Raw genomic sequence first — 72,089 nt, 5'->3', positions numbered from 1 at the left:
TAACAAAAACGATAACAGTTATTACATTGCTACTAGTTTTAACACCTGACCTCTGACCTTAAGGCTGCATAGATCAAGGGTTAATGTAAGACTAAGACTGGCGCCAGAAAAAGCAGTTAACCCTGAGGGAGTCTGGGAATGTGATAAAATGAGCTATTTTGATGGGTTGCACCAATCAAGAAGTATTAATAAAAACAAAAGCAAAGGATATCAAACCTTTACTTAATGAATATAGAACAATGCAAGTACGTTTTTCATTAGGTTATGTGTACTAATGAGAACTTCCTGTACCATTAAAACTCTGTCTAGACAAAACTGTGTCAGTCTTCCTTACTAGGCATGAGTAAACCTTAAGGAAGAGAACTTTGCTTATGAATTTAAAGCTTTCACATTTATCTTGAGCAGTATTTAAAGTTTTTTTTTCTCTGTGACCCCTTTCCAATATTGATATAGTCCCACAAATACCTAATCCTAATTTTTTTTAATGAAAATGCAATTTTCATTCTACTGATAAAATTTCTATTTCTATTGTTGTTTATCTACAAGCATATTGAATAAAACTACAGCACCTGTTTAAATCATTAATTAATATTTAGAAAATCAATATGTCAACTTTTTGTTTCTGTAACCCTATACAAATTCTACAAGGGTGAAAAATGTTGAGGTGGAGTCTGCAGAAAGCAAATGATGAAGGATGTTTCTGAAGGAATTTTCACTTTGCTGCTATTCAGGTCAGTACATCGCCAGAGCTTTTAGACCTTGCAGATTCCTAAGAAACCAAGGCAGATACAAAGGACCCACAGTTCCCAGATGGAACAGCATCGACTTAAAGAAACATTACCTCTTGCTGTTGGCTAGATAGGGCAACAACTGAAAAATATCACAAGTTCAAGTCATGCATCAAAAAAGATGTAATTTGGAAACTCACTCCGAATGTTGCAAAAGGAATCGTTATACAGGCAAAACAAGGTAGACTATTTCTGTTTGTTAAAATATACGCATACTGACGGGCTAGAGTCTCTGCGATACAATGTATTAGAAACAGAAAGTACAATAGCATAATTGCTCTCATTGGAATATCAGGCTCTATACATTTCTTGTTGTTATTAAATATTGGGGGAAATGTCTTGCATTGCAAGGCTATCACAATCTGTTGACACTGTGGATGTTCCTGGATGGTGTTTTTGGAGCAGATGATATTTTTTGGAATTTAGTAATCTCCTAAAATATTCTGAAGACAAAAATGTCCCTATAAATCTTGCAGCCATTTAAAATGCGTCAACTAACAGCACAAATACTTTTGCTGCTGCCTGGGAATGTAACTTTTTCACTTTTAACAGGCATTACGCCAATTACATTTGTTGGGAAATCTAGTAAAATTGTAGTATTCCCCTTAGTGTCCATTCACTGAAAGTTAGCTGTGTTCATGCCCTCAGTAAGATTTTACAAGTTGAGTGCAAATAGGCACCCAAGGATCTGGGTTATTAGAGTTGAATGAATGTTTATCATGAAATCAACATTAACGTGTACAATGCTGGGTGTTGGAGGAAATTACATCAATTTTTCAATGCTGCATTAGTTATTTTATGAAAAAAATCACTCCCCATATGTACTTATTTTGTAATGGATAGTACTTACGTACACGATTTTTAACTGTTGTCACAAAATACCCGAATTTTCTCACAAAAAAGAAAGCTTTCTGATTATTTTAATCTCCACAAACACTTGCAATTGCGGACAGCCAAAAACAACTCATCTATTAAAATATTTTTTAAAGACAGCAGAGAAAAAAATTACTCTTCTTTACAAAAATTAAACCTCTGGAGGTACAACATGGTCTGAAATCACAGTTGCTCCAGTTTTATAACTTGATCAAAAAAAAATGTGCAAAATTTTCAATGAGTGCATTGAACCAACAGTGGGAGACTTCGAACAGAAATTATGCTGAACTCATCACATCCAATAACAAGAAAATATGGCAAAATAATTTAAAAGGCAAAAAGAATGCTGAGGTCCATAACCAGAACAGTTAAAAAAAAGTCTCCAGATGCTATGTTGAAGCTTGACAGTGCATTGGTCAGAATACACTTGGAGTACAATGTTTGATTCTGGTTACCATGTCATAAAAAAACATTGGAGAAGATACAGAGAAAGAGCAATAAAACTAGTTGATCCCATATGTAAAAAAAGTAGAATTTAGGAGTTAAAACAGTAAGATTTACATTCTAAGAATGCGACAGGGGTGGTGGCAGAGGGTGGGATGTGGGAAAAAGGAAAATAATTTCATGGAGGTATATTAATATTAATTTTCACTCACAATGTAAACCTAGAATTCAAATAGTCGTTTGGTAGTACAGAACTTGAGTATTGTTGAAAAAAGACATTTTGTCAAAGCTTTTTGTCTTACACTCATCAGGACAATCACAAGAATACCAATTTATCACAAGCAACAAATTTATACCGTGATGAGTTTTTTTTTAATATTTGCTCATGGGATGTTAGCGTCACTGGCTAGGCCAGCATTTATTGCCCATCCCAAATTGCATATAATAGTCAACCACATTGCTGTGGGCCAGGAGTCATATGTAGGCCAGATCAGGTAAGGATGGCAGATTTCCATCCCTAAAGGACATTAGTGAACCAGATGGGTTTTTACAACAATCAACAGTGGTTTCATGGTCATCATTAGACTTTAATTCCAGATTTTTATTGAATTCAAATTCCACCATCTGCCATGGTGGGATTCAAACCCGGGTTCCCAGAGCATTATCCTGGGTCTCTGGAATACTAGTCTAGTGACAATACAACTACACTATCGCCTCCCCTATGCTGATTGGCTGGCAAGTGGACTGTGATCAGTAGAGACGTTGCCATGGAGAATGCACCGGTTAATGGTGGCTGATAGTTGACTGCCAAGCATTGTTTGAAATTTAAACCAGGCAGCTGACTCTGATTGGACAAGGCATTTCCCCGAGGAATGAACCAGCAAATGGCTATCACCTATTTTGTTCAACTGAAACAGGCGCAATGTGTGTACATGTTCTTTCTGTCTGCAAAGAACAGGGTCCTGTGTATTAATATATGTAGCTTCCAGTACACGCAAATGCGCCACATTCCAAGCCTAACTAACAATCTTAAATTGGTTGTTAGCGTAATTCTTAGCACACTGTTCTTTAGCGAACATTGTCCAATCGTGGAATCACATTCAATATTGGACATTGTGTTTTGAGTTTTGCAAACACAGGCTGGTTGGGTATGGTCTGTACCTTGCCCGTTGCGAACAGCGGAACAGCTGTTTGATATGATCTGCTAGTCTTTGGGACATACGGCCTACATACCTAGCAGCACACTGGCACTGAAATTCATATGTCACATTACTCATTTGTGTAGTAAATGTGTATAACATCTTTTTGGCTTGACAGCAGCATCCTGTTAGTGGCAAATGCCACTCACATTGCTAATGCATAGTAGCAGGTTGAAACAGCTAGCTTCACCCGTTGCTCAAATTTTGAGATACCTTGCCCTTCCAGGTAGGCTGAACACCATTCAGGGCCGAAAGTGACGGCCTTTGGCCCGTTCATGAGTTTGCGTGATATACAGCACTAAGCGATCTGATCAAGGTAGCCATTATCCTGCAGGATGCCTTTGGTGCACTCTATTTCAGCATCAAGCTTGCATGGTGAGAAAATGGCTCGGGCCCTATTTACAAAGTTGCTGATAAGACCAATCTTATAGCACATGGAACTGTAAGTATCCCAACGCGTGTATTGACCAGTGAAGGTGGGTTGCAGTCGACCATGGTTGAGAACCCCCTGGCAGATTTCTCAACTAGTGCATTAAGGAAAGGGAGTTCATTTGACAGCTCCATCTCAAAGGTGAATTTGAGCATAGGATGGAGCCCATTAAGACATGCAAGGAAGTTATTATGTGCTGCTATGTGTAAGACGAAAAGCTTCGACAAAATAATTTTTTTTCAGCAATAAACCTAGAATATTACTTCAAATTAAAGCTAAGAAAGTAGCACCAGACAGCAAAATTTAAATTAGTGAAAAGTAGATTTAAAGCAGAGATCAGGCAACACTTTTTCAATCCATGTTAAAAGTTTGGCAGAATCAATAACATTAGGGACCTTCAAAATACAGCTGAATGTTATAAATGGGAGAGTTATGGTACTCGAGGGATGAGTTTTGATGGTCGAATGGTCTTTCTCTGCCTTTTTCACGTTCTTACAAATCCCAGATGATAATTATTTTGCTATGGTCTATTAGTCTATTATTGAAAATCTTGCAGGGAGAAGAAAATACCATTGTACATACATAGAATAATTGGAATATATATTGATGTTCTTCTTACTCTGGGATTTTTAAGATGTATTATCTAATGCCAGATTAGTACAATGGCAACAGGTTGATGGTCCAGTGTGATAAAGCCAGCAAGTGTCATTTGTTGATCACAAGATAGTTATAGAATAGGAAGATCATGCAAGCCATATTAGTTCATCATCCAGAATCACAGGAGTCCCCCAGATTCCAATTGTTTCTCACTGTTGGGACAAATACTGTAAGTATGTGAGCTGTGGGGGCATCTCAATGAATATTCCTGAGTACTCCCCCATCCCAAACATAACTCATCTAACAAACTCTCATTACTCTCTACCCTTTAGCCAGTTTCTTATTCATCCTTCGGGTTTAACGTAAACCTCTCCAGCTTTGAGTTTGACTAATAGCCTTTTATGAGAGGCCTTGTTAAATGCCTTTTGTAAGCCTTGACAGACCATATTATCGGACTTTTTGCAGCCTACTTGGGACATTACTTCCTCAAAGAAGCTGAGGAGGCTGATCTCAGTTCATGTCTGCTAAGTAATTGTTATACAGGTACTCCTTTAGTTTACTCTTAATCAATTCCTTTACTATACATGGAATGAAAGTGAGATTAATTGCTCTGTAGTTGTATCTACCTGTTTTAACCTCCACATCCCCTTCGACTTTTAAATAGGGGCACCACATTAGCCCATTTACGATCTATTGGTAAATCTTCAACGTCTCCCAATGATTGGGAGTACTCACAAATCTCCTCCTTATCTATATTAGCACTCCAGTATAAGTGCCATCAATTCCTGGGTAAATTTTTGTTTTGAGTTCTTTTGCCTGTCTTGGACTTCCATCCTTATAACAAAGTTGTTGATTTTACTTTGGTAATCTTTGGTGAAGTGGTCATGTTACTTTCATGTCTTCCCGTGTGAATACTTGAAGGAAATAATCATTCAGAATGTACACCAGCTTCAATTTAGATTTAATTTCATGACTGTTATAGTACTGAGGAATGTTTTACAGGCATGTGTAGCCTCTGCTGTAGTGGTTTTTTCTAATGATCTCTTTGCCTATGTGGCCTTCCTTTAAATTATTTCAACTCCCAACAATGGGCAGAATAGGCTGACAGGATAGTTAAAAAAAAAAATTTTTAATTACACAAAGCAAACCCAACCTGCCAGTTACACACCTTCCACCATTTTTACAACTTCAGGTTACATGGCATTAATTGTTTCATACTCGAGTGGCGGGACACATCATTATAATATTTTAAATAAAAACAAAATACAGGAAAGATTCAGATCAGGCAGCATCTTTGAAGAGATGAAATGTCCTTGACCTGAAATGTTGGGCGGAGTTTTCCCATCCTGTCTGTGGTGGGCAAGAGCGGAGAATTGGGCAGGAGCTAGAAAAATAAAATTGGAATCCACTGGCGTAAAAATACCTTGCAATTCTCCCGATAATGGGTTAAAAGCGGGTCGGGTATCCAACTGACTATCCCACTGGACGCCATTTGCGATCATTACCATCTTACCATCTCATGAATGCTCATAGCTGCTCGCCGGAATCACATGCCACCTTCCAAGCTTGCATCATGCCAGCAGGAAATCACGTCGGTCTGATCACGTTTGATAAAGAGTGGCTTGCAGCGGTCGGACCTCACTTCAATTGCGACTTCGAGGCGAGTGCAACATTCATAGCCTACCTGCTACAGCGCTGTGTCAGCTTTGTTGCAATGCCAGTGGAATGCCACACTGCTGGAGGTGTAGGGGTGGTCTGCTCCCACTGGGTCCCGCCGTAGTCCTGAAGGACACAACTGTGCAGCAGTTCTCAGACAAGGTTGAACATTCAGACAGAGACTGGCATTTCAACAGTGGAGGGGACAGTGGAAGGATAACAAACACATGTGGGGAAAGGGGCAGGAGCACATTGCAAGGGGATGGGTGGGTGAAGGGTGGGGTGAAGAGTGGAAATGATGGAAGGCAGAGGTGCAGGAAGGATTTGCAAGGGGATGGACAGGTGGGGGAACAATGACAGGCAGAGGGGAGACCAAGGGATGGGAAGCTGGAGCCCAACAAGGGAAACTGAAATGCTGACAAACAAGAGGGCAGATGGGATACCACATGTATAAATGGGTGTGCATGCAGACTCCGGAATAGGATAGGAGGGGTTGTGTGTTTGTGTGGTACATGAGGGATGGGTCACATTGAGACTCATACGGTGGTGGGGGGAGGGGAAGGGTGCGGGTTGGCAAGGGAGACAGTGTAGTGTTCAATTGTGAGGGCAACGGGGAACTCATTGAAAGTCAAAGTCCTTGGTCTGGGGCTGACAGGTCGGAGTCAGAGTAGAAACACTCCTTGGTCTCACAGTCAGGAGTCAGAGAGTAGACAGTGCTGGGACTTCCAGTCAGGAATCAGAATACAGATTGTCCTAGAAGACCTCCCAGTCAAGAGTAAGAGACACCCACATCTCATGAATGAATAAAAAAAACCATCGCCCTGATATCACACAAGGGAGCGGAAACTATCTTCAATGAGGTTGACATCACATGAATGTGAATCTTACAGATGGAGATTATCACTGACTGAGAATGGCTAAACCTCAAAACAAAAGGATTCATATGTACATAATCATGTCTTCAATTGACCAAGCCATTCGTATAAACATCAAATGTATTAACAAAAGTGCAATATTTTTATAGTGGTACCCATGACCCAAAAGTATTTCAAAATTTCTTAATTTTCCTAACCCTATCTCTATGTCTCGGTGCAGCCCTGGCATCTGCAGCAGAGTTCGAGACAGCCTGCTGACTGCTACATCCTGATGTCTGTGATGACCTTGGCAGATGTCCTCTGGTGGCCCGAGGCTTGGAGGGCCACAGCCTGATAAGGGTCACCTTCTCAGGGGCAGATGCACCCTCCATGCTGTGAGCAACTGGACTGGATGGAGTCATAGGCAGGAGGGATTCAGTGGCTGGACACCCTTGGAGTGACCTGAGTGGAGGTCCTCCAGGGTGTCCAGCTAATGCTCATCCTCCCTGTGGGTTCCCGAGGGCTTGACCTGACTTCTTGAGAAGGGGCACCTGGAGGGAGGTCAAGGTGCCTCATCTGTCTCTCACCTAAACATTGATGGTGCCCACTAGTGTGTGACCATGGAGTGCAGGGCTGAGCGCAAATCCGGCAAAACCTGCTGGCTCAAGTCTCCGTGATTGTCATCAATTTTCCCATGGTGACCTTGAGACATGTTGGAAACAGAACATCAGACAGAACGCGGACGGACTCCTCCATCCTTCGCTCTGGTCTGCTGAGTAACCACCATATCGCTGCCTGATGTTCCGCCGCCTGTTGTTGCATCTCCAGCATTGAGTTGACGGCCGCTCACAGAGGCTCATCATCTGACTCGGACTGAGCAGGTGGGTGGTCTCCAGCAGCCGTCTGAGTGCTGGATACCTGGAATGTCTCTGCCTCTAACTGCTGCGGGGACATGTCAGTGAGGTGCTCTCCAGTTGGTGACCCTGAGCCTAATCCAGAGCTATGCCCCACTGAGGTGTGTGTCTCTGTGCTCATGGAAAGTGCTGGTGAGCTCTGTGGCGGTTCTTCTTTGGTGGCTTCCCCGTCTTCCTCATCTGGGGCTGGGGCTATATTGGCTATCCTTCTCTGTCTTGATCTGCTGGTGTCCATAAGAGAGAGGAGTCTTAGTTCATGAGCCGGCAGAATACAAGATTGCATGTCACTCACTGTGAATGTTAGGATGTGATGATCTCAAGGAGGCGTTAGCTGTACTAGGTTGCTGGGACAAGCCGATCTCCCCTACCCCACAAGAGCAATCCCTGTCCTCCCCAGCGTGCTTGGTGGCATCCTCCTCAAACTGGGTGAGGGAGAACAATGTTGGCCGTCCTTCCCCCGGTCTGGGATCTTTCATGTCTGTTGCGGGCCAGCTTGGCCTGGATGAAGACAAAAAAGAGAGGAACGTTATGAGAAGGGATGGAGCTGAGGTTGGGAATGATGCATGCCCCGCTGTGTGTGGTGAGCCCTCCTCAGAAGAGGCTGAGGATAGAGTGTGAGCAGCATGATTGATGAGACAGTGGTGATGTGAAAGATTCCGTGAGACAATCATTGGTAATATGTGTCACCCACTAATGGTTGTGAGAGATCCCTGAAGAAAGTAGCCCTTGGAGTACATGATGCCATGATGAGAGTTTGATACTGGAAACAGTTGAGCAGAGCAGAGTGGATGAGGTCATTCATCCTCTTTCTGCACGAGATTGTGTTTCAGATGCGGTGGCCAGCCATGCTGACCTCCTCGGTGATGGCCTCCCAGGATGGAGAGCTGCGGTTGGTGTGCTTTCTGGAGCCGTCCCTCAGGTAAAGCACATTCCTATGCACCCATACTCCTCATATCAAGGACTTCTGGGCATCGGGGCAGAAGCAGGGTATAGCTGTGGCTTCTTGTGGCTTGCAGGCTTCTTCCTCTGGTCACCAGACATCTCTGTGCATGTCCTGGAGACAGCTGGGCTGGAGAGCAAGCGGGATGTGTGCGCTCGGGTGGTGTTTAAATATGGTGCCTGGACCTTCTACCCCAACAGATAACTGCAGGGGCAGCCGAATCAGCTCATGACCCACCAGGTGACTAAGAGATGCTCGCCTGTGCATAATTAATGAGCTTCCAAACACTGAATCGGGCATGATATCCCACCACTCCTACCAGCAGGATACATGCTGCAGAATCTACCCATCACAGCGCTCAGTTTCAAAAACAGAAAATTCCACCCATAACTCTGTTTCTCTCCACAGATGCTGCCAGACCTGCTGAATATTTCCAGCTTTTTCTGCTTTTATTTCAGATATCCAGCATCTGCAGTATTTTATATCGAAATCAATATCCCAAAGTGCAGTGGAGAGCCTAATTTAAATTTAACATTGACCAGCCATGTTTCCCAGGCCTCAGTAAACCCAACAGCCAAAGGGAGGCAGGAACAGTCATATCCAGCAGCTAAGTACTTGTTATAGCACTGCTTGTAGGCCATTGGAACTGGGTTGTTCCACTCAAGCAATTCTTCTGCCAGGATTGGCTGACTCCACCCCCCCTAAATCAGCGATCAGACACTTGTTCCATTCCTCCCTGTAACCAGCCCGGCTATGCCCCTTATTCCTCCCCATGACCTCTTCAGTCCCACTTTTCTCCCAATTGCTGGTCCAATCCACCACCCATCCCCCACAACCCTATTTGTTCCCAATTGCCAGGGAACATTCCCAATGGTCACCAGCTGCAGCCTTTGACCACTATGTTCCCACCCGGCAGATGGTCAGCCTGCCAAAAAGGTTGGACCTCTACATTCCTGAGATTTCTGGGTTTCCATCCCACAACAGCACTCCCCTACTCCCTCTCAACTCACCATGAATATCGGGGCATTATAGCTATCAAGACCTGAATTCTCTTTCCATTAGTGGGCTTGTGGTGTGGAGGTCCTAATACCTACCAATGTGAAACTGCCATTAACCTGCTGTACTTATATAAAAACAAAAAGCTAAAAGCTACTGCGGATGCTGGAAATCCAAAACAAAAACAGAATTACCTGGAAAAACTCAGCAGGTCTGGCAGCATCGGTGGAGAAGAAATCAGTTAACGTTTCGAGCCTTCACGGCCCTTCGGCAGAACTGAAGCATAGTTAGGAGAGGGGTGAAATATAAGCTGGTTTAAGGTGGGGGGGGGCGGGGGAGGTGGAGAGAGAAGTTGAGGGTGTGGTGATTGTGGAGATAAGCAAGCAGTGATAGGAGCAGATAATCAAAAGATGTCACAGACAAAAGGATCAAAGAGGTGTTGAAGGTGGTGATATTTGTCTAAGAAAAGTGCTAATTAAGAATGGAAGACAGGATATTCAAAGTACAGCTCTAGTGGGGGTGGGGTGGAAAGACTAACAAGGTTTTAGTTTTAGATTTAAAAATAATGGAAATAGGTGGGGAAAGAAGAATCTATATAAATTATTGAAAAAAAAAGGGGGGGGGTGGAGAAACGGGGTGGGGATGGGGGGAGGGGGAGTTTAAGATCTAAAGTTGTTGAATTCAATATTCAGCCCGGAAGGCTGTAAAGTGCCTAGTCGGAAGATGAGGTGCTGTTCCTCCAGTTTGCGTTGGGCTTCACTGGAACAATGCAGCAAGCCAAGGACAGACATGTGGGCAAGAGAACAGGGTGGAGTGTTAAAATGGCAAGCAACAGGGAGGTTTGGGTCTTTCTTGCAGACAGACTGCAGGTGTTCTGCAAAACGGTCGCCCAGTTTGCGTTTGGTCTCTCCAATGTAGAGGAGACCGCATTGGGAGCAACGAATGCAGTAGACTAAGTTAGGGGAAATGCAAGTGAAATGCTGCTTCACTTGAAAGGAGTGTTTGGGCCCTTGGACGGTGAGGAGAGAGGAAGTGAAGGGGCAGGTGTTGCATCTTCTGCGTGGGCATGGGGAGGTGCCATAGGTGGGGGTTGAGGAGTAGGGGGTGATGGAGGAGTGGACCAGGGTGTCCCGGAGGGAACGATCCCTACGGAATGCCGTCAGGGGGGGTGAAGGGAAGATCTGTTTGGTGGTGGCATCATGCTGGAGTTGGCGGAAATGGCGGAGGATGATCCTTTGAATGCGGAGGCTGGTGGGGTGATAAGTGAGGACAAGGGGGACCCTATCATGTCTCTGGGAAGGAGGAGAAGGCGTGAGGGAGGATGCGCGGGATATGGGCCGGACACGGTTGAGGGCCCTGTCAACGACCGTGGATGGAAAACCTCGGTTAAGGAAGAAGGAGGACATGTCAGAGGAGCTGTTTTTGAAGGTAGCGTCATCAGAACAGATGCGACGGAGGCGAAGGAACTGAGAGAATGGGATGGAGTCTTTACAGGAAGCGGGGTGTGAGGACCTGTACTTTCCTATCTAAACTCTCATTGGCCAGGCAAGGTACTTTTGGGGCCCAGGAAATCTTCATTTATTGGCTTATCACCACTGGGAGAGGGGACAGTAGAGTTCTGGTACAGCTTTCAAAAGGCTGGAGCCGCTTAAAGTGCATCATTGTTGATTAGCAGAGTAACAAAAGGAACATCAGCCTCAAAGCAGTTATAAGGGACCCCAGATTTTCCAAGGAGTCAATGGGGGAGCTGGTGATAAAAATTAGGACCAGAAGGACTGTCTGATGACCACTGGGGGCTGAAACCATTGTAGGAGAGTGGTGCAGATTGTCTGGAAGGAGGCTGACAAAGGTGCTCAGTACACCATCTCAAGAATTGCTATACTATGCTCAAAAAGATTGAATAAAGGTAAGTAAAGACACTGGGTGCATTATGCATCTAATATGGCTCAGATAGCTTCATTCAATTCTTTACTCAAAACACTCTTTCTCTCAGCACTAGCTGGAAGGGAAGTTCAAGCAAAAGACTGCAGACGGTGGAGATCTGAAATAAAAACAGAAAGTAAAGGAAAAACTCAGCAGGTCTGGTAGCATTTCTGGAGAGAGAAACAGAGTTAGTGTTTCAAATCCAATATGACTCATCTTCAGAACTGAATAGAGGTGAAATGTGATGGTTTGTATAGCATTGAGAAAGGGGCAGGGTCAGGTAGAACAAAAGGGAAGGCGAGGGATGGGTTAGAGAGCAGGAGAGGTTCAAAACAAAGATGCCACGGAACAAACAACAAAAAGGAGTGGTAATTATTGTAGTATAAGTGTTAATGGCAGAATAAAGGACAACTCTGTCTGAAAGCAAACAAGATAAGAGACTTGTATTTGGCAACTTGGCAGGGAAATTCACTTTTACTACAATGCCAAACACAGGAAAGAAAGACAAAAAAAACAGACAAAGACTTAAATGTATATAGTACTTCTCATGACCTCAGGATTTCCCAAGGAGTTTTACAACCAATTAAGTACTTTTGAAGTGTAGTCATTGTTGCAATGTAGGAAATAATCTTCATCATCAACTACCCCAGAATTTTGTACCTCAGAGCTGTGGATGCACAGTCATTGAGTATATTCAAATCAGAGGTCAATAGATTTTTGAATACCATGGGAATCAAGGGATTATGGAGATGGTTCAGGGAGGTGCAGCTGAAGTAGAAGACCTTATTGAATGGGGAAGCATGCTCGAAGGGCTGAATGGCCTACTCCTGTTCCTATTTCTTATGCTCCTACATCATGGCATCTTAACTGCACATGCATCAGCAGAGACATGCAGTCATGAAGAACTATTTAGACCGATAGAGAGGTTTCCCTGAGCAGCAGTGAGAGTGAGGAGCTAGGAATGGAGGAAATAGATATTGTTATTCCTCCATGGAGGGGCAAGAAGTGAGTTCCCTTGGCTGAGGAGCCTAGGGAGCCTAATCTCAGGAGTTCAGTCTTCCTAAAGCAATGATTTGGGTAGCATTGTACTCGTGTGGAAGAAGTGGTGAAACGTTTTACACATTGACTTCCCTCACATATTCATCTCAGCCAATCATTCACATTTATAATACAATGCAAGAGGTTTCTCAGAATTCATGGCAGTGAGCCTGGTTCCTAAAAGCCCTGTCCAATTCCTTCAGTTGAGAGAACTTCAAGTATGGGCCTGACATTCCTTCCTAATGATAGCAGAAGATGCCGGAAACTTATGACAGCTGCTACCTTGAGACAAGTGTCACCTCACATCTCTAAGGCTCTAGAGGAACCTGACAGCCATCCTCATACCAATCAATCAGTTCCATTTAGAGATGTAAATTAGGAGCTGGAGTAAGTTAAACTTGGCCCAAGCGTGGACGAATGAACCAAACTTCAGAGGTGAGGTGAGAGTGACTGCCCTTGACATCAAGGCAGCACTTGACTGAGTGCGACATCAAAGATCCCAGGCAAAATTAAAGTCAGTGGAAATCGGGTGACAACCTCTCCATTGATTGAAATTGTACCTAGCACAAAGGAAGAAGGTTGTGCTTGTTGGAGGCCAATCATCTCAGTCCTAACGTCGCTGCAGGAGTTCCTCAGGGTAGTGTACTAGGCCTAACCATATTCAGCTGCTTTATCAATGATCTTCCTTCCATCATAAGGTCAGAAGTGGGGATGTTCATTGATGATTGCGCAATGTTCAACACCATTCGCGACTCCACAGACGCTGAAGCAGTTCATGTCCAAATGCAGCAAGATCTGTACAACATTCAGGCTTGGTCTGATGGGTGGCAAGTAACATTCACGCCACACAAGTGCTGAGCAATGACTATCTCCAACAAGAGAGAACCTAACCATTACCCCTTGGCATTCAAAGGCATTACCATTGCTAAATCCCCTTCAAAACCCTAGGGGTTACCGCTGACTAGAAACTTAACTGGACCAGCCATATAAATACCATCGCTACAAGAGCAGGTCAGAGGCTAGCAAGTCAAGTAATTCACCTCCTGACTCCCCAAAGCCTGTCCACTATTGACAAAGCACATGTCAGGAGTATAATGGAATGCTCTCCACATGCCTAGAAAAGAGCAGCTCCAACAATACTCAAGAAGCTTGACACCATCCAGGACAAAGCAGCCCACTTGATCAGCACCCACTCCGCCACCAGAGCACATTGGCAGCAGAATGTGCCATATGCAAGATGCACTGCAGCAACTCGCTAAGGGTCCTTCAACAACACTTTCCAAACCTGCAACCTCTATCACCTAGAAGGACAAGGGCAAGAGACATGTGAAAACACCACCACCTCCAAGCCACACACTATCCTGACTTGCAATTATATTGCCGTTCCTTCAGCTGCTGGGCCAAAATCTTGGAACTCCCTTCCTAACAGCACCTACACCTTATTGGCTGCAATGGTTCAAGAAGGCAGCTCACCACCATCTTCTCAAGGGCAATTAGGGAAGAGCAACAAATGACCTTGCTAGCAACACTCAAATCCCACAAAAGAATTTTAAAAAAGAAAAAGCTCACACGAAACAAAGTCATGATGTTGAGAATTTGTTGGAGGTAGAGAGATGAATTTTCTTGGTTTTTGTTGCTCTTTAAAACATGACTTGATCCAAGACTTTTGGGTTTATTTTTGTGTAATGCTTTCCATTTTTGGGAATCGAATTATGATTTGGAAAATGTACACTCCCGTTTTATAATGGACTTGGCAGAAATCTTGGAAAGTATGAGACTTTATAAGAAGATGCTCGAGGAGAATGGGCAGGTAGGTGAGAAGTGCATTTTATTGGGTGGGTCAACATTTATTTTTTGAAAGTTCTCAGCTCTCATTTGTGTGCTTTGCTCTAACAGCTTGCTGCTGGCTCTGCTGTTCCATTTCTTCTTCTTCTTGTATACTAGGAATGCCTAAGACATGCCTTCTGGGTCTTACTATATGAGGAAAGGGAAACTCTGATGCCTGCCTTTAAGGTGCTCCAACCTAGCCTCTTCCATGTGTTCAGCCTCCTCTTCATAAGTACAAAATAAAAATATTCAGGTAAGAATTTCACATTTGGAGTCTGAGCTGAGCAAAATAAAAGTAATAGTAAATGTCCTGACTCAACTCCCAAAATACTAAAACTATGCAGCCAAAGAAATAGAAACCTTCAGTAGCAGCATTCAAAAACAGCCTCCTTTGCATGGTAACCACCTCAGGGATACCTTGAAGCAGCTCTCGATATAGCAGCAGTAATTATTTGGGGCAGAAATAAGATGGAAATATTAGCCACCTTCCTTTCATCCTTGTGAAATGCGGCAGAATGACCTGATGTCTGGCTTTAAAACAAACACACAATTATTTGCAGGGCAAATTCAGGCACCATTTTTTCTGGCCATTTTTGAGGCAGAAACCTTTTAGACCATTCTGTTTAAGTGACTCAGGAGAATTCAGGTTAATGTCTGAAAAAAAAAGTGAAGCATAGCCATGTCAGATCTCCCAGGGTCAGATCGTAGAAGATAATCATCGTCCAGATAATCACTCTAGGAGGTCGAAACTTTAGTTGATTAAAGTCCCCTTTCCAATATAGAATGTCAAGAAGAATTAGCTTTTAGATTAGATCCAAAACTGTTTACTTGGTACAGAGTAATTAAAACTGATGTTCAAAATTGAGCTATACCTTGCTCGACTTGTTAATCCAGATGTGTGGATTGACTGTACATAGTTTTGGAACAGATGCCTGCCCTGCTAAAGGCACACCTAGAGACATCCAGGTTCATGAACAATCTTGGCAATGGCCAAGATTTTGTTTTGAAAGTAACAAAAGGTTAACATCGTTCATAATTATTTACAAACCAGAGAGCAACAGCCAGCAAGTGAGGATGAAAAATTAAACTTGAAAATCAAAAAGTTGCTGCCCGAAATGTATCACTGCTCTGTAAGCTGTGTGAAAATGGCATCTTGTCATCAGCTCCCCTTTCAAACGTTTTGAAAGGCATGAGGCTTTATACTGATGTCATGACTACGGACTAAAATCACTGCAAAAAGTTAAGGTTTGTTCAACCCAGTTTAAATACCTTTTCAATGGTGTGCTAAGTCTTGCTGCCAAACAATCTCTCTGGCGCTGAAAATTAACTTTTAACTACAGTATTTCATTCCTTCAGATTTTAATTATTTAAAGGAAATCTTTTTTGTACTTTTTCTCTCTCACTTAATCCAATCTTTCTTTTCCACACTTTATTTTGCTTTCTGTACCTGATTTGACATTGTATTCACTATTTGAACATATCCTTCCTGATCCAGTTTCTGCACTGCTCATCAACTATTCTTCAATTTGATTGGTTAAGTAGACACACAGTTACTAGTCCTGTTCACACACGTCCCAGAATTTCTACAGAAAATGTCATGCCATTTCCATGCCCTACTGACAGCAACTTGTTCTGCAAAACTCCATGGAAAGTCTTTGGCCTAGTGCAAGTCTAACAAAACAGTGAATGTCACAGTTCCAATGAGTAGGGATGATGCAGAGAGCATGATTAGCTATCATCCTACACTGCTTTATTAAGATTATACAAACAAGCAATGGAGAAATATGATCAGGTGATAATTCTGAAATTATTACCCAACATGCGTCAAAGTCTGGTTAACAGTGTGCAGACCATTTGGTCAGCCATCTAAGGTAGACCCCAAGTATATTTAGATAAACTCACTAAAAATTAGAGCTTTTCAGAGAATAGGAGTTTTGGGAGGCCGGAGGGTGGGGGGGGTGGGGAGAGCGCGCGAAAGGTACAAGATTGATTGGGATGACTGCTTTAGCTTTCAGTTACACTTAAACCTGAAGGTAAGATGGAGGGAATCTCTCAATGTGAAGCAGTATATTTACTATGATTCTAACAGCCAATTAGTTCTGAATTGTTATCAATACTCCATATGTACACCAACATATTGCAATGGTAAGTTTTTGGAGATGGCTCTTATTAGCAATCTCAGTTATGCCCAACTTTGGAAGCACAAGGCAGAGATTCTGGCAAAAACAGAATTACCTGGAAAAACTCAGCAGGTCTGGCAGCATCGGCGGAGAAGAAAAGAGCTGACGTTTCGAGTCTTCATGACCCTTCAACAGAACAGAACTGATTCTGGTAGTCTGGTTATCACAGTGAAAGGACAGGGTGTCATCTCAGGGTATTCTCATGCAAAATGAAAAAAAGTGTTTTTTATATTTCTCCCTCCCTTTGCTTCGAAAGGCATTGACTCCTCTTTGGGGTACAGATTTAGGGTGCTATATCCGAGTGGACATCAGCGATTTGAATTTCTTGATAATGAATCTTGACAGGCTATTCAACCCCTTGAGGTGTGTCACTCTGAGGCCTGCTTACATCTTTCCCCAAGTCCAAACACTTGAACTTGCAGCAGAAGTTGCTGAATAAAACAATGAGGTGTGGAAAACTTGGCTATTCTTTCCCCCGTCCAACCCAGGAGCACTGAGGCCAAATGCAAGGCTCATACTGCTGAAATCAGCTAATTAAGCATTGATGAGGAAGTTGAGCCTGGCATTACCCTGATCCATGTGTTTACACAGCTGTCAAGGGAGCAATGTATTATTTTTTGTAAAGCAGGGAATAATTTTTTCCTCTTCCTTGTATCCTCACCCATTCATGATTCGGGAAGGTAACTTATGCTCAGGCTGAAACACGCTAAACCTTGGCTTTCTCAACAGGAAGAAGTATTTATGAATGGCCTAGGGTGCCTCCTCCTCCCCTGATTTTCGGAAAAATGGGTCTCAGCAATGAGTGGAAAAATAAAGAGTGTCTAAACACATCTAAGTTAGCATGCAGATAATCATCTTTAAAAAAATATGTTACAAAAGTTTATAGAAATATTCTGGCTGGTTTTAAATTTGTCATATTTATAATGATGAACAAATATATTAATTTGTGGCTTGAAGTGATAGCTTTTAATTCAGATTAATGTTTTTCTTAATTTTTTAAATAATTAACACCGAATTCATCATATATTTTCATACTAGCAATCATTCCTGTTCTTTGCAGGCTTTGGCCTGCTTTTGTTTCAAGTTTGGCATTAAACTCCTTTGTCTTCCTCATTTTCTCCCTTGCTCTTGATTTTTTTTTTGTTTATAAACCAGAAAATGTGCCAAATCTCATTCAGGTCAAATTAAATGCAACCAGTTTCTAAATAACTGAAGTGCCACTCTCGCTGAAATCCTCTTTTTCGATGGGTCCTCAGTGTATTTACAAAAAATTTCCTCCCTGCTTAAAAGTGCACCAAGGTTCACTGGCAGCTTTTAAACTATTCTCAGTCTATGTCCAACTGAGCAATTACTATGTAATAGGAAATCAGAACCTATGACAGGAAAGAGGGCCAAGAAAGACTATCAAATCCAGAAATGACAAGCACCTAGTTTTACTGAACATGCAGCATATGTTCAATGCAGTAATGTCACCATTATCTCTGACCTACAGCAGTTGCTACTGCCATTTTATTAATTTTATAAAGCAGTAGCATTCATAAAACTGTAAAACATTTTACTTCAAAAATTAATTCCCAGCCACACATTTGTTTTGAGGATCTAATATATGAGATGGAAACACTGCATCAGACAAGTTCCACGTTAACTGGCTGTTTTAAAACAAACACTCTAGCCTAGCTTTTCCAAACATAATGTCAATAATAATCCTATCCATTTTAAATTTGCAATACGATTGGAAAACCTAAGCCACCAAACATGTGCAAGTCTACAAGTTTGGCACAAACTGGCACTCAGCTAGCTAGCAACCTCATTCAGAGGAGTGCTCTTCTGTAGCTACAATTTGGCTATTTTGGTGCACTTGAGCAGGGGGACCTTTGCTGTAAATCTTATTCATGCTGCGTGAGGAATGCCTCATCCAAACACGGGAGTGTAAGCAAAGAAATAATCTGAAAATTTTACAATACTCACATAACCCTGTATTCATCCCTTTTATGGATGTGCTCAGATGTATTAAGCCAATAGGATTCTTTTGGAGCATGTTCACTGTTTTCAATGAGAGCATTATTTTTTTCTCATCCCTCCCCTCTCTTGCTAGGTTGGCTTCTACCATTATTTTATGGAAAATAATCACCAGTATATTGCCAACAGGTAGCAATATATATTTTTGGGTACCCATTTATCCCTGTAGATCTTGTACCAATCATGGCCAAACCAACTTGAAATTATTTGTGTAATATTCCCTGATTTGAGGCTTTGAACTTTTGCCAATTTGCTGTCAGAATCTGAAAGGATTTGCTGCTGCCATTCTTTTCAAGCGTCATTCATGCTTATCATGGTTACTCACATAAAATGTTAGCGGTTTGTGATGGATAATATTTTTAAGTACCAAACTATAATCAGTTTTGCCCTACCCCTTTGTGTTTCTCTTTAAGTGCTTCCATATTGAAAGCCAATATTTGACAGAAAGGTGGTAAAATGAGCTCCTGCCAACTCTTACAATGAAAGTATGTAACCAGCCCCAATAAAGTTAATCAGTACCCTTACCGATCCTTCTTCAGATAGTAACTCTAAATTAATCTTCATTGCCAATTTCACACCATCATTACTGCCTATATCAAAACAAACTTCCTTTATTGCTCCTGCTTTAACATCATTTTTTCTCAATTTATTCTTTAAATAGTCGTTTGGAAGTACAGAACTTGAGTATCACTGAAAAAGAGACATTTCAAAGCTTTTTGTCTTGCACTCATCAGGACACTTCGTAATAATACCAATACAAGGGGAAATCAACAAGTTATACTTATGAGATTTATTCTTTCATGGGATGTGCGCTTCACTGTCAAGGTCAGCATTTGCTGCCCATCCCTAATTGCCCTTGAACTGAGTAGCTTGCTAGGCCATTTCAGAGGACAGTTAAAAGTCAACCACATTGCTGTGGGTCTGGATTCACATGTAGGCCAGACAAGGTAAGGACAACAGATTTCCTTCCCTAAAGGGCATTATAGAACCAGATAGATTTTATAGTTTCATGGAATTCAAATTCCACCAGCTACCATCCCAATCCAAATGGTGGGGTTTGAGCCAGTGTCCCCAGAGCATTGGCTCAGGCCTCTGGATTACTTACTAGTCCAATGACATTACCACTTTGCCACTGTCTCCTCATCAATACTCCATAATAAAACTCCAATTCAACCCAAACAGCTGAATCTCAAATCTCCATGGCTTTAATGATCTAGAAAGACTTTGGAAGGAAAAAGTTATACTTCAAGGAGTAACTGAGGGACATACAGTAAAGTATCAAGCTTGATTTTGACAGTGAGGAAAATAAAGACTCTTAAAATGAGCACAGGCAACTATTGCTCCCAACAACAGCAACACTCTACATACATCTCTGAACTGCGAATTATTTATAGTCCCTTAGCAAGATCAACTGGAATAACATTCTGAATATTTATTCAAAACAAAAATACTAACCAACTACAATCTCATCGAAACACTAATTAAAGCAGCAGTGGTATGTTAGAGATTGTATATTTTGCTTCCTTTAAAGTAATCCTTAAGGGTATTATTTTAAAATAAACTTCTGATGAAGTTAGCACAAGACCTTCAATCCAGCTGCCCTCAACATTCTCTCATTAGATAACGCAACGCACAATTTTCTTTAAATGCTTCACTGATATAGAAATGGACCAGGCTGGTGGAGGTAGAGGACAGTACCATTAGAAGGTCCTTTTACATTACAGAATTGCAACCAGCTGCAGCTTCACAGTAATCCTAAGGATAAGTATAATCAGCAGGACCTGCAGGTAGTTACCTAAATCATGGGCCAACGTGAGTCAACAGATCTGATGTCAGATCTTGTTGCAGTAAACTAAAAGTGGGGATCTGCTCTTGCAATAGTTACCCTTTTTAACAATATGGACTCCACAGTTCACACCAGAATCCAGTAGCCAGTGGAAATGTTTGTAAAAGAGGAGAATGGCACACAAAAGCACTCTCATGAAACTGGAACACATATCATTTAAGTCTGCTTTTAGTATTCTCAGACAAAGATCTTGCAAGCAGCTAATACTCATTTTTTTTTAAATACAAGTATAATTTAAAACAAGGTTGAATGTTAAAGGTCATCTGGCAATTTGCTAGTGGTCAAATCATAACATTAGCTGTTCTGACCTAACAAGTTCTGCCCCAGGCATACTGCTCTTTTAAACAATAGTTAATTTTTAAGAGATGATCTCATTTCATTGGATCTCTTAGACCAGTAGTTTGCTTGAAACATAAACATTCTTATGTCAGCCTGCCAAGGCAGATCATTTTATAATTAGTGGTGCACAACAGCTCAAGGTTTTACATCAGTTGACTTATGATTGCTGTGTTATTATATTTATTCAATAGTTCCATGTTGATAGATTTAGTATGTTCCATAGATAATTATGAATATGAATTAATGTAGATCAGCTGTTCATTAAAATATTTTGTTCCACAGTAATTGCAGTATAGTAAATATTTGGCATTCCAGTTCAATGTGAATTTTGAACCTGATTAAGCTCTTATGTTTCTGTTAGTTAGAATAACAAACTTTAGTAATGGGAACATTTGCAAGTGGCAGCCAATTATGAAGGGTGCAGGCTTGCTTTAAGCTGTAAAAGAGTATTTTTGTGTGGAAAATATTAATGAGCTGCTATTTAGCTGCTGGGCTATACAAACGAGGAAGTCTCTAGGTTCAATCACCATTGTGTGCTGACAAATCTGTTCTCAGCCAGGGCATTGGTCGTAGCTTCATAATCATTGTCAGTGCCCATGGACTGGAGGTGGAAAAATCTGCCAGGATTTCTATGCTATGGTGGTTATTAAATAGTGGAAGTGTATATTCAAAGATTAGATCAAACTCAACAGTGACGCACCTAGTAGTGGAATAATCTGCCAACGTTCTCTGTCAAAGTTCACGACTGAACATGATACTGGAGGTTGACCATGAAAGCATTTCTCCGCAAGGGGTTAGCATCTTAGGAAGTGAAGGACCAGATTTTTCTAATAATAAAAACAAAATATTGCTGATGCAGGAAATCTGAAATAAAAACAGAAATGCTGGAAATACTAAGGTTATGCAGCATCGGTTACAAGTTACAGTTGGGGAAAGTTACAAGTGTCTTTGGTTTTAAGCAAGTGAAAGAATAGAGGATGGAAAAGAGCAAGGGGCAGTTCTGTGATGGGGGTGCAGGGAAGACAGGAGAAATGAAATGACAAAAGGGTTGGTGATGCTGGGCAAAAGGGAATGGTAGTGGGACAAGTAAAGAAACAAAAGATGCGTCTAGAGGAAATGTGAATGACAGAATGCTGAACAGCTACTGCCGAAAGCAAAAGCAAAAGAAAAACAAGAGTGAGACCAAAACATGCAAAGAACAAGGAACAAAATGGGAGCAGAAATTAAGGTATGAAACTGTTGAACTCAAGCTAGAGTCCGGAAGCTGTAAGGCACCTAATCAAAGATGAGGTGCCGTTGTTCGAGCTTATGGTGAGCTTCGCTGGAACACTGCAGGAGGCTAAGCAGAGACAGGTCAGCATGAGAGCAAAGTGGAGAATTAAAATGACAGGCAATTGGAAGCTCAGGCGATACTTGCAGACTGAATGGAGGTGTTCCGCAAAGTGATCACCCAGTGTGTGTTTGGTCTCCCCACTGTCGGGTAGACTGCATTGTGAGCAGCAAATACAGTAGACTAAATTGAAAGTAGAAAAAAAGAGAAAAACTGAATAGCCTACTCATGCTCCTAAGTCCTATGTTCCAATAAAAACACATAACATACTGCTTTACCTGGAAGGGCCATGCATGATGAGCAGAGAGAAGGTAAAAGGGCTGGTGTTTAATTTCCTGCACTTGCATGGAAAGGTGCCATGGGAAGGGTTCAGATGTTGGGGATGATTGAGGAGTGGACCAGGAACGATTCCTTTGTAATGCTGAAAGGGGAGGGAAAAATGATCTGTTGAATATAGAGGCTGGTGGGGTGGAAGGTGAGGACCAGGGGAACCCCATTGTGGGGAAGGGGCAAGAGCAGAAGTGCAGGAAGTGGGTCAGACACACTCGAGGTTCCTGTCAACCACAGTTTGAGGGGGGTGGGGGTGAAATTCTTGGTTGACGACAAAAGACGACATATCAGAAGAGCTGGAAGGTTACATCATCGGAACAAATTTCTCTTAAGCCAAAACTGCACCCTTACATCTGATGTATCTGACAAAATGTGCCTGGATTAATACATTGCTTTTGTAGCTCATATTCTTCTGATTCATTTCAAAATTATTAAATTTCACACCACCAGAATACAGGTATTTAGCTAAAATTATTTTATTTTGCAAACAGAATACCCAGAAAGATGCAGCATGTTACTTCAACTGCAACACTGAAACACCCCCTTTAGAATGTATTTCTTGCAGAGGATCATCAGCATTAAGACTCCTAGAAGAAAGAGGCTTTAATAACTGTTCACAATACGAAGATGTTCGTGTATAATGATCAATCATGGAGTTTAGATTCCTAGATGGAACTGAGTAAATAAGAGCTGCCATGGGAAGTCTTTTGTGTCATAAACCGTTCTTCGAAGATCAAACAGTAATTAGAAAACTGAACAGGGAATCACATGTTGTAAAATGAAGTTTTAATGTCAAGAAATTATTTTTCTCCCAAACATTCATCTTAAAGGGTTTAGCTATTACAGATTGGACTTCTCTATTCTGTCTATCCGTTGAGCCAAAACATTTCAAACATGCTGTATCCTAATGATCTTTGGTTCCCTTTTTGTCACAGTGCCCTCTCACTTGCCTTTTAAAGGTTGAAGAGTAAGTTCTTCTAACTTTTCCTCAAGATCAGTTCTCTGACATTAGGATCAAACAGGTGGTTCTTTTCTATGCCATTTCCAAGACTTGGAAGTTTCCTTTGCACCCTAGTGATCAGAATTGAACATAGTACAGCCTGACCAGAGTCTTATAAAGTTTCAGCTTCTCCAGCTGGCACAATGGCTCAGAATGAATTGAAAATACAACAGAAGCTGATAATACCATATGGTGTTCTGGGTGGGTCTGTTTATTCTCTTCTCTCTCAAGCTTGTCCTCTCCCCAGTTTTGGCAGCCAGAAAGCAACCACCCCTGCCCCCCCACATACCCCACAGCCCTCCCCAAAAAATGAACACTGGCCAGATACATAAATATAAACTCCAATATGAAAGCCAATATATACACATTATGAAAACGTGGTGCCTGTCTGGTACATGTCACACCAATCCACATCCACAGAAACAAAGAGTCCAATGATACAAAATCTACAATTTTATGGAATAGTAATTGTTTCTGTATTATTTGCACATTTTCTGCCTTGGTGCAACTGTATTCATAAAACAACCCAGGGTCATTTTGCAGCCTGTCTCCACTTCAACTGAAGTTTTGGCAGTCTTACTTCTCCATTCACTGGCTGATTAATTGCTGATGTTAATGCCAGTGGAATTCAATAGATTTCTTTTTCTTGCTCTATAACATGAAGCAAAGATATGCTATGGATAGACAGGATTATCCAGTTTCTGTACAAGGAGGAGGATATTATTAAAATATAACTGTTGAAAAGAATTGTTGATTCTTCAGTTTTCTCCCCTTTCATACAAAGTACACCTGAACTCTACTCAGAAATAACATACTCTAGCAAGACTGATATCAGGAACTTCATTGGGTAATCACCGAAACAGGCCCATGCACCATCAGTCCATGGTGCAGCTCTCCTGCAAGTCTAGACTATCTATGACTCTACTACAGCATCTCACTGCCAACAAAACATCAGAAGTAACATTCCCTAAGCAGCACACCTGGTGCAGATATAGTTAGCTACTTTGTGCTGTTTATAATGACTACAACACAGCATCAGCAAAACTATAATGTCCCCAGCATCACAGATTCCAGTCTTCAACCAATTCCATTCACTTCACATCATATAAAAACAGCTGAACATACTGGATACAGTAAAGTCTATGGACCCTAACAACATTCCTGCTGTAGTCCTGAAGACTTGTGCTCCAGAACTAGTTGTGATCCTAGCCAAGAGGTATCAGTACAACTACAACACTGGTATCCACCCGACAATGTGGAAAATTGTCCAGGTTGTGTCCTGTCCACAAAAAGCAGGACAATCCAATCCTGTCAATTAATGCCTCTCCTGTCTACTCTCAATCAGCAAAGTGATGGAAGGTGTTGTCAACAATGCAATCAAGTGGCATTTACTCAGCAATAACCTGCTCACTATGCTCAGTTTGTGTTTTGCCAGGACCACTTGGCTCCAGATCTCATTACAGCACAAACATGGACAAAAGAGCTAAATTCCAGAGGTGAACGCAACTGCCCTCGACGTCAAGGCAGTATTTGACAAAGCGTTGCACCAAAGATCCCTAGCAAAATTGAAGTCAAAGGGAAAACTGTCCACGGGCTGGAGTCATACCTAGCAAAAGGAAAGTGGTAGTTTGTTGGAGGCCAATCATCTCAGACCTAGGACAATGCTGCAGGAGTTCCTCAGGGCAGTGTCCTAAGCCCAATCATCTTCAGTTGCTTCATCAATGACCTTGCCTCCAACATAGGTCAGAAGTGTTACATTTTCTGATGATTACAGTGTTCAGTACCATTCATAACTCCTCAGATACAGCAAGACCTGGACAACATTCAGACTTGGGCTGATAAGCAGCAAGTAACATCCACACCACATAAGTGCCAGGCAATGACTTTGCAAAGTGCTTTCAAAGGAGCCTTGACTTGCTGCAATGCATCTTATAGATGGTACACACTACAGCCACTGTAGTGGTGGAGGGAGTGAATATTTAGGTGGCAGACTGCATGCCAATCACGTGGCCTGCCTTGTTTTGGATGGTGTCAAGCTTCTTGTGTTGTTGGAGCTTCACACATCCAGGAAATTGGAGAATATTCCATTACACTCCTGACTTGTGCCTTGTAGATGGACAGACATTGGGGGGTCAGCCGGGGAGTTACTCTCCGTAGAATTCCCAGACTCTGGTCTATTCATGCAGCCCTGGCTACATGGCTAGTCCAGTTCAGTTTCTGGTCAATGGTAACCCTCAGAATGTTGATAGTGGAGAAGTCAGTGAAGGTAATGCCATTGAATGTCATGGGGAGATGGTTAAATTCTCTCTTGTTGGAGATGGTTTTTGCCTGGCACTTGTGTGGCAAGCAACATTTTCGCCATACATCAGCCCAAGCCTGAAAGGTCTTGGTCCAGGCCTTGCTGCATATGGCCACGGACTGCTGAACATTGTCCACTGATGATTGCACATCCCCACTTCTGACCTTATGATGGGTCATAAATGAAGCAGCTGAAGATGGTTGGGCCTAGGACACTATCCTGAGGAACTCCTGCAGTGATGTCCTGGGACTGAGATGATTGGCCTCCAACATTCACAACCATCTTCCGTGGGGCTAGGTATAACTCCACCTGGCAGAGAATTTTTCCTCCGATTCCCATTGGCTTCAGTTTTGCGAGGGTTCCTTGATGCCACACTTGGTTAAATATGACTTTGATGTCAATGCCAGTCAGTCTCACCTCACCTGAGTTTAGCTCTTCAGTCCAAGGCTTAATGAGGTCAAGAGCCGAGTGGCCCTGGCGGAACCCAAACTGAGCATCAGTAAGCAGATTATTGCTGTGTAAGTGCGGTTTGATAGCACTGTTGACGACACCTTTCATCACTTTACTGATGATCAAGGGTAGGCTGATGAAGCAGTAATTAGCTGGGTTGGATTTGTCCTGTCTTTTGAGGATTGCCACATTGCCAGGTAGATGCCAGTGTTGTAGCTGTACTGGAACAGTTTGGCCAGGGGCACAGCTAGTTCTGGAGCACAAACCCCCAGTACCATTGAAGGAATGTTGTCAGGGCTCACAGCCTTTGCAGTATCCAGTGCCTTGAGCCGTTTCTTGATATCACATGGAAGGAATTGAATTGGCTGAAGACTGGTATCTGTGATACTGGGGACGTCAGAAGGAGGCTGAGATGGATCATCCACCGAGCACTTATGGCTGAAGGTGGTTGTAAATGTTTTGGCCTTGACTTTTGCACTGATGTGCTGGGCTCCCCTATCACTGAGTATATTTGTGGAGCCTCCTCCTCCTGTTGTTTAATTGTCCACCACCATTCACAATTGAATGTGGCAGGGCTGTACAGCATAGATCTGATCCGTTGGTTCTGAAATCGTTTAACTCGGTCTATCACATGTTGCTTAGCATGCAAGTCATCCTGTGGTGTAACTTCGCCAGGTTGACATCTCATTTTTAGGTATGCTTGGTGCTGCTCCTGGCATGCCCTCCTGCACTCTTCATTGAACCAAGATTAATCCCTAGCTTGATGGTAATGGCAGAGTGGAGAATATGCTGGGCTATGAGGTTACAGATTGTGGTTGAACACAATTCTGTTGCTGCTGATGGTCCAGAGCACCTCATGGATGTCCAGTTTTGAGCTGCTAGATCTGTTTGAAATCTATCCCATTTAGCACAGTGGTAGTACCACACAACACATTGGAAGGTGTTCTCAATGCAAAGGCAGGACTTTATCTCCACAAAGAATGTGCAGTGGTCACTCCTACCAATACTGTCATGGACAGGTGCATCTGCGACAGGTAGATTGACAAAGATGAGGTCAAGTAGGTTTTACCCTTTTTGTTGGTTCCCTCATCACCTGCCGCAGAGTCAGCCTAGCAGCTATGTCCTTTAGGGCTTGGTCTGCTTGTTCAGTCATGGAACTACCAAGTCATTCTGGTGATGTACACTGAAGTCCCCCACGCAGAGTAGATTCTGTACCCTTGCCACCCTCAGTACCTCTTCCAATTGGTGCCTGACATGGAGAAGTCCTGATTAATCAGCTGTGGGTGGGCAGTACATGGTAATCAGCAGGAGATTTCCTTGCCCATGTTTGACCTGATGCCATGAGACTTCATGGGGTCCATAGTCAATGCTGAGGACTCCCAGGGAAACTCCTTAACTGTATACAACCATGCCACCACCTTTGGTGGGTCTGTCCTGGCAGTGGGACAAGGCATACCCAAGGATGGTGATGGTGGTGTCTGGGACATTGTAAGGTATAGTTCAGTGAATATGACTATGTGAGGCTGTTGCTAGGCTAGTGTGTGAGACAGCTCTCCCAATTTTGGCACAAGCCCCCAGATGTTAGTAAGGAGGACTTTCCAGGGTCAACAAGGCTGGGTTTGCCATTGTCATTTCCAGTGCCTGGATTGATACCAAGTGGTCTGTTTGGTTTCATTCCTTTTAGACTTTGTAATGGTGTGATGCAACTAAATGGCTTGCTAGGCCATTTCAGAGAGCATTTACAGTCAACCACATTCTTGTGGGTCTGGAGTCATATGTAGGCCAGACCAGGTAGTGGCAGCAGATTTCCTTCCCTAAATGGCATTAGTGAATCAGATAGGTTTTTATGACAATCGATCATAGTACTCACCATTATTGAGATGTGCTTTCCAGATTTACTAAATGAATTTAAATTCCACCAGCTGCCATGGTGAGATCTGGACCTATGTCTCCAGATGGCCCCTAGATTACTCGTCCAGTGACATTACCACCACACCACTGCCTAGTTTACAAACATTTACAAAAGCTTCTGCACTACAATGTTAGAATATTAATTTCTTTGGGATAGTTAAAATAATGCACCCAGCAACAGCAAAAAGAATGTTGCTGTATTATTAATGGTATTTATTAGAAAGCATCAATACTTTTAATTGTTGTATTTTTAAATCCTTTTGGCTTTTCTGACAAGCCATTTCTAACATATTGAACAAGCTTTTCAGTCCAGAGAAAACCCAAACATACTGACTGCTATTTGCATTCCTAATCCAATCGTCATCCCACTGTAAAGATTGAGTTCTCACTGGTGGACAGAGTGCTTTCTTTTTGGGGAGGCAAACATGTCAGTAAAGTAGGCACCACAGCACATTCAGGAGATCTTACAGAAAACTGGTCACTGGGATCCCACTTAAGTTGAGGAGCAGGCTTATTCACCTTTATCAAAGTAAAACTGCATCCCTAGCCTTGAAAAGCTCACTTTGGGACACACGGGGCTAAGAGTGCACTTGGTCAAGGCTGTAAAACAAGAGGAGTTATTTTAGCTTCCCGTTATACCACACACTCGATATTAACTTCTACTGAAGGAAGTGGGACTGAATAGGAAGCAGAGTATATAACGGGTGACCCAACCCAACTGTCTACAACTCTTCTCTTACCCCTTATACCAAGGGCAGTCCGTACCCCAGGGAGCTGTGGGGACCACCTGTTAGAAAAGGACAATGCTGTAAAATATTGCAATTACAAAGCTAAACAGGCAAATAGGTAGGTTGCCAAAGAATTTCTCCTGGGATTATTATTGTGATTATTTGTTTCATCTGAAGATTGAGAGAAACTGTAGCTGTAGGTGGAAGGAAATGAAGTTCAGGGACTCCACCACACCGTCAGCTCAGATGCTGTGTCCTTACATTGAACATGCAAACTCTCAACATATAAATAATCTCTGTTTTAATAGTGTCTCTATAAGGAAGTGTAATAATATCCAGTCTCCTTGTGACTTGAAGTTTTTCAAATCATGGAAATAGTTTCCACTGTACAAAAATAGGTCCATCTGATCCACTGATGAAATCCCCACTGCTTTCATCCAATGGAGGTTGGGGCTGCTGTTTGCTGACATGATCCGCTGAATATGTGCAAGTTCTCCCTTTTGTTCTTTCATTTCTGGTGATTTGCTTGCCAAGCTGGTTTTCCAGTGGCTCTGCATGGTGCTGTCTGTTCCCCTCTCCCTCATGCTGAATGGTCTGTAAAGGTCATCCAACAATGCACGTCATTTTATGTATGAATAAGAAATGAACAAATTATAATGTATTAATGGATCTGCAGGTGAGAGTGTACTGCTAAGGACTTTCTTTTAAAGCTCTCACATTTATCTTCCCTTGAAATTGCTAAGATCTGTTGAATGCAATCTATTGGGGGACCCAATGTGACAAGACAAGATTGCATTCATTGCTCCAGTTCCTCCACTCACAGGTTCCCTCTCTCCCAATCTTGCCATTCCTCCAGAGACAGAATCTATGATTGAAGCATCAGCAAGGGCAGCTCAACGCAAACTGGAGGAACAGCACCTCATCTTCCGACTAGGCACTTTACAGCCTTCCGGACTGAATATTGAGTTCAACAATTTTAGATCATGAACTCTTTCCTCCATCCCCACCCCCTTTCTGTTTTTTCCCCCTCCTTTTTGTTTTTTTCCAATAATTTATATAGATTTTTCTTTTCCCACCTATTTCCATTATTTTTAAATATATTTCCATCCATTGTTTTATCTCTACCTTTTAGCCTTTTTAGTATTCCTTCACCCCACCCCACCCCCACTAGAGCTATCTGTACCTTGTTTGTCCTGCTTTCTACCCTTAATTAGCACATTCCTTTAGATAATATCACCACCTTCAACACCTCTTTGTCCTTCTGTCTGTGACATCGTTTGGTTATCGCCACCTATCACTGGCCCTTTACCCAGCTCTTCTTGTCCCAACACCCCCCCACCCCACCACCCCCTTAAACCAGCTTATATTTCACCCCTTTCCTATTTTTACTTAGTTCTGTTGAAGGGTCATGAGGACTTGAAACGTCAACTGTGCTCTTCTCCACCGATGCTGCCAGGCCTGCTGAGAAAAATTTCTGTTTCTGCTTTTGTTTTGGATTTCCAGCATCCGCAGTTCTTTGCTTTTATCTGTGATGGGAGGAGCTGGAGCAGTTATTTTGGCCATTCCCATTGGCCACCATGCAGGAGTCTTTCAGCTGCACTGAACAATTTGTTAGAACATGTCCCAGAGGCCAAGGTGAAGAAGCAGGAAATGAAAGAACAGGAGAGAGTCTCTGCCGGTAAGGAGGCCGGAGCAGGCCCAGGAGCTGTCACTCAACCTTGTGTTAGGCTGGACCCAGCTGGCATACATGTCCACAGCACAAGCCACTTCCAGGGAACTGGAACTTCGCTTCTAGTGATAGAGTTATCTTGAGTGAGGGCTGTATCAGTGTGTGCACGGAGGGGAGAGGGAGCTGAGGCAGCAGCAAGTGAATGGGACCGTCCCCTCTTTCTTTCCCTTCTACAACTCTCCAACAATGAAACAATGCGAGCTGTAGCATGGAGATGGTCTTTCTTTTCTACACAGAACAGGTAGTGGAAATATATAAAATAAAATCAGAACGGTTCTTTTGTAGTCAGAGTTGTAAATTTTGAATCTTTCCCCCAAATATGAATTTACTGTCACCATGTGCACGTGGTGACATGTGCAGAACATGCTAATGAGGCAGTCACCAAAATCAGTGTTATTGTATACACAGTGTTATAAATAACTAATGGGATATTTTCCTGTCAAATGAATAATATTGTACAATGCTGTTGAACTAAAATTTGTATTCTCTGGTTTGTTTAATAGTCAGAGTGAGATCACCTGTAGGGCAGACACAAACTAACACTGCATTATACGTTGCTGCTCTTAATATTAATGACCCACGCTGCATATATATCAGACAATATTTGTAACCAGATGCCAACAATGGGAGTTATCATTTTACTAGAACCTTTCTGCGTTGTTTGTTGAATTGACTGGTGAATTGTGAAAGGGGGGAAATTGGCATGCATATTTGAAGTTGAGGAGGGAAAAGGGGCCCAGAAATAGGAGAAGCGCCAGAACCCATGATTTCTCTCTCTGGCCCTGATTGCAGTGTGAATAATGGTTTGTGGCTCATCACTGACATCACCCTCATCGTTAAGAAAAGGTTATGAATGAGAAAAAGTAATTTGGTTTACCCTTCTTTCATTTCATGCACCCAACTACATTCTGAACATACAGGTTCGTCTCCTCTACCTTAATCAGAATATCTTCTGAAATTTTATCACCCTTATTTCTAACAATCCTTCAAATTCACTTTTCACTTACCTAAATATACATTATTCTGATTTCACATAGCTTCTAATAATACTTTGGATTTACCTTATGTATACAAATTAATTCTTAGTGTACCTCTAAAATGTCCTCCCTTACCTCGCTCCCTAAAGAATTTGAACTTCTCTAACCTTTATCATGCTTCATCCCATTTATGCTTGTGGCTATTCTGTTGCTCCTCTTTAAAACCATCTCCAGTGCATGCATGTACTTTCTGAAGTATGACAACAAACTATAAAATGCTCCAATTAAAATCTAACTAGATCGTTCTAAAAACATTCTAGATTTATACTCCACAAGTGTGGTTATGTTGGTTTTGCATCCTAACTTTCAATTTATTCTTTCAATCATTTTTTTGCACTGTCTCCATAGTTAAGGTGACAAGCCTTTTGCTACTTCCAAGTCCTTTATTACTTGAGTCACTTTTTTGGCCAGCTTGGAATGATTTGCACATGTCAGCATTAACCACTAACAAGTTCTGATGTGCTGCTCCTTTCTATTACCAGTTCCGAAGTATGGTTTTTCTTGCACCCATCCCACCCCCTGACCATTCTCTGCATGTTGATAAGGGTCGCTTGGCTCCAAACTATGTGAGCAAGCAGTTGGAGGAAGCCTGTCCTGTAATCTTGCACTTGTAGTCAGCAGTCTTGGCTGGGTCCTGCAACAAACCAACCAGAAGCATCTTCAATTTGCTCATCCCATGCAGTAGGTGCCCTAAAAAGAAAGAAATGCAGCCAAAATGTAAAAAGCACCCCCTCAAACAAAAATAGTACACTTCATGTACCTGCAAAACAGAGACGTTGTCACCACAAAGGAGCAGTACATGAAACAACCCAGCAGCCTACTCCAGGCTATTGCTGCATAGGGTCTGCCAATGCAAACACATAGCATTTCTTGTAAAAGGTTTGAAGATAGGACCTTGGAACTAGGATTGTTTGCCTTCAGAAGACAGCAGCACCTCCTGCCTAAGGGTGTCCTAGAGAGAGGAAGTGGAGCACATACAGTACCCGAAAAGAAATGATGTCTTCCATGGAGAACAGAATAGCATGGGGGCATCCTGGAGGATCAGTTCAAGTAAAACTATTCCCAACTGCCACACACTCCTTCACCTGCCTACATATTTCCTGTTAGAATCAGTTCACCACCAACAGGTATGAGCCACCTAATGTAAGAGTAATAAAATAACTGAAAAGTAGCAATTAAATAATTTTTCCCAAAATAGAAACTTCATGTGGTTGTTAATATGAAATTGCACCAATCTGAAAACAGCTAATTAGGAACCTTGACATTTTCTTTGAAAGGAATATAATGACACTAAGCAACTTCATACAGGGGTGAATTTCTAAATATAGTAACAGAAAGAGCAGTAAAGGGGAATGTAGGCCCATTAAACATAGACAATTGAGTTATAATGGACAATAAGGTAGCAGCAGACTTGTTGAATTAATACTTTGTACCCATTTTCAGTGAAGGAAGAGGATGAAATAGTAGCATATCCACTAAGTTCCTCCTCTTATTTTTTTATTAGGTACAATGGGGCCATATCTCAGGAAAAAATATCAGCTGTTATGATCTCCACAGAGACTGTTAACTTCCAAATATAAATTTGAATTGCCAGTTGATAGCTCAAAAGATGACACAAGGAGATATCACTTTTTAAGATCAGCCACATTCTTATTGAATGGCAGAGCAGGCTTGATGGGCCAAATGGCCTACTTCTACTCCCAAGTCCAGTGCTCCTATGTTCACCCAATTAGCAATGATAAAGCACTGATGCATATTGTAATTTTTTTTCAAAGTCTGTAAACACAATGGCTAAAGTAACAGCCACCCTTTAGCTTCAACGTTCAACTTTCCAAAAAAAGGAAACTGTTCCTCCTTAAATCATTCTTAATAACTGCCTCAGCTTCATTGCCCTTTCACGTGGTTATCAAATTGTTGTTATACTTTGGCATAAATTCCAAATTATATTTCCTCTTTAGTTAATTTTTAACATCAGAAGGGACCCCTGGAAGGATCAGATTTTCCCTAGTAAAGAGATTTAATTCAAAGTTTTAAACTGCTCATGTCCAACAAACCACTTGGACAATTTGAAGTGTGGCTTTATACAGTGCTAGACCTACGATGCAGCCAGTTGCAAAGATATACACAGGTAAGGGAAGCCATTTGGCTCATATAATTCATCTTTCCATACAAATGTGCAATACCCTCCCCCACCCATTTGGCTCATATAATTCATCTTTCCATACAAATGTGCAATACCCTCCCCCACCCCCAAATCACAGCATCCAAATAGCTCCAGTTTTTGCCTCAATCTATCTAGAAGGCCCTTCAAGGATTAATCACTGCATGAAGAAATGCTCCTTGCCATCAGTTTTGAACTTTACAAAAATGCAAAAGAAAAGGAGAACAATGGAAAATGAGAATCATAAAAGATTTAAATGGATTGGAAATCAAGCATCAGCATGACATAACATGTATTCACAAAGATAAGATATGTGCATTATTCACAGCCCAGATACTTAGGTAAAATTAGCAGCTTTAGCATGAATGAGACAGAAGTCCTAAACAATTAAAAGGCAACCTAAAAATCCCCAGGGTTAGATGGCAGCTATCTCGGAGTATAAAGAGATGGGGAAGGAGATTTGTTAAGGTTTGAACTGGGGTGGGGTGGGTGGGGGTGGTTAGGTAAAGAGTTGAAACAAACCAGTGGTGCCCATATTTAAAAAGGCAACATTACAGACATACTCCAGACCGATTAATCTTGCTTTAATTGCAAAATAATTGAATTGATTGTCAAGAGTAAACTTGAGGAATAACTGCACAATAATAACCAAGTAAACATACTGCGACTACAACAGCAAGCCAGAGGCTGGGAATTCTGCAACAAATAATTCATCACTCAATCACTCAAAGCCTATCCAGCAGCTACAAGGCATAAGTCAGGAGTGTGATGGAATACATTTCACTTGCCTGAATGAGTGGACTTCTGACAACACTCAAGAAGCTTAACAACATCCAAGACAAGCAGCCAACTTGATCATCACCCTATTCACCACCAGCACAGTGGCAGCAGTGTGCACCATCAACAAGATAGGTGAACTGCAGCAACTCACAAAGCTTCCTTCAACAGCATCTTACAAACCTAAAACCTCTACCACTTAAAGAACAAGGACAGCAAACACATGAGAACACCTGCAAGTTCCCCTCCAAGTCACACGCCATCCTGACTTGGAAACAGATCACCATTGCTTCACTTTCACTGGGTCCAAATCCTGGAACTCCTTCCCTAACAGCACCTGTGGATGCACTTATACCACATGGACTGCAACAGTTCAAGACGACAGCTCAATGCCTCCCACCTTCACAACAGCAATTAAGGATGGGCAATGTCAACACTACTCACATCTCATGAACAAATAAAAAAAGTACACTAAAAAACGTTTTGCATCAATTGGACCCCAAACCACTTCGCATTAACCCAAAAGGGGAAGCATAACTGCATCACCATATTTCACACAGCTATCAAAGCTGTACGCACTTTAAAGCGTTTAATTGTTGAGCTGCATCACTCAAAAAAAAACTTCACAGTTTTAGATTTACCTGTTACTAGTTTGAACTTGTGCCCTTTTAGCTGACTTGATCAACTTACTCCAGTCTTCTGCGCGTTTTTCAAATGATTAACTAACTTGATTGACCCCGGCACTCCGGTACATTTATCAATTTTCACCGTCACGCCCACCGACCCCCTTCCACTGCCCCCCTTCCACCGCCCCTCACCCAATCCGCTTCACGGCGCAATTCACTGAAGGCGGACAGTACCTGAAGCACCGCGACCGGCCCAACAGCCGCAATATTGTGTCACGTGCCTGTCGGTTGCCAGGTGTCACGTGCCGATCTGGCCGACGAGGAGCTCCGCCCACATTTACGTCATCGGTTGGCGAAAGGGGACGATTCCCATAATGCAAGCGTAGCAGTGTTAGTGCTACGTGTCGCTTGCGGTCATGCGCATTAGTTCGATATTGCCCTGGGCTCAGAAGGAGTAGGCCCGGTTTATTGTAGTAGCCGGCCTCCTCTTGATGGTTTATTTATTGTGTGGGAGATATGGCTGGCTGGGCAGGATTTTCGGACGAGGAGTTGACGCGAATTAAGTTGCTGAAAGGTAACCGTGAGAATTGTGAGGTTTCGATGGTGACTGTGGTTTTGGGGATTCCTAAATTTAACCTTGGAGATGGGAGATCTTTTAGAAAAGATAATTCAGGGCAAAATTATTAGTCACTTGGGCAAATGTGGGTTAATTAAGGAATGTATAGGTTTGTTAAGGACTAATCGTATTTAATAACTTGCTGGAGTTTTTATTTGATGAAGTAACAGAGAACTGATGAAGGCAGTGCTGTTGATGTGATGTATAACTTTGGCAGGAAGAATTGGAATGCAGCATATTATTTAAATGGTGAGAGACTGCAGGGTCTCTATGGTACAGAGTAATCTGGGCGTCCTTGCACATTGGATAAAGAGAAAAAGGGAGGCTTATGGCAGATACAGAGGGCTCAAAACAGCAGAAGCCTGAGAGGAGTACAGAGTGTGTTGGGGGGAACTTAGAAAGGAAATTAGGAGAGCAAAAAGGGGGCATGAAAAAACATTGGCAGGTAAAATAAAGGAAAATCCAAAGTTAGTTTACAAGTACATTAAGAGTAAGAAGATAACTAGGGAAAGAGTAGAGTCCATTAAGGACCATAGTGGTAATTTGTGCGTGGAGTCGGAAGATGTAGGTAGGGTTCTAAATGATTACTTTGTGTCGGTGTTCACAAGTGAGAGGGATGATGTGGGTATGGAAATCAGGCAGGACTGTGATATAATTAAAGAAATTAGCATAGAAAGGGAGGAGGTTCTAAGCGGTCTGGCAGGCTTAAAAGAAGATAAATCTCCAGGCCCTGATGAAATGTATCCCAGGCTGTTGAGTGAGGCAAGGGAGGAAAGAGCAGTGGCGCTGGCAATAATTTTCAATACCTCTCTGGCCACAGGAGAGGTGCCAGAGGACTGGAGGACAGTCAATGTGGTACCATTATTCAAGAAAGGAGGAAGGGATAAACCAGGGAACTACAGGCCAGTCAGTCTAACCTCAGTGGTGGGGAAACTATTGGAAGCAATTCTTAGAGACAGAATGAATCTACACTAGGAGAGGCAGGGATTAATCAAGGACAGTCAGCATGGTTTTGTTAAGGGGAGGTCATGTCTGACCAATTTGATTGAATTTTTCAAAGAGGTGATCAGGTGTGTAGATGAGGGCAATGCATTTGACGTAGTCTACTTGGACTTCAGCAAGGCTTTTGATAAGGTCCCGCGTGGGAGACTGACAAGGAAGGTAAGAGCCCATGGGATCCAAGGCAATTTGGCAAATTGGATCCAGAATTGGCTAAGCGGCAGGAAGCAGAGGGTGATGGTCAAGGGGTGTTTTGTGACTGGATGCCTGTGTCCAGTGGGGTTCCATGGGGATTGGTATTGGGTCCCTTGCTGTTTGTGGTATATATAAATGATTTAGACTTGAATGTAGGAGGGTTGATCAGTAAGTTTGTGGATGACACAAAAATTGGCGGGGTGGTGAATAGTGAGGAGGATAGCCTTAGATTACAGGAGAATATAGATGGGCTGATCCGTGGCAAATGGAATTTAATCCGGATAAGTGTGAGGTGATGCATTTGGGCAGGACAAACAAGGCACAGGAATACATGATGAATGGTAGGACCCTGGGAAGTACCGAGGATCAGGGGGACCTTGGTGTGCGTGTCCACCAGTCCATTAAGGTAGAGGGACAGATTGATAAATTGGTTGAAAAGGCATGTGGGACGCTTGCCTTTATTAGCTTAGGCATAGAATATAAGAGCAGGGAGGATATGCTGGAACTGTATAAAATACTGGTTAGGCCATAGCTAGAGTATTGTGTGCAGTTCTGGAATCTGCATTATAGAAAGGATGTGTTTGCACTAGAGAGTGCAGAGGAGATTTACCAGGATGTTGCCTGGGCTGGAGAGTTTTAGTTACGAGGAAAGATTGGATAGACTTGTATTTTCCCTGGAGCAGAGGAGAATGAGGGGAGACATAATTAAGGTGTACAAAATTATGAGGGGTATAGATAGGGTAGACAGGAAGGAACTTTTCCCCTTGGTGGAGAGATCAATAGCCAGGGGGCATAGATTTAAGGTAAGGGGCAGGAGGTTTAGAGGGGATGTGAAGAAGAATTTTTTCACCCAGAGGGTGGTGGGAATCTGGAACTCTCTGCCTGAAAGGGTGGTAGAGGCAGAAACCCTCATAACATTTAAGAAGTATTTGGATGTGCACTTGCGATGCCATGGCATACAAGGCTATGGGCCTAGTGCTGGAAAATGGGATTAGAATAGTTAGATACTTGTTTGACCAGCACAGACTCGATGGGCCGAAGGGACTTTTTCTGTGCTGTAGACCTCTGTCTATGATGCTACATGAATCGCAAAAAGTTAATGTGCAGGCACAACAAGTGATTAGGAAGGCAAATGGAATGTTAGTGTTCATTGCAAGGGGAATGGAATAGAGAAGTAAGGAAATGTTGCTAAAGTTGTACAGGGCCATAGATCGCACCTGGAGTATTGTGTACTGATTTGGTCTCCGTACTTAAAGGATATAAAGCTGTTCAGAGAAGGTTCACTTGACTGATTGCTGGGTTGAAGGAAGCTATCTTATGAGGAAAGGTTGGGCTGATAGTTATTAGAGTTTAGAAGAATGAGAGGTGATATTATTAGGGGTCTTTCATTTAAGACTGAAATGAGGAGAAACTTTTTTTTTGAGGGTTGTGAGACTTTGGAATTCTCTTCCTCAAAAGATGGTTGAGGCAAAGTCCTTTAATAGCTTTAAGGCAGAGGTGGATAGATTCTTGATAAGCAAGGGGGTAAAAGGTTATTAGGGGTAGACAGGAATTTGAAGTTAAAATCAGATCAGCCATTATCTTATTGAATGGCAGAGCAGGCTTGAGGGGCTGAGTGGCCTATGCCTGCTCCTAATTTGTATGTTAGACTTTTGATTGGCAAGGGAGTCAGGGCTATGGGGATGGCAGACAGGAAAGTGGAATTGAAGCTGCAATCAGATCAGCCATGACCTTATCGAATGGCGGAGCAGGCTCAAGAAGCTAAATTGCTTATTCATGCTCCTAATTCTTGTATACATGGACTTTCAAAAGGCATTTGATAAAGTGCTGCACAACAAACTGTGAGCAAGTTGATAGAATAAAAGGGACAGCAGCAACTGGCTGAATAACAGGAAACAGTAGTGGCGAATAGTTCTTTTTGGACTGATGGAAGGTTTATAGTGGAGTTCCCCAGGGAGCATTGTTGGGACCCCTGCTTTTCCTGATACATTTTAATGACCTAGAGACTTCAAATGGACATAGACGGGTTGGTATAATGGATGGACAGGTGGTATTTGAAGTTTCATTCAGAGAAGCATGAAGTGATTCATTTTGGTAGTAAAAAACGCAGAGAGACAATGTAAAATAAAGGATACAATTCTAAAGGGGATGCGGGAGCAGAGGGACCTGGGTGTATATGTGAAGGTGGCAGGACAGGTTGAGAGAGAAGTTAAAGCCCAGCATGCCATATACTTTTTATCAGTAGGGGCTTAAGAGTGCAAAAGCAAGCAAGTTATGTTAAATAAAAGCAATATACTGCAGAAGCTGGCAATCTGAAATAAAAACAGTGCTGTAAAAACTCAGCAAGCCTGGCAGCATCTGTGGAGAGAGAAACATTTCAAGTCCAGTATGACTCTTTGGAAAATTATGTTAAACTTGTAAAAAACTGATGTGGCTTCAATTAGAGTATTGCATCCAGTTCTGGGCACCACACTTTAGAAAGTGAAGGCATTAGTTAGGGAGCAGAAAAGATTCATGAGAATGGTTCTATGGATGAGAAACTTAAGTTATGTAGAAAGATTGCAGAAGTTGGACTGTTTTCCTTGGAGAAAAGAAGGTTGAGAGGAGATCTGATAGAGGTATTCAAAATTAAGTCTGGCCAAAGTAAAAAGAGAGAAACTGTTCTCATTGGTGGAAGGATCAAGGACCAGAGGGCACAGATTTAAGGTAATTGGCAAAAGAAGCAATGACGACATGAGGGAAAAACTTTTTCATGCAGCGAGTGGTTAGGGTCTGGAATACAATGCCTGAGAGTGTGATGAAGGCAGGGTCAATTGAGGTTTTCAAAAGGGAAAAATTTGCACAGCTGTGGGGGAAAAGGCAGCGGAGTGGCACGACATGAATTGCTCTTTCAGAGGACCAGCACAGACGTGGGACAAATGGCCTCCTCCTGTGCTGTAACCATACTATGGTTTTTTTATGACTAATATTTTCTAATATTATCATCCAAGTTGGAGTCTGTAATGTTTTACTGTTGAGTATTCCTCTTTCCGGCTCTGTCTGGCTCTCTGTCCTGATGTGGGTTTGCTGCTGGTACTTTTGGGGTGGTATGGCTATGCTCAGCTGCCCTTCTACAGCTCTAGCCAGCTAAACAAAACTATACACATGGACTGGTGTGTAAAGCTCTGGTCCAGCCTTTCTCTGTGAATTTTCTCAAAAAGTTGGATGGTCCTGATTGTGTAATAGTAAAAAGTAGGAGCTTAAATTTTTACAGCACCTTTCATACAAGGCTTCCCTCAAAGTGCTTTACAGCTAGTTTTGTGGTCACTTATAATGCACTTAAACACGGCATGGCAATTTATGCACAGCAAATTTTCATAAACAGCAACACAATGAATAGCAAGTTAAATGTTTTGGTGTAGATTCACCATGGCAAAAGTAATGGCTAGAATTCTCTTGCTCATCTTTGAATAGCATCATGAGACATTTTGCATGCCTGAGTATGGTAGCCTTGTGAAAATGGTTGTAAATTGAATTCAATAAATCTGATAATTTGCGGTGGCACCAGATAAAATATTAAATTTTAATATTGTAAAAACTTAACTGACTCACTAATGTCCTTCAAGGAGGTACCTGTCATTGGTGACCTACTTGGAACTAAGGTTGACGCCTGATGCCATGAGGCTAGGTAATAAAGAAAAACTTGACTTCCCATTTTTTAGTGCCCTTCATGCCTGCAGGATTTCCCAAAGCACTTCACAGCCAATGAAGTACTTTTGAAGTGCAGTCATTGTTAATAATGCAGAAATACTGCCTTGTCAGTCACCCATACTTCAAGAACAAATCTTAAAGAAGAGGGCAGACATGGTTTAACATTGCTTCTAAAAGATTAAGTCTCTGATTATACAGCTCTTCCTCAGAACTGAAATGCCAGCCTAGATAATGTATTTAAATCCTGGAGCAGGGTTTGAACCCATTATCATCTAACTCTGGTGCAAGTCCTAGTACTTGAGGCATTACAAAATGCTTTATGACCAATTGATTACTTTTGAACTGTGGTGACTTTTAAAAACAGGCGAAGCACCTCTTTTGCATGTGACAAAGTCCTACAAGAGTGACCTGGGTATTTTCTTTGCTGATGTAAATCGAGGGAGGAATATTGGATGCTATCCAGCAGCAGGGTATTCTCCCAGTGCTGTGGATTCTTTTAAAATCAAATTGAACGTAATATTTTGTCTGAGAGACTGAAACGTGAAGAGTGATCCTGCCTGAGTTTTGATAACTGACTTTAAATCAGCTGCAACTGATTTTGCACCACCTCTGATTTTCAAAGCTTTGAACTCAGATTAAAGAGATGCAATTACAGACTATGGATGCTGTTTTTCCATCCCACTAAAGCAAGCTACAAAATCTGCAGTGTAAAGGGCGAACAAGCTTGTATTTATATAGTCCTTTTGTGTTCTTGGTATACCTCAAATTGTTTTGCTTTGGAGCAAGCAAAGCAGCCAATTTGTACATAAGGTCCAAAAAACACAATTGAATGAACAGATAATCTATTTCTCATGATGTTTGAGGAAGGAGCGTTAGCCAGAACTTCAAATCCCACACTTGATTTTCGTGATTACCTAAGCAGACACTTTAATAATTCATCTGAGTACCTATCCAGCAATCCCACAGAACCTTACTGAATTATCAGTCTAGACCGGGGCTTCCCAAACTGGGGGTCGTGACCTCCAGTGGGATCACAAGTCAAGATTTTGAGGTCGTGGGCTCGGAGGCAGCAATGGCTGTCAGGGAGCTTGGACAGCAAGATCCTTTTTTAATCCCCTCATTTTTTGGCCCAATGGACAGACCTTTGAGTCTTGATTCCTGCTGCAAATAAAGGCTGTGAACAGGTAGGTGTTTTTTTTTAAACCTGAGCAGTTTAAGCACTTCCCACCCTGCTCAACCTCGCCCCCACTCACTCCGGTTGAAGGCCCCCACTCAACAACTCTTGTATCCTCACAGTTTTCTCTCTGAGGTTACACAAAGTTTGGGTGATAAAGATGGGGTGACACCAGGAAAAAGTTTGGGAAACTATGATCTAGACAGTGTGCTGCTGTAGTGATGCTTTAACCCATGACCTTCAGATTGCAAAGTAAGAGTGATCACTAAGCTAATTGACTTAGTAGATTTTCAATATAAAGAGACAATTTGCATAGTTTATCTATCTTTCACTTGCACAAAAACGCTTATCCAAAGAAACATGGACATTTCAGCATAGGTAACCAATTCAGCCTATCTTGCTTCTGTTATATATGGCATTACATTAAATCTATTTATTTGAAACCCAACAACTTGCATTTATATAGTACATTTCAACATAATAAGATGTCCCAAGGCACTTTGCAAGGGTTCTCAAACACAGTTGACATCCAGCTACATTAGGAGATATTGGGCAAGATGGCCGAAGAGGTAGGCTTTAAGGAGTGCCTTAAAGGAGAAAAGAGAGATGGAGAAACAGATTTAGGGTGGGAATTTCAGAACTTCGGACTTTGCCTGCTGAAGGCATAGCCTCCAGTAGTGGCGTGACTAAAATCAGGGATGCCCAAGAGGGCAAGAATTGGTGGAATGCAGAGATCTCTGGAGGGTGCTGTATGGGAGGAGATAGGATGGATCAAGGCCATGGGAATTTGAAAGCAAGGATGAGAATTTTAAAATTGAAGCATTGATTAACTCGGTGTCAGTGTAGGTCAGTGAACGCAGGAAAGATAGTTGAGTGGGACTAGGTGAGAGCTAAGACACTGACAGCAGAGTTCTGAATTACCTCAAGTTTGCAGGGGATAGAGGTCAAGCATGCATCGGAATAGTCAAGTCTGGAGGTAACAGGCATGGATGAGGGTTTATATGTATCAAGAACAGGGGTATCTTAATTCCAGACCTTTTGGGAACAAAATCCAGAAACAACTTTTCACACAAAAGGGGACAGAAATTTGAAACTCTCTCCCTCAAAAGATCATGGATTCTGGAACAATTAGAATTTTCAAGACTTGGATAGATTTTTGTTAAGTAAGGAATATGGATCAAAAGCAGGAGAATGAAGTTGAGGTGCAGATCAGCCACAGTCAAATTGAATTGGCTTGAGGAGCTGAATGGTCTACTCCTGAAATTCTGTTCTTGTGATGTGAAAGTTTGAATTACATTTGAACTTTGAATAATTTTCATTTTGTTAGCATTTTTTTAATACAGTATTTCAAAATACCAGGTATTTTCTAAAACTAAATTAATAGAATTAACAATTAATTAATACAATATGTCTCAATTCAGCAGGTCCAACCAGTCTGGTTTTTTTTTATTCACGGCCAGCATTTATTGCCCAACCCTAATTGCCCTTGTTAACTACATTATTGTGGTTGTGGAGTCACATGTAGGCTAGACCAGATAAGGACAGCAGATTTCCTTCCCTAACGGACATTAGTGAATCAGATGGGTTTTTACGATGATGGTTTCATGGTCATCATTAGACTTTTAATTCCATATTTTTATTGAATTCAAATTCTACCACCTGCCATCGTGGGATTTGAACCTGGGTCCCCAGAGCCTAATCCTGGGTCTCTGGATTATCAGTCCAGTGACCATACCACTATGCCATCATCTCCCCACGTTGACTATTCTTAAGAAAAATTAATTTTCCAGCTCCTTCAAAATGATAAGACTATTGCAATAATAAAAATGCTTAGATTTATGCAGTATTTGCATTTATGCAATACTTTTATCACATCAACACATCAAAGCACACCACATAGTTAATTGGCTTAAAATATTGTGACCTATATAGGTAAATGTATTAGCAAAATGGCCAGTTAATCTATTTTTACTATTGGTCATTGAGGGAGGCACCAGGAGAAGTTGCTCGATTTTGAATAGCACTGAGAGACCTTTAATGCCCATCTGAACTATTGGAACAGACAGGTGCAGTCACTTTGATATCTATTCTGAGGCACATTATCGCTGCCTGTGCAGCACTCCCTCAGTGCATTCAAATGTTAGCTTTTGTGATCAGTTTCGAACTTGTAGACATACTCAGTCACTGTGGTCAATATCAACTAAAATGCATAGGTGCCACCTGCCGTATTTGCAATTGAAGGAGATTTACTGGAGTTCCATAACGATTAATTCACTTTTGAAACAGAGCAAACATACAGAAGACTGGCCTCAGGCTAGGTGAAAAATAGTATGAAAGCATTCTTTTCAACCAACTCAATACAGCATTACAAGTTTGTGCTTGTTTGGCCAGAAGTACTTTTGCGTGAGGACGTCATTGCCCAAGGAACTGTTGCCCATGGAAGCAATAACACGCTCATGTTGTAGTATGGGTTAATAGTTCATAGTACAAACCTGTATTTGTAGATTTACTGTGTGCATGATGAAAAATTGGATCAGATTGTGGAAAAAAAAATGGGTGCCAGCCTGTCTGTCTCCGATGCTCCTACCTGTACTACACCACAATTTAAGTAGTTTGAGTTCTTAGCGACATCGTGGCTCCACTATATAATAAATATTACAAAATTAGTTGGTTCAGCAAAATCTAGAAACCTAAATGGTGCCAACCACTGTGTATCTATGATGTATTGGTGCAAACAGTTTTTGTTAAATGCTGCATTTTCAAATTTTAAAAAACCTGTCCAAATGAATATTAATGCTCAAAGGAGCCACTGGGTTGGCAAATACTTCAAACCTGCTTCAATTGTAAATCATGAATGAGGTACCCATGTAGCTTAGTTGATGCTATTTTTGCATTCACACTGTTGGAAGTGACAGAAAAACAAAGGTTGCTGCTACTACCGATCTTTTTCTGAAAACCCACAAAGTTGGATAGAGTTAAAATCAGCTTAAGGGAAGTCATAATATTTATAACATCATTGCAAATTGAATGAACTAAAAAGAGGAAATGCTGAAAGTATGCAACCGATTGCCCTATTCAATCCCATGAAAGGGACTTGGATATTTTCCAACTTCTTGAGAAAGGTTAATGTTTTGGGCATAAATCTCTTAGACTTGTGTATTTTCTGTTTTTAATTCAGGTTTCCAATGTTTGCAGTTTCTGGTCTCCTTTTCTGTAATGCAAATAGAATCATTGCAGGTCAATTTTTCTCTCCTGTAAATTGGTTGGAAGATACATTTCTTACTAATTGCAGACCATGTAGAAAGTGCCTATGTATTTTTGTGTCAAATTTATTTCACCATTATTATCTCTTATTTTAAGCACTGGTCATAAGTTAAAACCAATTACATCAGTCCAAACAGCTCTGCTGGAATCAGGGAAAAAAACATTGAATTCTAGCTAACTTTTATTCTTCATGCAATTTTTGCTGCCTTAGTTCAGTTGTACAGTCGTCAATGCTCCTTAGCTCTTTTGAGTTCCACAACACTAGCTTGCACACTTTTTCTGACATTATTACAAACAAAAAGACTCATTCAGCTAATACAAAAGCAGAAAACTCTGGATGCTGGAAATCTGAAATACAAAAAACACAGCAGGTTAGGCAGCATCTGCATAAAGAGAGAATCAGAGTTAACATTTCAGGTTTGTGACCTTTCAACTAATACTCATTCACAGGTTTTGAAAATGGTTGAACTCCTTACAATTTTCGGGCTCAGACAGACGTAAGAGCATTTAAAATCCATAAGTAGTATTCACTACATCTTACTCTGCTCCTTTTATGCTTTTCAATCTTCTGCACTCTGGCTCCTTAATTTTAATTTTTCAGTTTAGTGAAAATTCCCTGTGCAAGTTGTATTAAATAGACATGGGGGCACATGCTCATGTTGGAGATGTGAAAGGCTTTTAGGGGGATTGTAACGTTTCAAGCTTTTTTTAATCCTTCTACTTCCACAGCTGAATTTTCAAGCCACCTAATTACATCACCTGTGTTTTGGTGACCCTAAGAAAAATCAATTCTAGTTGCTTCCAACTCTGAAACAGTGTCATTTCTAGCATCTATGAAACAACCGGTGGAGGGGAAGGGATGAACCTCCTGATAGTGGGAAAGAGGGTCAGCAATTTCATTCCTCAATTTTTGTACAAGTTGAATTCTGAAAGTAAAGAAAGCATCTTTGCTTTAATTAGGTAGCAAGGTAGGTAGTTGGGAAAATGTTTGGTAAAGGAACATCCTGCCTGTTGGGGGAGATGAAGGGAATGGAAATAAAGCATGAAGTGAATGGCAGGAGGAAGAGGGTGTAGGAGGATTGAGCAGGTGGTTTAAAAAGGGAAGTCGTAAGGGTAGGAATGGGAGTGAAGTTGCATTGTTGCATAGTAATTACAGCACAGAAATTCAGTTTAACAGTTCTTTGGTGTTTATGCTCTACTTGAGCCACCTCCCACTTCACCTTTCACTAGGTGGGATATGGTAGCTGACGCGAGTGGAGGAAACATGAATAATTGAAGGAGAAAGGAGCTGCTGAGGGCCAGTTTTCTTCCCACGCTTCCCCACGTTTGAACAATGCTGTCTGCAGCCATTAGTGGCTTCATTCAATGCCATTCTCATCTGAAAAAGTTGGGGGAGTAAAAAAAAGCAACAATTATGGGGAGAGACAAGCAAATAAGCTTCAATCTATATATAGGCTCTGACATCCTTATAATTGTTAGAAAATGCCTCTCAGCTAATGAAGCACGGCACTTTCAAAGTGTAGGCACTGCTGTAACGAAGACAAACAACAAAAACTTTTTTCTTCAACTTGCTATGTGCAATACCCTGGGAGATTAACTAATAGATTAATTTTGTGTATACTCTTCCTGTCAATTTATGCCATTGCAAATTACTATGTCCACACAATTGAGACAGCATCTCCACTAGCAAGACAAATATGTTTACATGGCTACTTTACCTTATAAATGTGGACAGAGAAACTTACAATGGAAGTATAAAATAAGGACAAAATATATCACCTTTAAAATGGATTCTAAATTGTGTCTTTGCATCCAGGTCTACTTGGATCCTGTTCTCTAGCCTCACTTTACCTGTTGAGTACGTTTGGTCTTGACTACCTATGTGCAATGCATTGGGTAATTATCCAGAGATACATTAAAAATCCTTACATCTGCATGCAGCACTTCCTGTCTACAAAATATTACCTTTATATACCTTTCTGGAGAGGTGGTAACACAGTGGTAATGCCACTGGACTAGTAATCCAGAGGCCCAGGCTAATACTCTGGGGACACTGGTTCAAATCCCACGATGGCAGCTGGTGGAATTTAAATTCAATTAATAAATCCGGTACATAAAGCTAGTCTCAGTAGTGTTGTTGTAAAAACCTATCTGGTTCCCTAATGCCCTTTTAGGGGAGGAAATCTGCCATCCTTGCCTGGTCTGGCCTACATGTGACTGCAAACTTACAGCAATGTGGTTGATTCTTAACTGCCTTCTGAAATGGCCTATCCAGTTACTCAGTTCATGCCCAGGCAACAAATGCTGGCCTTGTCAGCAATGCCCAGGTCCCATAAAAGGATAAGGAAAAATAATACAAAGCCTTGCCTCCTGTTCTCATTTTTGTCAACTTTGTGAGCATAAGCAGTTTCCATTATAAATTTCTATAAAACTTTTCACTGTAATTGAACCTACCACCGCTGCAAGCAGGAGTGGCTCAGTTTTGCATCTGTCAGCTCCTTGATTTGTATCGCAGAGAGACTCTTATGCTTCCATCAGCTGTGCCCTTCTTCTTTCCAAACTACCATTTTTTTGCTATTTAACTATAAGTTGCATTACTGTAGTGACTACATTTCAAAAGTACTTCATTGGCTGTAAAGTGCTTTGAGATGGCTGGCGGTCGTGAAAAGCACTAAATGTATTTATGCACTGTATATAAATGCAAGTCTTTTTTAAAATCATATCATTCAAAAATAAGAGTCAAATGCAAGACTTTACAATGCAGATTGAATAAAGTCTGCACACCCTGGTTCAGTGTCCCTTCTAACCCCTGCATCAGCTGAAGACTGCTCTTGGCTTTTGTTCCCTATGTGCAATGCCATGAGTGATTGACTAACACAGGGGTAACGTACCTTTTCACTACAATTAAACTTTATTAACTCTTATAATGGTAAAGATAGTTTGCAACTTCTATATTGAAAACGTAAGTAGCTTTTTAATCATTTTCTGACCAACTACGGAAGTAATATGCCTAGTTATCCCCACTTTAAAGATCCTAGTTCAAACTTGTTGATCTCAAAAGTGCATGATAAATATTCCCCAGAGCAGTAACCAAAGTTGAAGTGTTAACTAAATAACAGTTAAGTTGAAAAGATTGCCAATTAGGCATGCATCTGAACAAGTCATATGCACCCTTGTACTTGAATTGAGTGTTTGGCTTTTACCTCAGGCAGACTTCCAGGACATCAGCTTATCTAATAGTTGTAAGATTGTCAAATTAACCCGCATGTAACTTCTATAAGTTAGGTTGTTTTTAATTCATTAAGCCCAATAACAGAGCTAAAGGATCTGATACCAAGTTAAAACATATACAAAAAAGTTTCGTTAATGTCCTTAATGTCAAAATCTCCTAGCTCATTCACTTTGAGTGGGTTTTGTGCCTAAATTAGGGGAAGGAGAGAATGTTGAAGTCTCAAATCCTCTCCATTCACAAGCTTTTATTCTATTGAGTCCCTTTTTCAGAAAATGCAATTATTATGCCAAGTTTGGTTGCAGTCAGAGGAAAAAGTAATTATAAACTAGAAAATTAAAATTTCCTGTGACATTGAAGGCTTATGTAAGAAATAATAATTATTGCATGCAAGGTGCAACTTGAATGGCTCGATGCACTTGGAGTCTAATTTAGGGATTTTGTGATGCAAATTGAATACTCCATGAGAAGAGTCAATTCTCTGAGGAGTAATGACTGGTAATCTGTCTAAATATTTCTCAACTAAAATAAATCTTCATTGAAGGAAATTGTACGGTACTTGTAAGGCTTATCTTGGGTTATCTGTATTCTGGTTACTAAAATTGACACTAATTATGATTTGATGGCCAATCTAATTATCAGGAGAGCAGAAAGTTTGGAATATTGCTAGTGAATTTTGGAACTCTCATTCTGCTTTGATTAGTAGCCCTTCGAAGACTAGTGAAAAATGGGCTGACCACTGTTGCCTTAATTACCAGGACACCCTCCAGTGATTTTTTTTTTAACTAACATATTTACCTAATGCCGGTAAATTATAAAAAATAATTTGGGAGACTTCCATGAAGTTTCTGTTGGAATGATTTCTTCAAGAATTTTACATCAGTGACACTGAGGAATGTGAAAGTTGGGTTCGAATTGTTTGTAATCTCACGGAAAAGAGAGCACCCCCTTCACCAGTTTCATTTGTTCCTTATTTGATGAACAGTCACTATTTTATTTGCAGTGCTTCAGATATTGCAGGGAATACATATCCAACAAGAATTTAACCAGTTCTTTCCACTCTCTCTCTCTCTCTCTCTCTCTCTCTCTCTCTCCCTCCCTTGCTCCAAAGTTACCTACCTGTCTAATAGAGATCTACTTAGATATCTCTATAAAAATAGCCTTATTCCCTTTACATAGTGCTGTAGTTTGAGTTAGATCTAGATTATTAATGATGTTTTGGACTTGGATAAGCTTTCGTGACTTGTAATAATAAACTAAGACTTTTGCTTGGTCCATGTTGAATAATTGCACTCTTGTTCCTAAAAAGTCTACCTAATTACATTAATAGAATTACTATGATTCAAATTAAAGAGAAATGGCACATCAAACATCCTGTGAATGCTATCCTGTTCTAACTCATTGTTGTATCTTTGCTCTTTCCCATATTCTAATTAAGTAGTTCTGTAAGCTACACATCATTGCTCATGTGGCGTGATAGATCTAGTAGATAAGATGATATTGACAGGCGATCTCATTTCAGCCACCAGATGTCACCAGTTTTCTTAATTAGTAATATAATAAAAGATTTTCTGAAGACCAGGAGCATCTATGTTTCTGTGAATAGCGATATAGTTAAATAGCCATTTAACTTAGTTTTACGCACCAGCTGGATGCAACTGTATCCAAGTGTTGGTAGTCTTCAGTCTTGTACACTGCAATATGATGTGTGAGATAAAGGGCACGGAATTTCAAACTACCCTAGTCCATTTGCTGGATTTAACAGTAATTGGACCATCTATTAATCAGTTTAATTGGGCTGTGATGGGTTGCACCATGACTTGGAAGTGTCTTTTGATATCAAAGTAAGTATTATTTAATTTATTGCAGAATTAACTTTTTTAAAAGAATGATTCATTCAAAATTTAACATGTTTCTACTGAAGGCCAAGATATTTAATACTGTTGCAGGTGCTAGACAGTTTTAACACCCATTATATTTTATAATACATCAGATGTGATGGCTACTACAAAAATTTATTTTCACATGTGTAAGGTCTATTTTAAACACATATACTATTGCAGCAGTAATGTAATAATTGGAGAGTTATGTATATCATGAACCAACTGCATCTCTAACACCTACGGTAGGATTTGTAGGGAAAGTTGAAGCTCCTAGAAGACCAGACTGTGTGCAGGTGTGACAGACAGTGGATACTACACCAAATTGTTGTTCTCCTTCCCCCACAGGCACTGACTATCTTGTGGCAATACATTTCAGTGATCTCTATTGGTCTTTAGTGCCAGTTGATCTGCAGGTTAAATACAGATAGGACGTAGGTGGTGACTTGCATGACATCCTAACACTCCTTTCAGAAGTGTTGAGGCAGTGACAGATGTTTAATTTATCCAATCTACAGTCTGTCCAAGATATCTGATCATTAGACTTTTTAAGAATAGGCGGATTCTTCATGCCATTTTTAATACATTAAATTATGATCATAACCATTTAAGAACCATAATGATGTATATAGTTTACAAAAATGTAAATGCAATATGTATGAGAAATAGATTTCCACCACATTATTTTCCATTTCATAAAGATGGCATCATCTTGGAATTAATTTTCTGTTTTATAATGTATGCAAAGAACACCAGTAAACATTTCCAAACCCAGAATGATTCATACTTTAAATTCCAATGACTGTACAATCAAACCAAAAAAATCATCAACCTTAAACAATTTTTTTTAAAACCTAGACACCTGATGTCAAATGGTGTCAGCAGAATGCTTTGAAGGTCTTTGCTTTGAGGTAAGTGGTGAACCCATTTTATGCAATGCACATTTTGTCTTGAGTGTTCTTGTCCTGTTGCTACTTCTCCAATCCCAGCTGATGTTAATACTGGACAAGTCAGATCACAGAGTGAAACCTAGCTTGATAGATCCTCACATTTTTTTTCAAAAACCATGGAGGTAAGTTACTGAATATATTCACAGGAGTCTGTTGATGAACTTTTAAAAAAAGAATAAAACATTTACTAAACAAGAAAAATTAGCTATATTACACCAGAGAAAAAGGTTGGAAAGATTTTAATACAAATGCAAGGAAATGATTCAAATATTCACTATTCCTTCACCCCAGCTATATCTTTAAAGACGCATACAAATTTGGAAAGATGAAACAATTCACTATATCTATCTTGTATTCTAATATTCAGGCCCGCTGGGAACTGTAGTTCCTGGCCTCCAAATTCCCAATATCTGACTGCTAATTTAAGCTTAATATCAGAGCTTGTCAAACTACAGCGATGCAACTTGGAGCTGCCACTAGAAACAGGAAAAGAAACATAATTGATTAGTTGATTAGTCGTATGGATAGAGAATGCAGGAGAGAACCAAGCTGAAAATAGAAAGTACAGAGGAGATCTGAAGAAGAGAATATGAGAATAGATTAGTGAGTAACACAAGAGGGAACCCAAAAGTCTTCTATAAACATAAAAAAAGTAAAAGGATAGTTAAAGGAAGGGTGTGGCTAACTAGGGACTGAAAAGGAGATGATCTTGTGAAGACGACGTGGCTGAGATACGAAATGAGTACTTTGCACCTCTTCATTGGAGAACAGGATGCAGAAGGAGGTAGCAGAAATATTGGATAGGATAAAAATGAAAGGAGATACTTAAAAGGTTGGAAGTCCCCAAAGTAGAAAAAGATATCTAAGTTACTGAGGGATGGAAGGGTTGAAATTGTGGAGTGTCTATCCCCAATCCTCCTCAAATATGTGGGTGATGTCAGAGCTGGATTGAAAATATTACAATAATAAAAACAGAAAATGGTGGAGGGAGAACCAGTGTTAACTTTTCAGGTTGTTGACCTTTCATCAGAGAAGCTGGGGTTGTGCTCCTTAGAGGAAGATAATGGATTTGGTGTTCAAAATCAGAAAGGGTTTTGATGAGAGTAAATAAGCAGAAACTGTTTCTGTGGCAGAGGGACCAGTAAACAGTGGATCCAGATTTAATGCGATTGGCAAAATTGACAGAGGAAGCATTTTTCTACACGAGTTGTGTTCTGGAATGCACTATCTGAAAGATTGGTGGAAACAAATTCAGTAGCAATTTTCTAAAGGAATTTAAGGGGAGAGAATTTTGCAAGGTGATGGAGAAAGAGTGAGATTAGTTGAATAGTTCTACCAAAGAGCTAGCACAGCACAATGGGACAACTGCTTCCTTCTGTGCTTTGTCATTCGATGATTAATAATGAAACCTATGAAACTCACCATATTAACATCTATGATGTTTCACCAGTGGAAGAGACCTATAGCCTCTGATATCCTGCTTACTGCAATTGTGTGCTCCAGCCTCCTTTACAGAGCAAATAAAAATCGTCTCTTGTTTTCGGAGTTTCTGATTCTATCCTGGGCACCCATAGGGAGCTGGGTTATAGGTACCTGAGAAAATGGTGTTCTTTTCTATTACTGTACAACCATCAGTTGTTGTTACTGGGCGCACATTCTGTATAAAATAGACTAGGTTTGATAAGTGTTAAGAAATGTGGTCATCTGCTCGTTTTAACCTTTAATTGTATGCCAATAACCATATTCAAATGAACGGCACATTTTTAAAGTGAGTGTTACGAGTATGGCATATATGTTTCCTTTCATGATATGGGGGAAAGAGCTTGAGTTTGGATTCGGCTCATATACATTAATATAGTCCATGTGGGGTTAGGAATGGGTTTTGCTTTCTTTGATATGTTTGTGACCAGATGCAAGAGGCACTCCTTCCAGGGACTGTTCCAATGTTTCTAAAAAAAACCATGAGTTTAAATTTTTAGAAATAAGGAAAAATCACAATACTCCGTACTTCAAGCTTGTACAATAAAACGTATTGGGGCCATGAAGTGTGGCAATGCATTAACTTACTATGGTATTAAGGAGAGATTGAGCATCCTGAATAGAGTGAGAGTTGTTTTTGTGGTTAGTCATATGACATCCTGGACCTGTGAGTAGACACCCACTTTTGGCCATGGTGTTGGAAGCAATGAAACTATAATATTTTTAAACGTTATTTCCAGATCCGTTGATCTCAGAAAAGCCAGAAAAATTTAAACGAGCAACATCATCAAACAAAAGCCGTCAGCAACTTCAGAGGGAACGAGCGTTACAGCAGCTGCAGAGTCGCATCACAAATGAGCACAATCAAGCTGCTCCTAACCTTCAAGATCAACAACTGTCCAAACCAAAGATGAGACCTCCACAAGCCACAGAGCCACCATCACCCAAGCAAGAGCCAAAGCAGGCTGTGCAAGTAACTGAAAAACAACAAACAGAAACTGGAGTAAGCCACCAGAAAGAAACAAACAAACCTGAACCCAAAGCATCATTTACATTCCAGGATTCCTCAGTCCAAGAGTTATCAACACAACAGATCAAAGGGGTGGAATTGTTAGTAAGTCTAGAAATAATTATAAAAGAACCCTTGGAAACACCGGTCAATTATTCAAGCTGTCATCTTATATAACTTATTCTATGCAGCATGGTCCTTGGAAAAGTGGTCAGCTGCATCAGAGTAAAACGAGGTGCAAGTTTAATTTTCCAACATAGGAGCAGGAATAAGCAGTTCAACCCCTTAAGCCTGTTATGTGATTCAATTAGATCATGGCTTATCTCTATCTTCATTCAGTTTACCTGCTGAAGTTCCAAATGCCTCATACCCTTGCCTAAAAATCCCCTCTATCTCAGTTTTGAAATTTTGAATTGATCTAGCCAGTACGGCTTTTTGGAGGTGAAAATACCAAACTTCTACCACCATTTGCGATAAGGTGATTCTTGGCTTCATCCTTGAACAACCTAGCTCTAAGTTTATGCCCTTTTGTTCTGGATTCTCCTTCCAGAAGAAATTGTTTCTATTTAACTTATCATATTCCTAATCATAAAAAACTCCTTTAGATTGTATCCCCAAGTACAGAAGGCTAAGAGGCAAACTTTTTAGCCCTTGTATCATTCTTGTGAATCTGTGCTGCGCCCTCTCCAAGGCCAACTGATACTTCTATGTAGTGGCCTGTGCTGATTTGAGAAGGGAAAATTGGGGAGGGGGTGTCCATACCTCTTTGTGGTTGAGCCAAGTACATCAATGGCAGTGACAAGGAACAGGGTCATTGCCACAGGTGTATACCCAAGGGAGCAAATGGAGGAATTTCAAAGTAAGAATTTCAGCTAATGGAATTTCCTATCTGCTCAGTTGTAGCAAAGTAATTTTGCCCTTGTACTATGAAGATGTGGTTTCTGAAATAAATGGAGAAGTACAATAGAATACTGTTCCGAGCCAGTCAGGATCTCACACATTTTGGACTAGCAATTTAAGTCCATCTTTTTAATGTACAGCAAATTTGTTCCATATGCAAAGTATAATTGTACAGTATTTTCTCTTGAGCAAATGTAATTTACTTGTACTCTACAATTTGCCCATATAGAACATTGATCACACTCTCTTCTTTCTCTCACCATCATTCCACTTCACCACCCCCCACACCCAAATTCTGATTAAGAATCTGTAGGGGGCCGACGGTGTTCTACTGCAGCTATCTGTAAACGTATGAGTTTTTTTTATCTTCATCGGAGGTAATGTTTCACCCCTGTTCGTTAATGTTTGTAAGGAATGTAACTCAAAAATTAATGGACAGATTTCAAAGAAACTTTGTACACAGGGTATGTCCCAAGGAAAAATTGATTAGTTTTGGGCGAAAATGCGGCTCCAGATCCTGGAATTTTTTGAAGGATCTGTAAACATTGGGAGTTAGGATGAATTGACTTTTTTTAGAATGTTGAGTTGTTTTATTGTGTTACCATGTTCTGGATTGTCTCAGCTACTGTGGTGGAATCTGCCACAGCGGCCAAAATGTGAGCAGAGTTTTTGGAGCAGGTCGTTGGATGTGGATTGACCTGAAGCCTCTATAGTAAGATGGAGAGCTGCGAAATTGTAATGTTAAGTTAACACAGTGTGGCGGAAATATGCATTCTACTGAGTGCTATCTTCACTTGTTTTGCATGTTTCACTTCTTCTGTTAATCATGGGTAGATGTTCCTGAGTAATCAGTTGCGTATTCTTATAGCTGCATAAAAATAATATATTTCAGAAACAACCATTACTTAATTAGAGCGTTGATCTTTCTCAAATTTGGCACAAACTTATTTTTAAAGCATAACTGACTAGTTTTCAGTAAAAACAAAATATTGGAAATAACTCAAGTGAGTTAACATGCATGAAGGTGTCAGAATCATCCCCTGGTATTAAAGCAAAGTCATACTTGTAATTGTATTTTTACTTTTCTATTTGGCTAGTTCACAAAGTAACATCATCAGTGAGCTGTTGACTAAGTCAGCTGATAGAAAATAAAAGAAAAATTGTAAAGAAACATTACCAAGTCAATTTTATTTTTCCACAGGCGTGAGAGATCACGTCTGGAACAGCTGCAACTGGAACAACGATTAATAGAAGAGAAGAATAAACGCAAGAAAGCACTTCTCTCGAAGACCATTGCAGAAAGGTATGGAATTTTCTTAACGGAAGGTTAAGCTGATTAATTAAATCAGCCCATCAACACTCACTTGTTTTATGTACTATTGTATGCCTACAGAGCTACTCAAAGAAGTTACTTCACACCAAACTTTGAGCCATTGGAAAGATTAATTTTTTTTCCCCGACATTGTCAAATTTGTCCCAACAATTTGGATGACACTGGAGCACTGCACTTTGCCAAAGATTCCAGGTTAACAAAAGAAGATATTTTGGTCACTACCAGTAATCCCCATGTTCGCAAAATCTGGGTCAGCTGCAATTTTGTACTGTCATGTAGCCTACCAGATTTTTTAATTTACTCTTTAATGGGATGTGGGCATCGCTGGCTGGGCAAGCATTTATGGCCCATGAGAAGGTGGTAATGAGCCCCCTTCTTGGATCTCTGCAGTCCATGTGCTATAGGTATACCCACAGTGCCATTAAGGAGGGAGTTCCAGGATTTTGACCCAGGGACAGTAAAGAAACGGTGATATAATTCCAAGTCTGGATGGTGTGTGGCTTGCAGGGGAACTTGCAGGTCGTGGTGTTCCCATGCATCTGTTGCCTTTGTCCCAGCACTCACAGTTAAGACTCCAGTGCATAATGGCCACTTGGGTGAGGCATGGAAGGATGATCAATAACTGCAAATACGTAACCAGAGGAGCCATTGCCTACCCAAGAGATGGGGGGATATTGGAAATAAAGAATGCATACCTTTATTTATTAATAAATGACAATGTTAAGTGTATATAAATATCAATCATTAATTTTTCTTCAGTTTCATCTAAAGTTTGTTAGAGTTTAAAATTTAAATGGGTTATTTTGAAAGTATTTTGTGGTAAGTTGTCAGTGACTATATGTCTAGTGCAGTTCTGACCAGTTATTCTGATCATTCCAGGTCTAAACGAACCATGGCAGAAACTGTGAAACTAAAGCAGATCCAAAAGGAACTTCAGACCTTGGATGTCTTATTATCGAGTGATGTTAACATCTTACGGAATCGGATTGAACAGTCCAGCTGGGAATATTATCAGGCTAAGTAAGAATGTGTTTGCCCTCTAAGGCACAAAGCCTGCTTCTGTTTTAACCATTCAGAACCAAGTAGTAGAAAGTTACAACCGTTCTAACTAAAGAATTGCAAATATAGGATGTTTATAAAACCCTTGTGCAACTTCAAACTAACTTTGGATGTAAACATGACAGCAAATTGTAAACAGCAATGAAAGCATAATTCACTAAGTTTTTTAACATTAGTTATGACCACCTTCTATAGCCATTTTCAACCAGTTGCAACATCTGAATTAAAATGAATCATTAGCAACATTAATAAATTAGACTTTCATATGCTGTTTACAGATTTGCTTCTGTTATGTGTACATAAAGTTATTGGAGGTTAAAGTTGCACAAGGAGTTTATAAACATTGTACAGAATTGGGGATATTCAGTCTCATTGAGTTAGTATAAAATTTCATATGAACTTCATGAGCTGTTTACTGATCACTCTTCAGGTACTTATAGAAAGACTAATTGGATAGTGACCGTATTGTAATTCTGGCCAAATGTCCCAATCTCACTAGCTGAGATCCTGAACATAATTCTGTCTTTGGTTAACACCAACTAACTACATGGACCACAATATGCATTTACCCACTGAACTGTCAGAACTTTGTTTTGTAATACACTTTTTAAATTGGAGGTAGTTTACAACTACTTTTGAATCCTGATTAATTTGTGATTTGCTAAGAAATATTTCCCAATTCTCGAAGTGTAACTGTCAGTAATTCAGCTTAAACATAATCAACAGAAAAAGCTAACCATTTTACCCTGCTGTGATTATTGACTATTAAAATGGTTTACTTTCTTAAGTTGACATTTGAATATCATGTGTGCTACATCTTTTTTAATAAAACATAACAGGGAAGAATTTTATGCTTAGATCAGAAGTTCTGTAGAACTGGATAATTCTATTTTGGAATTTTATGCTTGGATTAACTATGAATTTATTAAGATTACTGTTTAGGCCCTGGGGTAAAAAGAGCATTTAGTGAATATTTGTCATGTGTACCATGCATATAATCTCAAAATAAGAAATACTGTGCCTGTTAAAAGAGGTTGTGATCAAGACATGGGCTTGGACTAGAACTGAATAATAATAACTTTAGCAAGCAACATAATCTCACTCGTTTTGTAACAAATGAGCCTTAGATTTAACCATGTCACTAACAAACATGTTTAAAAAGATTTTGATGTTGAAAAAAAATGTGTATTAGTTCAGCGGCAGGAATAATTGCCATAATCACTTTACAGACTTCACTAACTAATGAGACTAAAATAAGTCCTTGCTAGTATTTGTTGTGAATCTCAGTAAAGGTAAGAAATGATCAGTGAATTAGTGCAGATTGTGTGTCCTTTGCCCCCTCATTTTCATCATACTTGCATCTGCTTCATCTTTGTAAGTGTGTAGTGTAGTTAACACAAAGGAAGAATGCAATAAAATACAAGATGTTAATAAACTTTCAGAATTAGTTTAATTGGAAAATTAATTTTAGCTATATAGTGTGAAATGACTCTTTGACACTAAGAATACAGAGGTCACATACTGCCTGGGTAATAGTTTAAATGGGATAGGGGAGCAAAAGAATCTAGGGATACAGATACACACTTCACTAAAAGCAGTGAAGCAGGTTAAAGCCATTTAAAAAGAAATCAAACCAAGTCCTGCTATTCATTTATATAAGAATGAAATTTGCCAAGAAAGAGAAGACTGTGGGAGCTCCTGATGGAAGACTTAATGGATTGATAGGGTAGTTGTGGAGAAGAGATTTTCATTTCTGTGTTAGACCAGAACCAGAAGTCATAAATGTTAATATGGTCACTAATAAATTGAGTAGGGAATTCAGGAGAAATTTTTTTACCTGAAGTATTGTAAGGTGCTGCCATAAGAAGTAGTTGAAGAATAGATATGTTTAAGGGGGAAACCGATAAATGCATAAAGGAGAAAGGAATGGAAGATTATGCTGATGGGATTAGATGAAGAGGAGTAGGAGTGAAGTTCATTTAGGAATCAACTGCAGCATAGACCAGTTTGAACGAATGGCACGTTTCAAAACAAAAGCAAAATACTGATGCTGAAATTCTGAAATTAAAAACAGGAAATACTGGAATGACTCAGGTCAGGCAGTATCTGTGGACAGCAAAACAGAGTTAACATTTCAGGTCAATGACCTTTGGTCAGAACTAGAAAAAGTAAGAGATATATTAAGTCTTAAGCAAATAGAGATAAGAAAGGAAGATGTGGGGAAAAGAATAAAAAGGAAGGCAGGTGAAAGGCAGGCAATGATGGTGCAAGGCAGAAGGAGACCATAATGGGACAGGTAAAGAAACAAGAGATAGAAAAAGCTGAATGATCACCAATAGCTGCCATCCCAAAAAAAGCGGGGGGGTGGGGGGGTGCGCTTGCAGGGCTGAAGCCTGTAAAGCACCTAATTGAAAGACGAAATGCTGTTCCTTAAGCTTGCATTGAACTTCATTGAAACGGTGTAGGAGGCTGAGGACAGAGTGATAATGGGACAGAGAATTAAAATGGCAGGCAGCTGGAAGCTTGGGGTCACCCTTATGATCAGACCAGATATGTTTCACAAATCAGATCTCCCAAGCTGTATTTGGCCTCCACGATATTGGGGATATAGCATTGTTAGCAGCAGATACAGTAAATTACCTTTTAATGTAGTGACCCAGGTCATTGTGGAAGGAACAGTCACTTTGAAATGCTGAAACCTTATGATTCTGGAATGAAGAATTAGGGATGACAGCAAAAGTCTGGAAGATGCAATCAAGGGGCCCTGTGAAATGACTAGTATTGTGGGGGGTGGGGCTTTGTTGCTGGGGGAACCCTCACTTAAGAAAAAGGAAGACTCATTGGTGTGGAAAAGGGCATTTTCAGAACCATCTCTCCATCTGTCACAACTAAAAGTATGGAAGAGAGACCTTGCAGGATGTGAGATAGAAGGAATTGTAGTCAAGGTAGCTGTGAGAAATAATGGATAATGATCAATGGTCTTTCCCCAGAAATGCAGACAGAAGTTGAGAAAGGGAGGATTGAGATGGACCATATGAAGACAAGGGAAGGGTGGAAATTGGAAGCAAAATTGAAGTTTTAAGAAGGCCAAGGAAGAAACAGAGCCCTCAGGGCATCCCTTTGGGCAATGGAGTTATAGGGGGGGTTGGGTACCCATGGTGAAATGGAGCTGGTTAGGGCCAAGATACAGAATATTCTTAAAGTGGCTGAGGATGTGGGAAGAGACTGGACAAGAGATGGAAAAAGTCAAGATAGGAATAAGTAAATTATGTGGGGCAAGAACAGAATCTGTGGATCTCCCAGGACAGTCCTGTTTGCGAATCTTGGTTAGGGGTTAGAAGCGGGCTATGCAGGGTTGGGGAAACCACAGGTTTGGAGGAGGTCAGTGACAGTCTTGGAAACGATGGCTTAATGTTGATGGTGAGGATATGGTTCAGGGAGACGTAGGACTTGTCATTTGTTCAGGCTGTTTGGTAGCAGATATTCACTAAACAACATCACTCCATCAGCAGGTCAAATAACAATGTTTTGGTTGAATGTGAGAAAATCGTGTTGCAAATTCAGAGGGGGATGAGTTTGATTGAGAAATTGAAATGGCCAATGTGATGCTGGCAGTTCTTGATGGAAAGAACCCGAGAGGGCAAGAGCCCAGAAGGAGGAGGAAGCTAGGTTAGGCAAGAATTCTGAAGACAAGAGAAAGGGTCCATCCTGTGTGAGGGAGGAAGTGTTAGACTCCTGACCAAAGTAATTGGTGTGGAGGCAAAGGAGCTTGAAGAAGAGCACAGCGTCCTGCTGAGCTCAAAATTCATTCAGGAGCGTGTGGATGAAGTTTGTAGCCTTTGCTGAGAACTGTTCGGGATTAGCAAGGATATATAATACACAGCATGGGGAAGAAGGGATGATATCTGAAGTAAATGAAAGAGGAGGGGGGTCCAGAGGGGCATTGGCCTCCTGACTTCCTGTACTCTATAGTTTCAATGTAAGTCTGCTTATTAACCATTTATTTACAGGACTTTGAAGTGAAATATTCCTGCTCCTGTTTATCCTTACTGAAATTCTTGCATTGCCTGGCTGTGCTGTTCCACTCAGTTCATATTTGGAGCGTGCAAAAAATTTAAAAGGTTTTACAGTACTGTCAGCCAGAGCACTCATACAAGCTTGTGACCTAATCCAAGCTGTAAATTATTCAACAAATAAATTGGGATCTTCAGAGCATTGTAATAAAATAATATTGTGGTGGCACTGATGGGGCTGTAATGCTTGGTTGAGATTGAAGATGATTGTCACTGTGCTTGTTCACAATCTACACTACACCAAACGGCATCTAGTTTTTTTTTAAATGGCATATCTCTCACCTCTAAAGCAGATGATCAAGGTGGTTACTAGCCAAGCTTTGCTTTCAGACTAGTCATATTGGCAGCAGAGCCATCAATTCAGTTCTACTGAATTTATATTGACAGCATTTCAAACTTAAGATTCACAACCTACGTTTATTTCAAGACATTTTGATGTGAAGGGAACAGCTTCTGCAACCGAGCTTAAGCTTGAAACTTTTTAAGTACAATTCAATTTTTTCTTGTTTTAATTACCACAGTCATTGCACTGAAAGTAGATTACAGCAGTTTGTAGTACATATTGTGCTTGGAAAATAGGATCCTGCCGTCAGTTTATGTTGCCCATAATTGTTGATTGTGCTAAGCTATTTTTAAATTTATAAGTTGTTTGGAAGGATTTAAGAATGCAAAGTATGCACTAGTTATTGTACATGCAGCTTTTGATACTCTTGAGTTCTTGTCCTCACCTTATCACTGGAGAATGCAGAAGAGTCCATTGAAAACCAAGCATTTCCCCCTACTTGATATAGCAAAGTGAAAGCTAGACATTGATATACCAGCTGAAGGAATGGGGCAGAAAAAGATAACTTATAATTTATCGTACCGCTGTTGTGCATCTCCTAGCAGCTGATAATGACACACATGGTGAGCTGTAAACTGGTTCCTGACTACTTAGTTACATTTTGGTATGACCTGAGGAGCAAGAACAGAATGGGTTCCTTACAAAGAAAAGTTGTTTTGAACTGTGTGGTGTTTATGTATATCATTTTGCAACTATTTTAATGGCTTGGAGTGATATTTGCACACACAGCCTGAACAGTGAACAAAATTCATCTTGCTCATTGTGCATCCTTTCCTTGCCCTCAGAAAGAGGTATGATAAGGCAGAAGTGGAGTACATTGCAGCAAAACTGGACCTGTACAAGAAGACTGAATTGAAGGAGCAGCTAACTGAGCATCTGTGCACCATAATCCAGCAGAATGAGTTACGCAAAGCTAATAAACTGGAAGAGCTGATGCATCAGTTGGAAATGGAGACAGATGAGGAGAGGCTGGAACTAGAGATTGAAGTGGACAATATATTGCAGCAGCAGGAAATATTCAAGGGGACTGATCAGACTAAAGCAGGTGATGAATCAGGACAGCAAGCTGTTCAAGAGGGGGACGATCTGAGTCACACGGTTAAACAGGTTGAAAAAAAAGAGACCTCTGCTGCTAATGATACAGGTGAGAAAGATTTAAAGGACAAAGTTAAAACTCAACCAGAGAACTTGAATCATACAATGTCAGAGAAGATTCAAACACTGATTGCTACAAATTGAGAGAGAGAATATGCTTGTGTTTCACAATGGGGTTGGGTGAAATTGATGTTGTTTTCCACAAGGTGATCATCCATCTGTTGGCAACTTAATCCATACCAACATCAATTATTTTAAAAAGTGACCAAATATTCTAGAAATTTTTGTGCTCCATATTTTACTAATGAAGAGTTCAACCTGTGAACAAAATTTAAGGTTTTGGGTGAAAGACAGATCACAAAATCAGTGAGGTATTTTGGACCTGAAGATTGACCTGTTTCTTGAGGCACTTTACAAGTGTTCCTGCACTTGATTTAATCTCCATCACACTCATTTTCTGCAAATTTTGTTAGGTGCAAATTAGTTAGTTTTCCCCATGATGTCTTAAGATTTAACTGGTCAAAAAGTTGAGGCTGGCTGAAGTTGCCTTGAGCTTCCTAATTTTATGCAAACTCTTTTTTAAAAAAATATTTGAATAAACAAATTGTTGATTTGTCTCTGAAGTTTAAATTTACTGTTATCTGTGACTAGTTTATAGGTTTTATCAAAATTTTCAGTGTTTTTAAAAGTAATCTATCTCAACTGAGTAATAGTGGCTAAGAGTTTGAAGATGAAATGATTTTGGGTCAACATTTTTGTGTAATTCTGAATTAATTTATTTTTCATCCTCTGAATTTTCTTGTATGTTGGCATTTTAATGTTTAAGTGTTGTCAGCAAAGTCTTGTTACAGTAGTTACATCAATATGCCAACTTGGCCTTGGCTTTGAACTGTAAATGCCTTTTTGAAGTTTCAAAAGGTTTGGGTATTATACAAGCAGTGGACCAATTTAGAAGAGAGTTGCAATGAGATGAGTATTTAAAAATTAGCTGTTACAGGTACAGTCTCTCAAATCTAACTATCTGAAAACTGGTCATTTTTATAAGCTGCCATGCATCATTTTTAAATGAGTCCAATAACATGCTGGGATAATTCAGCTAGGTCCTGCATTGGCACGATGGCGTGCTAGACTACTTGTCAGCTCAGAGCGCTGGTCTTTTTCTGTGGTCTGAGCAACCTTTGACCGCACCTGACTTGACCCTGTGAGTCAGCCTTATTATCTTAATTTCTTTTCAAATATTATTTTTTTCTCTATGTTATGTATTCCGCTTTAATGAAAAGCAACTTATCCACTCCAATTAATAGGTGACACATTAGATCAATTAAATTTCTGATTTTTTTTCTCCAACAATCAGCAAGATCCAAAATCTGGCACAGACTCAGCCCAAGTTTTGAGACACTACACAGGAATTGGATAAAAGCAAATTCTATAAATTAGATGCCACCAAAGTGAAAAAAAATCTTGTCCTTTTTAAAGGTTTATTAAAAGCCCTTGTTTTGTCATTAGATAATTTGTTTGATTTTTAGATATTTAAGTCCACTCCTATAACCTTCATGGTAACACATTTAACACAAATGCTGTTTGTTTGTTTTGACTGGCTGCTGAACCAATATGGAATAACTTAGCTTTGCTTGTTCATCCACCCCTATTTTATTGTTTACTTCCATTGTTGGATGTTAACACTACATTCTGCAATCAATATACATAAATTGTACATGATGGATTTACACTAGATTTGAGCTCATTATTTTGTTTATTCTTGGCTTGTTCACTTTTCAGAAATGTATTTTTGTATTTATACATAGCTCAAAATTCAAAATTTACCCATTTTAAATGTACTTGTGTGAAATTAAATTTGCAATTATGACTCTGGTTATGGGAATCTTGCATTCTAAAATGTATATTATTTTGGAAGTTGCAAGTACAATTTTGTTCAGTTTTTCTTACCAACATGCCACCCCTCCCCCCCCCCCCCCCCCCCCCAGCATAATTTTCTCATTCCCCTGAAAAAGACAATGACCTTATTTGGACTATGGTCCCACCAGTGCAAATAGCCCCTTAGTACTGTCAGAGCCCAGATGGTGTTAACTAGTTATTAGATCACAGACTAGACTGAACCTGATTTTCATCAGATGGCCACATGGAAGTATGCCTTCCAGTCAGGTCAATAGTTATAATGACAAAAGGCACTTTAGCTATTTGTTTCTTTCCCCATCCCAGCCCTAATTGCCTAGCCTAAAAAACCTAAAGTCAATTGTAGTGTCTTTATAAAGACCTGCTATTCCTCAAACTACAGGGAGCATTCTGTAGTGATTTTAAAAAAAAACACAGGTAGGATGCAGTTATAAGTGGTCACATCAGAAACCCTATTGATATGTAAATGTGCTGAGACACTACTAAAAATGTCAGTACTATACTGATTTTATTTTTAAACAGGAAATGAACACTGTCGTCTATACATTTTAAATCAGTTTGTTTAAGGACCAGCCCTTGAAACAAATGAACCCAACAAATACATGAATATATTTGTTGCAAACACCATTCAAATTTGAACTAGAATCAAGTACTCAGCCACTTCAGTTAGTGGGTTGTTAATAGATAAGAAAAAAACATTCTTATTCCTCTGCTTCAGTTTTCACACAAACCTTTTTTTCACAAAACCTTCACCCGTTAAAAGACCAGGTTCCAGATTAGGCATTGCCACTTGTACCCAACAGAACAAAAACATACTTCATATCAGTTTCCCTAAACTCCCCACCCAGCACATGGATCCCCTGACTGTGAGGCAATGCTACCAGTATGACATGATCAGGTAATTTCAGGTACAAATCAGATTGACTTTAAAGATGGGTCTAGAGTGAGTATAAAGTGCATACGAATTGTTTGAGGATTTCAATTGTTCAGGATTTGCATGCATTGTTTAAAAAACCAACACTTGTGTGGGGGGGAGGGGTGGGGGAGGTGGTGGGGGGGGGGGAGAAGAGCAGTGCTTCTTCAAGGTAGGCATTCTTGGAAGAGAAGTGGCAGTGAATTAAACAATAAGATAAAAGCAAAATACTGCGGATGCTGGAAATCTGAAAGAAAATTCTGGAGAAACTCAGCAGGTCTAACAGCATCTATGGAGAGAAAGACAGTTAACGTTTCTGTCTTTCTCCCCACAGATGCTGTTAGACCTGCTGAGTTTCTCCATATTCTGTTTTTTGTTTGATTTCCAGCATCTGCAGTATTTTGTTTTTATATTATACACTTGTGTGGGTGCCAGTTGCCAATTTCATTTTATATTCCAGGGATTCACCATCACTTTTTGTCATTGCATGCCTAAAACTATGCTCTCCTGATACTGCCCTCTTCTGGGGTCTGAAAATTTCACATTTGCTTTTCTCAAAGCTGCAATGGTTCTTTTAAGTTTTACTATTCTTATAATTCTCTTGAATAATTTTTACATTTTGATGTTGGATCCATTGTTTCCTTTAAAGAGGTGTGAAAAGTGGGTGATGTTTTTGGAGCAATTTCCCTGAATGTATTTACACCAAAGAGTACAAGGAAAGGAGAGAAAAGCTATAATATGCATGAATATATTTTCCTACTGTAAACATGTTTTTCATACCAAACTATAACAGCTGTTTTCTCTATAGTTTGCGTTAGTGCTACTGCTATTGCTTGGCTCTACTCTTGCCTACCTAATGGTAGCCAGAGCATCTCCATCAGTGGAAAAGCAACATACTGCAGATACTGGAAATCTGAAATAAAAACAGAAAATGCTGGAAATACTTAACAGGTCTGGCAGCATCTGCAGTGATAGAAACAGTAAACGTTTCAGGTCGATGACCCTTCATCAGAACTTCATCTTCATCAATGGTTCCCTTCTGTTCCTCACCTATGTGCTACTTTTTGGCAACACAATCCACATCGTCTTCCACATATGCTGATAACACCCAGCTCTACCTCAGCTTTTTTAAAATTTGACCTCACCGCTACCTCTATAGTCAGACTGCTAGTATGACATCCAGTTTTGGATAAACACCAGTTTCTTGCAGCTAAACAGTGACAAGACAATAGTAATTTTTTACCCTTGTAATTACCTCTGTACTGTCCATCCCTGGCTCCTGTCCCAGATTGAACCATATTATTTGCATGAATCTTATTCAGCCTGTGAGCTTTCAACTCTTGCAATAATTGCCAACATCCACGTCTAACAGTGCATAGCTCTGCTTTCTACTGGAAGTATTATATCTTTTTTACCTCCAGACATGACTACTCCAATGCTCTCTCCTGGTCAACCTCTCCAAAACTTTGCTGCCTCTATCTTATGTGGATTAAATTCTACTTGCTTGTTAGCTGCCCCGTCCCCCCCAAAACAAAAAAAACTAGCCTACCTCAGCTCCCAGCCTCTAATGCCTCTTATTTAAATTTTCGTAAGTATAAACCCTCTCTTGGTCTTGGTTTCTTATCTCTGTAACATCCACTAGCCTCACCCATCTCTGTTCCTCTGAATCCATCTCTTTTGAGTGCCCCCTTCAACTCCAACATTTATAGCAATGCCTCTAAGCTAAACCTCTCTGCCCCTCCATCTTTTACCTTTTTCAAACCCTCCTTACAGGTCATCTCTTTTAACCAAACTCCTCATTACCCATCCCAATATCTTCAACAGATTTGTATTTCTTAATTGCACTTTGAAACACACTGGTTTTTCCACATTTAAAGCACTATATAAATGCAAGTTATCAGGGGCTTGAGCATAAAAATCATGGCTGACACTCCAGTGCAGTACTGAGAGGGCATTGCACTGTCAGAGATGTCATTCAGATGAGACATTAAACTGAGATTCCACCTACTTGGGTGGATGTAAAACATCCCATGACACTATTTTGAAAAAGAGCATGGAAGTTATCCCCAGTGTCCTAGTCGATATTTATCCCCCAAACAATATTACCAAAAACAAGATCTGGTCATTATCTCACATCTGTTTGTTCAAGTTTGCTGAGTGCAAATTAGCTGCCAAGTTTCTGATCTGACCACAATGATCGCACTTCAAAAAGTACTTTATTGTGATGTCCAGTGTTTGTGAAAAGTGCTATATAAATGCAAGTATTTTTCTTTTAATCTGAAATGACACTATATTTCATTGTTTAAAAAAAAATTGAAGTAAGAACCTATGTTCGAAGTCACCTATTGTATTCTATTGCTAATTCTGTCTTCCATCTATTTCACTTCCCACGTTGCTTTTGTTACAATGTGCTTCACACTCTACTGTTTTAGACTAGCCAGGTTTTTTTTAAAGTATGGATATGTTCTGCTCTCAACTTGTATAAATGCAATGTTCGGCTAGCATAGGTGAGTTATTGTGTTGGTAGCACATGACATTTTGCCTGGCAACATCAGAGTATGTACCTGTAAAACTCTGGAAACTCCCTGTTCAAATTTCAATGGCAGAGTTAACTGAAGTGTGGAGGCAAATTGCATTGAAAATGAAGTTTCCAATTGGTACAGTGTAGCATTGCAGCTTGGTTTTATTTGGTCTGGAGTTATACTGCTTGTGAGAAGCCCAAACACTCTGACGCTACCTACTGAAAGAGTAGTGATCTCATGCATCCCCTTTATTGCATTTAGAATCTTTACCTGGATATGCACCTGCAATTGCTTCGTAATGTGAAAATAGCAGATAATGGACTGATGTGATAATGTTTGGAGTATTATGATGAAGCATTCTCTTTTAGTAGCAGTCTTTCTGTACTTTCCATGATTAGACTTGATCCTCAGCAGTCCAGAATCATGAGAGTTCATTGCATGTTCCAAATTAATTACTAGATTAATTTCTAATAACAGTAATAAGCACACTGAACAGATAGTCAACTCCAGCCCTTTGGACACACTCTGCTCCTTTAGCAGTGAATGAAGTCTTTTGGATCTCACACCAGAGCTAACATGTGGTACAGATCTCCTGCAGCACTAATATAAATTTGGTTCAGCTGTAACTACTTTCTTGGGTTTTGGTCTGATTGGTCATTCTGGTAAGTGGTCTTCAGTGTTTATCTTTTATGGGAGTTCACTTATCTATCCTGTTTCTACTTGTATCATTACCTGGATATGTAACAAATAATTTGAGATTATCCGTTAGCCTCACAATGTAGCTCATTTGTATATGTAGCTTCTATAAAATGTTTTTATGCAGGTCCCTGTCATCTGCAAGCAGAAAGAGCTTGTCCAGGCATACGTCCTCTGCCAGAGGCCCCAGCGTCACAGATGCCAGTCTTCAAGAAACAGCTAAAGGCACTGGATACTGCAAAGGCTATGGGCCCTGACAATATTTTGGCAATAGTACTGAAGACTTGTGCTTCAGAACTTGCTGTGTCCGTATTCAAGCTGTTCCAGTACAGCTACAACGTTGGCATCTACCCAGCAATGTGGAAAATTGCCCAGGGATGTCCTGTGCACAAAAAAGCAGGACAAATCCAACCAGCCAATTACTGTCCCATTAACCTACTCTTGATCATCAGTAAAGTGTAGTAAGGGGTCATCAACAGTGCTATCAACCTGCACTTGCTTAACAATAACCTGTATAACTGTATGCATAAATGGGTCATTTTCTGATTGGCAGGGTGTAACAAGAGGAGCCCCAGAGCGGTCTGTGCTGGGGCCACAACTTTTTATAATTAATATCAATGACTTAGATGAGGGGAGCGAAATTTGCAGGTGACACAAAGATGGGTAGGAAAATATGTTGTGAAGACGACATGAGGTTGCAGACGGATATAGATAGGTTGAGTGAGTGGGCAAAAATCTGGCAGGTAGAGTATAATGTGGAAAAATGTGAAATTGTTCACTGGCAGAATTTAAAAAGAGTTACTTAAATGGAGAACAGCTGCAGAATTCTGAGGTGCAGAAGAATCTAGGTGTTCTCATGCGTGAGATATAAAAAGTTAGTATGCAGGTACAACAAGTAACCAAGAAGGCTAATGGAATGCTATCCTTCATCACATGAGGAATTGAACGTTTATTTAATAAAAGGATGTTGATGCATTAGAGGAGGTTTACTAGATTGACACCTGGAATGAGTGGGTTGTCTTATGAGGAAAGGTTAGACAGACTGGGCTCATTTCCACTGGAGTTTAGAAGAGAGGGATGACTCGATTGAAGTATATAAGATCTTGAACGGCCTTGACGAGATGATCGTGGAAAAGACGTTTCCCTTTGTGGGTGAGTCCAGAACCAGGAGGCGCTGTTTTAAAGTTAGGGGGTGCCCTTTTAGGACAGTTTTTTTTCTTAATTGATCCACTGGATGTGGGCTTTGCTGGCTAGGCCAGCATTTATTGCCCATCCCTAGTTGCCCTTGAGCATGTGGTGGTGAGCTGCCTTCTTGAGCCGCTACAGTCCATGTGGTGTAGGTACAACCACAGTGCTGTTAGGAAGGGAGTTCCAGAATTTTGACCCAGCGACAGTGAAGGAACGGTGATATATTTCCAAGTCAAGGATGGTGGGTGACTTGGAGGGGAACTTCCAGGTGGTGGTGTTCCCATCTATCTGCTGCCCTTGTCCTTCTAGATGGTAGTGGGTGTGCACTTGGAAGGTGCTGTTGAAGGGGCCTTGGTGAATTCCTGTAGTGCATCTTGTAGATGGTACACGTGTTGCTACTGTGCATTGGTGATGGAGGGAGTGAATGTTTGTGGATGCGGTGCCAATCAAGCAGGCTGCTTTGTCCTGGATGATGTCAGGCTTCTTGAGTGTTATGGGAGCTGCACTCATCCAGGCAAGTGGGGGTATTCCATCACACTCCTGACTTGTGCCTTGTAGATTATGGACAGGCTTTGGGGAGTCAGGAGGTGAGCTCGATTCCTAGCCGCTGACCTGCTATTGTAGCCACAGTATTTATATGGCTGGTCCAGTTTAGTTTCTGGTCAATGGTAACTCCAGATTGTTGATAGTGGAGGATTCAGTGATGGTAATGCCATCGAACATCGAGGGGCGATGGTTGGATTCTCTCTTGCTGGATATGGTCATTGCCTGACTCTTGTGTGGTGCGAATGTTACTTGTCAGCCCAAGCCTGGATTTCGTCCAGGTCTTGCTGCATTTGGACATGGACTGCTTCAGTATCTGAGTTGTCGTCAGTGGTGCTGAGCATTGTGCAATCATCAGTGAACATCCACACTTCTGACCTTATAATGGAAGGAAGTTCATTGATGAAGCAGCTGAAGATTGATGAGCCGAGGACACTACCCTGAGGAACTCCTGCAGTGTTGTCCTGGAGCTGAGATGACTGACCTCCAACAACCACAACCATCTTCCTTTCTCCTAGTTATGACTCCAACCAGCGAAGAGTTTTCCCCCTGATTCCCATTGACTCCAGCTTTGCTAGGGCTCCTTGATGCCACACTGAGTCAAACGTTGCCTTGATGTCAAAAGCAGTCGTTCTCACCTCACCTTGGGAGTTCATGCGCTTTTGTCCTTGTTTGAACCAAGGCTGTAATGAGGTCAGGAGCTGAGTGTCCCTGGCAGAACCCAAACTGGGCGTCAATGAGCAGGTTATTGCTAAGCAAGTGCCGCTTGATAACACTGTTGATGACCCTTTCCATTACTTTACTGATGATCGAGAGTGGACTGAAGGGGCGGTAATTGGATTTGTCCTTTTTTGTGTACAGGACATACCTGGGCAATTTTCCACATAGCCGGGCAGATGCCAGTGTTGTAGCTGTACTGGAACAGCTTGGCTAGGGGTGCGGCAAGTTTTGGAGCACAAGTCTTCAGTACGATTGCCGGAATACTGTCAGGGCCCATAGCCTTTGCACTATCCGGTTCCTTCAGCCATTTCTTGATATCACCTGGAGTGAATCAAATTGGCTGAAGACTGGCATCTGTGATGCTGGGGACCTCTGGAGGAGGCAGAAATGGATTATCCGCTCGGCACTTCTGACCGAAGATTGTTGCGAATACTTCAGCCTTATCTTTTGCACTGATGTGCTGGGCTCCTCCATCATTGAGTATGGGGATATTTGTGGAGCATCTTCAGTGAGTTTAATTGTCCACCACCATTCACAACTGGATGTGGCAAGACTGCAGAGCTTAGATCTGATCCGTTAATTGTGGGATCGCTCAGCTCTGTCTATCTTGCTGATTTATGCTGTTTGGCACACAAGTAGTCCTGTGTTATAGCTTCACCAGGTTGATAACTCATTTTTGGGTATGCCTGGTGCTGATCCTGGCCTGCCCTCCTGCACTCTTCATTGAACCAGAGTTGATCCCTGGCTTGATGGTAATGGTAGAGTGGGGGGTATGCCGGGCCATGAGGTTACAGATTGTGTTCGAGTACAATTCTGCCGCTGCTGATGGCCCACGGTGCCTCGTGGATGCCCAGTCTTGAGTTGCTAGATATGTTTGAAATCTATCCCATTTAGCACAGTGGTAGTGCCACACAACACAACGGAGGGTTTTATGCAACTTTGGAACTCTGCCTCAGAAGGTGGTGGAAGCGAAGTCATTGAATATCTTTAAGACAAAGGTAGATAGATTGTTGTTAGGCAAGGGAATCAAAGGTTATCGGGGGTAGATGGAAATGTGGAATTAG

At 40.8% G+C, this 72,089-nt stretch overlaps 1 protein-coding gene across 1 annotated transcript; it reads left to right on the top strand.

Moving 5' to 3' along the window:
- Positions 1–35,617: 35,617 nt before the first annotated feature.
- Positions 35,618–64,401, top strand: gorab (golgin, rab6-interacting). Its single transcript, XM_078561359.1, has 5 exons — positions 35,618–35,815; positions 53,458–53,827; positions 55,828–55,929; positions 56,839–56,979; positions 62,220–64,401. Exons 1-5 carry the CDS (start codon positions 35,758–35,760, stop codon positions 62,671–62,673), a joined length of 1,125 nt encoding a protein of 374 aa, XP_078417485.1. The 5' UTR covers positions 35,618–35,757; the 3' UTR covers positions 62,674–64,401.
- The last annotated feature ends 7,688 nt before the right edge of the window (positions 64,402–72,089 follow it).

This window comes from Cetorhinus maximus, chromosome 17 (genome assembly GCF_964194155.1).
Source record: "Cetorhinus maximus chromosome 17, sCetMax3.hap1.1, whole genome shotgun sequence".
Taxonomy (NCBI): Eukaryota; Metazoa; Chordata; class Chondrichthyes; order Lamniformes; family Cetorhinidae; genus Cetorhinus; species Cetorhinus maximus.
This window is presented reverse-complemented; position numbering and strand designations above follow the sequence as displayed.

Bases quoted from the DNA above. Each gene is read 5' to 3' on its own strand.
- gorab (XM_078561359.1), top strand. From the start codon at position 35,758: ATGGCTGGCTGGGCAGGATTTTCGGACGAGGAGTTGACGCGAATTAAG. The intron at 55,930-56,838 runs GTATGGAATTTT...TGATCATTCCAG, and splicing joins TCGAAGACCATTGCAGAAAG to GTCTAAACGAACCATGGCAG. The intron at 56,980-62,219 runs GTAAGAATGTGT...CCTTGCCCTCAG, and splicing joins TGGGAATATTATCAGGCTAA to AAAGAGGTATGATAAGGCAG.